The following is a 72089-nucleotide window of genomic DNA, read 5'->3' as shown; positions in this document are numbered from 1 at the left end:
GGCTGAGGATCTGGCCCCATCACACTGAGGAGGGGTGGTTGGGATTCTGAAAACAATGGGGTGCTCAGCTCCAGCTCTGGCCAGGCCCTTGGTCTGTGCGAAAGGAAGGGAGCAGTGTGTGCAGGTGTAGGTGTGTGTTCAGTGTGCCAGTGCCCTGGGATGAGGGGAGGCCACCCCGCACTCCACATTGCATGGCCAGCCCACTCTGTGGTTCACAGCAGAAGGAAGCAGGAGGGGAGATAGGTGGTTCTATCTTCCCAGGAGGGGTAGAGTTATTTCTTTAGCTATCTTATTTGCTCTCATCACACTACATATATGTAGACATTTTCTTTTTTGTTTGTTTTGTTTTGTTTTGTTTTTTTGGGGGGGGGTTTGGTTTGTTTTGTTTTTTTTAAGTAGGCTCCATACCCAGTGCAGAGCCCATTACGGGGCTCGAACTCACAATGGTGAGATCAAGACCTGAGCCAAGATGAAGAGTTGGACACTCAACCACCTGAGCCACCTAGGCATCACAACAGGTGCTTTCCTAAAAGAATACCATCTGAACTGTCCTTTGATGTTTCCTTTCTCCCGAGGTCACAGAGTTCCTACTCTTGTAATACCTTGGTTATATTTGTCATTTTACCCCAAAATATGCCTCTTTGATTCATACATTGTTCAGTTTCCCTGTTTGTTTTTTTTTCAAATCAACTTTATTAAGATCTAATTCACATACCATAAAATTAGCCATTTAGAGTGCACAATATCTGTGATTTTTAATATGCCTAAGGATTTGTGCAACTATCTTCATAATCAATTCTAGAACATTTTCCTTGTCTTGAAAAGAAACCCGTGCCTATCAGCAGCTATAACCTATTCCCCCCCTCCATCTCTTTTTCCAGTCATAGGCAACTGCTAATGTGCTTCCAGTCTCCACAGATATTTCTATTCTAGACATTTCATATAAATGGAATCCTACAACATATGGCCCTTTATGACTGGTTTTGTCCTCACAACATAAGGTTTCCAAGGTTTGTCCATACTGTAGAATATATTCATACTTTCTTTTTTTGTTGAATAACATACCACTTTATGGATATACCACATTTAAAAAATCTGTTGATCAGTGATGGACATTTGGACTGTTTCTATTTTGGGGCCATCATAAATAATGCTATTATGAACATTTGTGTACAAGTGTTTGTGTGGCCATAGGTTTTCATTTCTCTTGCATATACTGCTAGGAGTGGAATTGCTGGATCACACCTTAAGGAACTACTGACTGTTTCCAAAGTGGCTGCACCATCATATATTCCAACCAGCAGTGTATGAGGGTTCCAATCCTTTTACATCCTCACAAATGTATGTTTGTGTCCCTCTAGAATTCAGAGTTCTATTGTGTGCTATTACTGCCTTTTAAGTTGTGGTGTCGATGTGCATTTCCCTGATAACTGTATGCCTATTGACCATTTGTATACCTTCTTTCAGAGAACTGTTTCTTTAGTCCTTTGCCCATTTTCGAATTGGGTCCATTTGTTTTTGAGGTTCTGGTAAATGGAATCCTAGCATATTTTCTATGCTTATTGGGATCTGTTTTATTTCTTCTATGTTATTTTTGTGCTTCTCATCAACGGTTGCCATCCTCCTGCATGACATGTCCTGCTACAATGAAACACCATAGCCTGGTGGTTTATGGACAACAGAAATGTATTGTTCACAGCTCTGGAGACTGAAGGTTAAGACATCAGGATGGCAGCATGGCCAGGCAAGGTTCCTCTTATGGGTCAGGGTGGAAGGGCTAGGGATTTCTGTGACATCTATTTCATAAGGGCACTAATTCCATTCCTCAGTGCTCCATCCTCATGGCCCAATCACCTCCCATAGGCCCCACCTCCTAATACCATCATGTTTGAGGGTGAGGATTTCAACATCTGAATTCTGGAGAGACACAAACATGCAGACCATAGCAACTGGCCATTTGAGTTGTTCATGTTCTGGCCATTATTCATAAGGGTGCTTTGAACATTTCTGATAGATCCTGGTGTGCCAAATTTCTCCACTGTGGTTTTAAACTCTAGCTTCACCAAACGATGTCAAATGGTTTCATAATCATATATAAAATCCTATGAATAGAGCCACAACCCTTGACATTTTCTATTGAAAATATCATCTATCATCCTTTCTTCCCTGCTCAGAACTGCTGCCTCTCAAAAATCCAGGGCCCATCTGTGCAAGGTCTGATTCTAGTCTCTCTATTCTTTCCCAAGCTCTAGGAGTCTGTCCCTGAGCCAATGCTACACTAATTACTAAAGTTTTATAGCTTATCATGATATCTGGTAGGATAGATTTTTTGCCTATAGGTTTTGGTTACAGAAAGGCATTTTGCATGGTGTGTATTGGGATATCCCAAAGGCACTGATTAGAAAAAGGGAAGGTGGTTTGGGGGACTTTGATGAGCAGAAGTCCTGCAGGATCCTTTGTCACCCAGTAAAAGGATATCTGTGATTGGAAGGAACACTCAATACAGTATTGGCAGGAGGCCTAGTGATACAGAACAAAAGGAGTAAGGTCTCGGAGTGGAAACTGGGCTGTCCATGATCCTTTGTTCTTCTTTCTTGTGGTCTTTCCCTCTATAGCCTTCCAGAAGTCACAGGATTATTCCAAATATTTCCCACCATTCCTTGATAAGTCCTATCTTCTATATCCCAGTATCAGAGAGCTGAAAGACTACATCTTATAAAATAATTATTAAGATAGAAGGAAAGGGCTTTCAGATTTCATCAAGGAGGATTGTCACTTTGTACATCATAAAGAAATAAAACTTTAAAAACTCAGCAAAATTCACTGATTCTGATGATAGAAGCACCAATAGATTTTTTCCACTTTTCTATCAATATATGTAAGAAAGTGATGTCCAAACCGTAAGAAGTAAACTCTTAATCCTTCTTTTAATGAAAGAGCCCACCTAGCATCTTTATAAAGAAATGGAATAGATTGTGAGCAATATAATAAAATAGAAACCCGAAAAGCACTCCTAATATGATTGAGCAGGGTTGGATGAAAATGCATTTCGGTTATTTATAGCATGAATTAACAAATTCGGGATGCCAAATGCATTTTTAAAAATTTTAAAAAATACTTATTTATTTGACATAGAGAGAGAGAGAGAGAAAGAACAAGCAGTGGGGGGAGAGAAAAAGGGAGAAGAAGAGGGAGAGCAGGATCCCTGCTGAGCAGGGAGCCCAATGCCAGACTCAGTCCCAGGACCCCAGGATCATTACCTGAGCTGAAGGCAGAGGCTGAACAACTTAACTGACTGAGCCACCCAGCACCCACCCAAATGCATTTTTAAATGGAGGTCTTGTCAAAGATAGTTAAATACAGAATTCTCACCATAGGTGTCAACACGAGCTAGAGAAACTTCTCAAGTGTCTGTGTAGGAATCCATCCCCAGGGGGCCCTGGGCAGGATGCTTTGACCCTTGGAGCCCACTCTGAGTGAGATGTGGGTCCTCCACTCTGGAGTGTTTATCTTGGTTTTATTTCTCTTCTCTCCATTAGATATGTCTAGAAGTGGACCAGAAGAGGTGTCGATCTGTATTTACCTGGGTAAATGAGGTTACCAGAATTTTCCTACTCTTCTTCTGCAGTATAATAAAAAAATGTATTTGGTTTTGCCTCTAGTTCCTGGCACAGAGCTCCTAAAACCCTTGCAATTTCCTAAGCAAGAAGAAGAGGGCCTTGTGCGCTATTAAGATGACTCAAGGTGGGAGCCCCTACATAGCTTCAGGGTGGCAGCTGTTCACCCCAAAACCAACCAGATGATTAGAGGACCAGAACTTTCAGGCCAACCCCAAGCCCCAACCCTCTGACCTCCAGGGAGGCCAGAGGGACCAGAGATTTTGTTCAATCACCAGTGATGGGTGATTAAATCAATCATGCCTGAATAGTGAAACCTTGATTTAAAAAAAGAAAAAAAGAAAGCAGCCTTTAAAGAGCTTTTGGGTTGGAGCACCTGCTTACTCAGTCCATAGAGCATGCGACTCTTGATCTTGGGATTGCAAATTCAAGCCCTACGTTGGGTACAGAGATGACCTAAAAAAAAATAAGTAAAGTACTTATGGGTTGATGAACACATCGTTGTTCTGGGAGTGTGGCTGTCCCAGAGAGGACGCAGAAACTCTGTGCAAACCCCCACCCTAATCCCCAACAGATCATGGCACCCAACATCTGTTCTGGTTGCTGGGGCACTGATGGCCAGAAATCACTAATTTCAAAAAACAAACTACCTTTGCTCAGCTTAGGGACTAAACTCTCCACGTAACCAAGAGAAAATGTCATCGTTTTTCTCTGCTCACGTCTCCTGGCCTATTTCTCTAGTCTCTCATGAAAATCTTACCCTCCAGTCACACCGAGCTCATCTCTCCCTTCCAGGACTTCAAAGTGCTGTTCCCTCTCCCTCTGCAGCTTTTTGTTTTGTGTTGTATATGGTGGCTTTCACAATTTCCCTTGGAAGAAAGGAAGGAGAATATATTTTTGATTTTTTAGTTCAAAATGTGTTTCATGTTTTGGGTCCGTAGCTGGCTCAGTCAGTGAAGCATGCAACTTTTGATCTGGGGGGTCATGGGTTTGAGCCCCATTTTGGGTGTAGAGATTATTTAAAAAATAAAAGAAATTAAAAACTAACCCCCCAAACCCTACCCAAAATATGTTTCAGTAACAATGAAATACTGTATGCCAATAACTCAAATAAAAAGAAAAAAACTGTAATAGATATTTGGTTCAAAGATACCCCTGAAAAATCTTTATGTGATCTGAAATCTCTCAATTATCTGTGCCCAATTATTTATTATACAGAATCCTATCTGTGGGAAAACTTCAAATCCTAGTTAGTTCCTGGCTTTCTCTCTAGATATAATACCCGGAACTCTTCATTTCCAAGTTAGTATATTCTCAGACCCTGCAAGTAACTTGAATGTCTGCCTAAGGAAGCATGAATCCATCCTAAAAATCATAGTTTTCCATAGCTTAATTGTGCTTTGTAACCAGTTTTCTCCAATAGTCACAGAAAACTGAGGTAGGAAAATGTTGGGCTTCAGAGCTGATGACCAAGAAAGAATTCTTGAGACATCTTTGGTGCAATAGGGTGGTTTTATTAAATCATAGGGGAACAATCGCCAAACTGTGCAAAGAGCCAAGATGCCCTTCAACAGATGAATGGATAAAGAAGATATGGTCCATATATACTCTGGAGTATTATGCCTCCATCAGAAAGGATGAATACCCAAGTTTTGTATCAGCATGGATAGGACTGGAGGAGATTATGCTGAGTGAAATAAGTCAAGCAGAGAGAGTCAATTATCATATGGTTTCACTTATTTGTGGAGTATAAGGAATAACACAGAGGACATTGGGAGAAAGAGTGGACAAATGAGTTGGGGAAATCAGAGAGGGAACAAACCATGAGAGACTGTGGACTCTGAGAAACAAACTGGGGGTTTGTTTGTCCCTACCTCCCTCCCTCAAGGGGAGGGAGGTAGGGAATTGGGTGAGCCTGGTGGTGGGTATTAAGGAGGGCACATATTGCATGGGGAACTGGGTGTGGTGCATAAGCAATCTTGGAACACTGAAGAAAAATAATATAAAAAAAACTCATAGGGACAGGACCTATGGGCAGAAAGAGCTGCACTGGGGCTGTGGGGCGTGAGTGAATATATACTTTCAAGTTTGGAGGGCATTAGGGACAGCACAGGCCTCCAAGGTGTTTTGGAAACAAAGTTTCCAAGATTCTGAGGAGTCTAGCTATTGTTAGGAAAAGGTCATTTATTACTGCTTAGTAAAATCTCAGTCATGAGACCCTTTAGATGTATATCAGTGGGCCATATGCTTGGAGGATGATTGCTACCGTGTATCTTGGGGGGTAGAGATAGAGGAAGTTGCCAAAGGAATTTTTATATGTTAATTTTTTTTAAGTTTTTATTTATTTGACACAGAGATAGTGCAAGTAGACTGAGCAGCAGGCAGAGGGAGAGGAAGAAGCAGGCTCTCCGCTGAGCAGGGAGCCCAATGTGGGACTCAGTCCCAGAACCCAGGGTTCATGATCTGAGCCAAAGGCAGCCACTTAACCAACTGAGCCACCCAGGTACCCTGGAATTATTTTTTAATCATTTTTTAAAATTTATTTTCAGCATAATAGTATTCATTGTTTTTGCACCACACCCAGTGCTCCATGCAATCCGTGCCCTCTCTAATACCCACCACCTGGTCTGCCCAACCTCCCACCCCACCACCTCTTCAAACCCTTCAGATTGTTTTTCAGAGTCCATAGTCTCTCATTGTTCACCTCCTCTTCCAATTTCTCCCAACTCTGGAATTTTTATATGTTAAAGTAGACACAGGATCTTGGGTGGTGGGGGTCAGGCTAAGATTGCCTCTTGGCCTTTGGAAAGTGTCAACATCGAGGCAGCTGAGTTCCTAGTGGAAGGTCACTCTGTCTCTTTCAAGGACTTGTCAGTGGGCTGTAAGTAGTAAGGAAATTTATTTATTTATTTGTTTATTTATTGCTTTTGCTTTTGTTCCCCACATCAAAAACAATTGGCCAAATTGAAAATGCTGAGGTTATAATTAATAAGTTCCACTTGTCATTCAAAGAGAGAAAAAAAAACACAACAACATCTAAATTCTTTAAAACCCCAAATCAAGGGTGCTTGGGTGTCTCAGTTGACTAAACATCTGTCTTCAGCTCAGTCATGATCCCAGCGTCCTGGGATCAAACCCCACATGGGCTTCCTTGCTCAGCAGTGAGTCTGTTTCTCTCTCTCCTTCTGCCCCATCACCCTGCTCATGTTCTCTCTCTCTCTCTCTCTCAAATAAACTCTTTTCAAAAAAGTCAAAAGAAAATCTTAAATACCATAAAATGTTTATAAAGAAAGGCATTATAACTTGTATTCTATCTTGCAGGGAAAAAAAAAATGGAAGGAGTGATTGAATGCTCAGCTTTGAAAACTATAACATACCAATACTGGCAGCCCAGTCTGAGGACCCAAGGTGGGTGTCCAGCAGGATCAACCAAGAGGGTCCTTGACTTCATGGCTTCATGTAGGATGGAAATCAAACGTGAGCCAGCAGAAGGTGGAAGCAAAATTTATTGAAGATATATTTTACTGAAGATATCTATATCTATATCTATATCATATAAATATATAATATATGTATTTATTATTATATAATTATATAATTTATATTATATAATTATAAATATAATTATTATTATATTTATAATTATATATTATATAATAATTATATTACACATAATATATATTATATAATTATATATTTAATTATATATTATATATAATAATTATATATAATATATAATATACAAATATAATATATATGGATATATATCCTCATATAAATATAATATATAAATATATATAGATATATATATCTTGTATCTCTCAATTATACATATATATATACATACTATATATATTATATATATATACACACATATATTGAGAGAGAGAGAGAGAGATGAGATACAGAGTCTTGTCTTTGTTCAGAGTCTGGAGATTTTACTGAGGATGGGTGGTCTGATATATGTGCCCTCTCAGGCATCCAGGAACTGATTGGAACAAAGACAAGGGCCCGGTGTTATTTCTTGGAGCCAATGGGCCTTGGTGTCCAGATGTCTAGCTCTGGTGGTCTGGAATAAATAAATAAATAAATAAATAAATAAATAAATAAAAAGTTTTATCTGGTCATTCTCACCTAGTCCTTCTTTAGATGTTATTTTTTCTAGAGAATCATTAATTTCTTGTCCCTTACAAGGAAGACATAGATTACATGTATTATGTATGGTGTATGTGAGGGGTTCAGGCATGTGTACCTTCCGTGTATATAATGGAGTGGGGGTACAGATCTTAGCAAGAATAGAACCTGGAAAAGAAGCAACGGAAAAAACAATTTTCCTAAATGTCTCAGAATTTACCTGTACCCTTTCCATGCTCTCTAACCAATATGTTGGACATTCTGTCCATTGATCTAGTTTGTGGATAATTGCAAACTCTTACCAATCAGCTATTGTGAACAGCAAATAGAAATGGTCAGTTCTGAAATATTTGAAAGCTGGGACTAGTACCACTTATACCTATTAAATGCAGCTAAATGTAAATGTATTTTAGACAGTCTACTAATCTCTGGACTGTTGGATTTTATAATTATTCATTTTGGTCAACATAATAACGACTTTAGTTCTGGTATGACCAAATGCACCAGTTAGGATTTTGCCCTGAGCTTTGCATGATGGAATATAAACTGTATAATTAAAGCCTGTTTTTTCACTTGAAAACACTTGAAATGCATTGGCTAAGAAAAATATCCTCAACACAATGGGTCATGTTTTCTTTATCCTTTAAGTCAGTGTTCTTTACAAGTTTCTCCAGCAAAGAAGCCCCTCCCCTTTAGAGGAAGAGGAAGAGGAAGAGACAAGTCTGAACTCCAATCTAAAGGTGTCTGGGAAAATGAACCCAAATAAAGAAGAAGGGTGTTTCTTTAAAAGCTATTGTCTTGGGACCCTTGGGTGGCTCAGCTTATTAGGCTTTCCACTCATGACCTGCTTTCCATTCAGGTTATGATCCAGGGCTCCTGGGATAGAGTCCTCAGGCTTCCTGTTCAGCAGGGAGTCTGCTTCTGTCTCTCCACCCCCGCAACTTTCCCCCCACCACACTCATGCTCTCTCTCTCTCTCAAATAAATAAATCTTTTTTTTTTTAAAAGCTCTTGTTTTTGTTTTTGTTTTTTTTTAATCCCTTGTTATTTTACTCCATAATACACATGAGTAAAATGGACACTGCTTGAAAATCAAGTCATCGTTTTATTCCTGAAGCCTCAACTACCCTTGGGGTCCTCTTACTCTTGACCTCAATAAATAAAGCATAAACACATTCTCCAAGTCATGCAGAATCCTAACACCATTCAGAATTAACAAAACAAAGCACACACATTTTACTTAAGACTGGGATAAGAGGGGCACCAGACTGTCTCAGAAGAGCATGTGAATCTTGATCTCTGGGTTATGAATTCAAGCCCCATGATGGGTGTAGAGGTTATTTAAAAAGTAAATAAACCTCAAAAAATATTGGGGTAGGAGAAACTTTGTTTTTATGTACTCTGTCCTTAAACATTTCTAGATAGAGGAGGAGCAGCTCCAACTTTTTTCCTAAAATTCAGTGAAAATGCAGAAAATGCAGGTGAATTTGAAACAGAAGCAAAATCCTGTGGCCATTTGTATTTTTGCAATAGCAGATGAACTACCAGCTGAGAGCTTTCCTGTAGTGCCAATTTGAATTACTTGTTAAGTACCACCAACAATCCCTGGTAAATTATCACATTAACTCTGGAATTATTGCTAAATTATTAGGTATGAGAATAACATTATGGTCACTTTTAAGAAGTCTGGCTTTGTTAGAGATCCATACAGTGAATCCATATAGTGCTGATTTGTGGGAAGAGTAATTTGATGCCTGGGATTTGATTTTCAAACTTCTGATCCTCCACCACTCCCTCCACCAAAATAATGTGTATGGGTGGGGAGATAAAAACGGAGTAAATAAAACAAGAAAAGAAAATGCTTTTATTGGAAATAGGTTAAAAAAAAAAAAAGAAAAACAGAATTCCCCTCTACTTTTGTGTATATTTAAAATTCTTCATAATAAAAACTATCAAGTTATCATGCTGAGCCGTGTAATTCACTAAAATCTACTGAGAAAAAAAAATAAGATCAGATTAATATCCAATATTTAAGTGAAAATAGCATGCAATACAGCTTTCCCTGTATGTTTCCTGAAATAAAGATTCTGTGTTCAACCAAAGTATTTGCTGGATCTTGGGTTTGGCCTTGTTTTTTGTTTTTAAACCAATCACTGCCATTAAGCAATATTCAAAATGTTTAATTATTCGTGAGTTCAGAATCCCATGTTATAAAATAACTATAATTGCAACCTACCATGCTCAAATCTCTACAGAGACTGAGGACATTTGTCACTGGAATGTAAAATCACACTTTGTGTGACTAACAAAGACGCTGCTGATGTTGAGAGATGCCCCAAGTTCCTTATTTGCATGCCTGGGTGCCCTGCCTTTCAGTATTTCTTTCTTCCAATCACTGGCTCCATGAGACCAAGTCTATATCCTCCCAATTGTGGACTTCACAGCTTTACTTAATTGCTTTATCACTATGGTTGGATATCTGTCTATCTGTAATCTCCAAGTGTTCAAGCATGAAGTAGTTTTCCTTCAGCAATAAAAGAGAATGTTATACATTTATGATTTAACATATACTATATGCATAATCTGTTCAGATTATCTTAAACCTTTATTATTTTTATTATTTTTTTTTTAGAGAGGGAGAAGTGTGGGGGTGAGGCAGAGAGAGAATCTAATGCAGGCTCCAAGCCCAGTGCAGAGTCCAACGCAGGGCTCTATCTCATGACTTTGATATCATGACCTGAACTGAAATCAAGAGTCAGATGCTTAACTGACTGAGCCACTCAGGCGCCCCTGTTCTTTTTTTTTTTTTTTTTTAATTTAAAAAAAAAGTATTTCTTGAAGCTAACAACAAAGTAAAACTGAGTGATAGGTAAAGCCTCATATAGGGATGTCCCCAGTCTCAGCACCTGTTAATGGACCAGTTAGAGCAGCAACTGGTTGCAGGAACAAAGACTGTGGTAGCATCTGCTTTAGCAGCAAATGGAAGCAAACACCTGGCTAAATCATGCCTAAGGTTCAGGATGGGAGCCTTGACTGGTTCAGTTGGTAGAGCATGCAACCCTTGATCTCTGGGTTGTGAGTTTGAGCCCCACCTTGGGTGTAGAGATTACTTAAAAATAAAAATAAAATCTTAAAAATTATGTACACACACATCACATAGGTTCAGGATGACCTTGGGCTCTGTTGATCCAGGTGGGGAAATCCTTCCCATACAAGGCAGACAAGTTCCCCAGGTTTGATGAGGCTCCACATTATACAAAGGAAAAAAGTTCAAGGCTCACAGGAAGACCGTTCTGTGGTCTGTCCTTAGGTTGGGATCCCCCTGAAGCAGACCCAGGGACAAGGATTCTAGTACTGGGGAGACATTCCCAGAAAGCCTGTGCACTTAGGAGAGTAGGGGATGGGATACTGGGCTGGCCTGTCACAGAGCAGGAAAGTGGTGTGGCCAAGTGTGGCTGCACCCACTGGGGACTCTGGAGACAGGGAATCTCAACAGAGAGGTGTTAGGGCAGGGTGGGAACTGATTAACACATTCCTCAGGTTTAATGATAATTGTGATTTGCTAAAGCTTCAAAAACTGAAGTCGCTTGGTGTTCCGTTCATTGAATATTTTGATTAAAGATTGATTTTGAACAAAACACAACCAAAATTTTATTTTAATTTTTTAAAAGATTTTATTTATTTATTTATTTGAGAGAGAGAGAGAGACAGCAAGAGAGGGAACACAAGCAGGGGCAGCTGGAGAGGGAGAAGTAGGCCTCCCGTACAGCAGGGAGCCCAATTCGGGGCTTGATCCCAGGACTCTGGGATCATGACCTGAGCCAAAGGCAGAGGCTTAATGACTGAGCCAGCCAAGTGCCCCACAACCAAAATTTTAAACAATCCATTTACAAAAGTGAGTAGAGACACTTGGTTTGATTTACAATGTAGTTTTGTGAAGGCTCCAACATTTCTAAAATCTGAGCATTAAACTTTGAATGAGAAATCAGCAAATTTGAAAGGACAGTCATTTGGGGGCACCTGAGTGGCCCAGGTGGTTGGCTCTTCAGACTCTTGGTTTCAGCTCAGGTCCTGATCTCAGGATCAAGGGATTAAGCCACACTTGGGCTCCAAGCTCAGTGCAGAGTCTTCTTGAGATTCTCTCTCCCTCTCACCCCTCCTGCTCATGGTCTCTCTCTCTCTCTCTAAAATAAACAAATAAATAAACCTTTAAAAGGATAGTCATTCGATCTAAACAAAAAGTCACTTTCATGGAGTGATCTGTAAATTGCACGTTCTGTGGGTGTCCATGTTGAAAGGCAATCTCAGGATGTAGGCTTCTCAAAACACTGACTTATTTTTGAAGAGGACCTTGCTGCTCTCTCAGCATATTTCTATTGTTTTTGGTGGGGGGTATGGAGGACCAGTGACAGCACCGGATGAGAGGTGGGCCTGGAGTGAATGGTCAACAATTCCTGAGATGTTTTCAGTGCAAAAGGTGTTTTTATTAAAGCTTGGAAACGGGACCTCTGAGCAGAAAAACCAGCCCTGGGGATTGTGAGGAGCTTGACTATATACTTTTTTTTTTTTTAAGATTTTATTTATTTGACAGAGAGAGAGAGAAATTAGAAGTAGGCAGAGAGAGAGAGGCGGAAGCAGGCTCCCTGCTGAGCAGAGAGTCAGATGTGGGACTCGATCCCAGGACCCTGAGACAAAGGCAGAGGCTTAACCCACTGAGCCACACAGGCGCCCCTTGACTATATACTTTTAAGCTGGGGGAGGAGTGGAGATAAAAGAAATTTCCAAAAGGATTTTCACATGTCAAAGAAGATTTGCAGGATCCCGGAGGCCTAGCTATTGTCCAGCTAAGATTGCTTTCTGCCTCTAGCATAGCGTTAACATTAAGACCGTTGTGAGTTCCTTGAGGAATGTCACCCTCTGCCTGTCTCGAGTATTTGTCAATGGGCTGAAGGTTGTAAAAAAATTTAATATTTTCTACATTTCTTTTCCCTTGGTTCTCCTCACCAATCTATATGAATATATACGTAATATAGGTTGATGTGTTATATATGAAAATCACTTCAGAAACATATTTAACATAGTTGTGATTGCTAACATGTTCATCGTTTACTCTGTCCACTGAAATAGATCACAGAGTTTGGATGAGATACATTGGATTTAATAGTTGGTGTATTCAAGTTTTATGACCTGGGTATTTTATTACAAGGAAGAATCAGTTGCATCTGTGTTGCCTCTTCTCCATTCCTCACAGAGGCAAGCTTGAATCACCTTAAAAAAAAACCAACAAAATATTTTATTGCTTTATTTGACACAGAGAAAGCAAGTGCACAAGCAGGGTGGTGGCAGAGAGAGAAGGAGAAGTAGGTTCCCCACTGAGCAAGGAGCTCAGTACGGGGCTCCATCCCAGATCTTCCAACCTCTGGATAGTGACCTGAGTCAAGGACAGATGCTTAACCCACTGAGCCATCCAGGCGCTCCTTGAATCACTTAAAAAAATGGTGTGACTGCTGGTTACAGAGGCTTAAAATAATAGCAGCTTCATTAACAAAGGGGCCTATTTTTCACTCTTATAAAGTGACTTCCAGAGCCTTGCAGCTCAGAGACTGTCAATGTCCTAGGGTCCTCTTCTTTGTGCTCTGCCTGCCTTAGTTCTTATTCTCCTGGTTGTCAAGATCACCATTCCCTGTTACAGGCAGGGGGTGGGGGAAGAGGCAGGGAGAAATGTTGCCTCCTGGCCAAGTGAGCCTCCTTAAAGACCCTCCCAAAGGCCCTCAAAGCTTCTGCCTCCACGTCATTGGCCACCACAGATGGGAAGGCTGGGCTGCGCCGGTTCCTTTAGAAGCTAAGCAAGTGGTGGCTCCAATATGAGAGGGGTACGGTGACTGGGGAGGAAAGCTGGAAGAGGTATGAGAGAGCCAATCAGTGGTTCCTGATGCACTGCCCTCCCCAGAAAGCCCAGGATATTCAGAGGCTCTCTCTCGAATTCCTACTGTTGTCACCCCCAGGGCAGAGGGTGTCTGGATCAAGGGTTTAGAAAAATTCATGTTGTCACATTTTTCATACTGTTCTCCGAGGAAACATAAGGATCTGCAGAGTTGGCTTCAAGGGTTTCACAGACAATAAATTATTTCCTACTGAAAGTGAAGATTTAATGTTCTTGTGAGACAATTCTGTCAGTTTTATAAGTTTTATACCAATGATTCCTGATTCAAGGAACCCTTAGTGTTTCTGTGATTTTTTTCGTAGCACTCATAGGCCAAAAGAAATACCTAGGGGCTCCTCTTACAAAGTAGCCAGTCCCAAATAACTTAAAGATTTATGTTCTAACAACTTAGTGGTGATTTGAAAAACATACATAAACTGAAAGGAATAGTATTTTTTATTGTTAGATGGCCATGATTACTTAGTAATGGGACATGTACACCTGTTGGGCACTGCACAACTTCTCAAATTTTGGAATCTGATTTTGACCCCACCGTTCTCATGGTTTTCCTGTGAGGCTTGCTTTTTAACAAGCTAATGTTTAAAAAGCCACCTTTCTAAAGATAATGACATCAACTAAAGGAATGTAGTACAATCTGCTGTTAAGACAGCAAACTATCTGAAGCTACTGGCCCACGGGGCATAGGACAAAAGCCTGGTATTTTGGTGCATGCTTCTTGAGATTTTACACCCTCCGTAGCACCCCTGGGGCTTGTAGTGGCTCAGCAGGGCTTCATGCACAGCTGGAAACCGTGACTTTCACATACCGAATGCTACCTGAGATCCAGAGTGACCCCCAGCAGCTGGTCAGCTTGGCTGGACTGAGAACACAGAGGGGAGGTTAACATGATGAAGCCATGAATGTGCCTATGTGCATATCAAACCTTTTTTTTTTTTTTTTTTCCCTTCCCAAACAAGATTTCCAAAACTTGTAAGACAACCGTGAAGCTGGATAGTCACGACATTTGTCACTGTCGCCGTGAAGGTCTGGGCAGCACTGTGTGAGAGAGGACATGCCACAGAAGGCCTCAGCAGACAAAAGCAGGGACTTAAATACACACTGTTATTTCACTGGGAAGGGATGGGGGATTCTCCTTGTAAGTAGCAGCTGCTTATGACAAATGTTTGGTATATTTGCTTGACCAAGGGCAGAATTTCACTCTGGGATTTCTTTTTATAACGTGGAAAGACATCGCCCTTTTCTTTACTTCAGATATCGCGTGAAATTCTCTTTATGGGTAAATTAGTTCAAGGTGTGTTTTGTCATGCTTCCAGCTCTTCTCTCTCTTCAGGTAATGGGGAGGTTATGGGCTCGTGAGATAATTATTGTGGGATATCTGTGGGAACAACTGAACATTTCTCCTCATAAAGCCCTTTATAAGTGACTGTCTATGTAACTCCTTCCCGGAAATCAAAGCTGACCTGGCCATGTTTGCTTTGAATGAAAGTCCACTCATCACTGGCCTCACCGAGCATTGACCTCAAAACTATTTTATTTTATTTTGTTTTGTTTTGTTTTATTATTATTTTTAAAGATTTTATTTTTAAGCAATCTCTATACCCAACCTGGGGCTCAAACTCACAACCCCAAAATCAAGAGTTACCCTGAACTTGGAACAACTTTAATGGGTGATCTTTTTTATGGGAAGGAAATCTTGCAACAGTTGTGTTGTACTCTTCAACCTCTCTGAGAAATGTGCCTAAGGCAGTCACTGAGGCAGAGTTGCTGAAGAGAGAGAGGCTGAGAGAGAGAGAGACAGAGAGAGACAGCAGATGACTGGTGGTGCTGAGAATGCCCAGGGGGACAGTTTCCTTCCCGGAGCCTTGTGAGAGAGTGAGGTGGCTGGCTTCATGTTACCGTGGAACATGGAAGATGCAGACCTTTCTCTAACGAGGCTGCTCTCGCCCAGAAGCCAAACTTGGAGTCGAGGGGAGAGGAAGAGGGCCACTGGGAGCATCAGATAAAAGCTACAGTAAAGGTTGTTAAAGATGGTCTGTTCTCGGTCACCTGTTCTCGGTCACCTATCTACACTTGCTGTGGACTTTAGATTTACAGTATCAGAAACAAGATTTTTAGTTTGTTGTGGGACAATAACCCAGAGTAGCCAGCTTCTATTACAGAGGTAATATTACCATATTACTGCATGCCATTTGGTGCGATGGGCCTTTTTTTTTTTTTTTTTTTTTTTTTTTAACATTGAATGGGATCTGTGATTTTCTTGAGACATTTACTGAACAAACCACTAGATAGCCAAATGGCTGTTTGGCTGCTTGGTGAACCTAGAATTAAAATAAAGTTGGTTCTTTGTTGTTGTTGTTGTTGTTGTTGTTTTAATTAAGATTGTTTCCATTACATTGGGTCTCACTTCACTGTGTGTATTTCTTGTTTCTGGATAACTGATATCAGTAACCAGACCCAGGGACCCCTCACCGCAGCACGCTGACCCGTGAGACACCCTCCTTAGCCAATTTCAGTCAGGCTCCTCGGGACCCTCCTCCCAACCTTGGGACTTCCGGGTCTGTCTTTGCATCAACCGATTTTATTTTTAATTAAAAAAAGTTTTTAGTTTGTTTATTTTTAGTAATCTTTACACTCAATGCGAGGTTCAAACTCAGGACCCCTAGAGTAAGAGTTACTTCCTCCTCTGACTAAGCCAACGAGACATCTCCGCACTGACCAATTAAAAAAAATATATATCTTTATTTCACACACACACACAACACACACACACGTGTGCGCACACACGCGCGCACAGAAAGAGAGAGAGAGAGAGAGCAAGCACAAGCAGGGGGAGAAGCAAGCAGAGGGAGAGAGAGAAACAGGCTTCCTGCTGAGCAGGGAGCCCCATGTGGGGCTCGATCCCAGAACACTGAGATCATGACCTGAGCTGAAGGCAAACAATTAACTACTGAGCCACCCAGGTGCCCCTCTTCCCTGACGAATATTAACAAGAATTTTACAAAGTTAGTTTAGGAAGAATCCCTCACTCTGTATCTGACCAAATCCCTCACCCCCACAACCCCCAAGTGATGCCTGATCTCCTTGGCTTGTCTTCAGCAAGAATCTGGTCAAATTGCTTTAACCAGAAGTATCCTGTCACCCAAAATTACCTCTCGGTAATTTTACCACTGTCTCTTCCAGCCTGCTCCTTGGCTACAAATCCCCACTGTACATACTGTATTTGGAACTGAGCTCAGTTTTATACTGAGGTTTCTTTCCCCCTATTGCAATAGTTCCTGAATAAAATCTGTTTTTAATGTTACTATCAGGTTCTGGTTTTCTTTAACACATCACACTGACACATTCATATTCTGAGTCTCTGTTTTTGCTAGAATCCTTGCATTTGTGACCCCATGTCCACCTTTTCCTTCTCCAGTGGTAATATTACAAGGGGTAAATCCATGCCCAGGGCGGGGAAGCTGAGCACCAGAGATATGTCTTCCACAGAGTGAGTTTTAACACAGCAAGTTGGACAAAACCAGACCCTTAATTAGGGAACACAATGTACATTATTTCACAGGTCCCCACTGGCCAGAACACAATTGTGACTGGGCCTAGCATAGTGCAGAGGGAGAGGGAGACCTTGGTGTGCAGCTTGGGAACATAGAGGCTTTGTCTGAGCGTCTGGCAGCTCCGCTGGTATCATAATCCTCTGTTTACCACTGAAAGCTGGGCACTGTGTAGTTAAAAATGTGTAAGATGAAGGTCAGAGTCTTGGAGGAGACAGATTTGCTCTGAAAGTGAAGATTGAAAGGCAATGGGAAACCATTTAGGTTTGTTTCTCTCAGGTTTGATCACCCAATTCGTTAGTAAATTCCATCTTACAGTAATTAAATGGTCGTACAGCTATTTATAAAACTGCCCCCCGTAATTTTACAGGAAAAATAGCATTGATGTCATGAACCTGAAAATCTCTGACTTGTCTTTTATCGTTTTAATCAAAAAACAACTTTCATAACACATATTTTGATACATAATTTCTTCAGAAGCAACTATTGTCTAATTGTGGATATGACTTTATGTACCTTTCAGTTTTTAGGTGAAATGTGGGGATGTCCTTATCTCACCAATGGCTTTCCTAAGGTAACTTTCTTCCATAGATAATTTACTCACTTTATACTAATTTTTAGTAATACCCCTAACAAACCGTTTGCCATACTCTCTAACCCATTGTATGCTTGACTCTCTATGTGCTGATATAAAATGGTATTATGTCTGACTGCTAGTTTATTTATAAACTGCTAGTCTCAGTTTATTTTTAGAGTGATGAAAATGTTATAGAATTAGGTAGTGGTGATGCCTCCACAAACTTGTGAATATACTAAAAAATCTCTGAATTTTATACCACAAAATTGTGAATTTTATGGTATATAAATTATTTTTTTAAAAACCAATTACTTCATTTTTTGTTTAAAAGTGGCAGGTTGGAGCATCTGGGTGGCTCTGTGGGTTGAGTGTTTGACTCTTGATTTTGGTTCAGGTCATGATCTAAAGTATTGAGATCAAGACCCATGAGTGGCTCTGTGCTTAACAGGGAGTGCATTTAAGATTCTCTCTCTCCCAGAGGGCACAGATTGCATGGAGCACTGGGTGTGGTACAAAAACAATGAAAAGAAATAAAAAATTTTTACACTGAAAATCTTTACACTGAAAAGAAATAAAAAATAAAAAATATCAGAAATTTGAAAAAAAAAAAAAGATTCTCTCTCTCCCTCTCGCTCTGCCCCTCCCCTTGTTTGCCTGTGTACTCTCTCCCCCTCTCTCTTTAAAATGAATACATCTTTACAAAAAAGTAATATGTTGGGTGTGCCGGGCTGGCTCAGCTGGTGAAGCATGGGAGTCTTAAACTTGGGGTTGTAGATTTGAGTTCCATGTTGGGTGTAGACATTACTTAAAAATAAAATCTTAAGGGGCTCCTGGGTGGCTCAGTGGGCTAAGCCTCTGCCTTCAGCTCAGGTCATGGTCTCAGGGTTCTGGGATTGAGCCCTTCATTGGGCTCTCTGCTAAGCGGGGAGCCTGCTTCCCCCTCTCTCTCTTCCTGCCTCTCTGCCTACATGTGATTTCTATCAAATAAATAAATAAAATCTTTCAAAAAATAAAATAAAATCTTTAAAAAATGTATTTTAAAAAGCAGCAGATTAACTACACATGCTTATTTTATCTATTCTCCCTTCCAAAAAATTATTAAAATTATAGCAGTAAAAAGTATATTTTAAAAAAGTAAAGAACTAAATATTTTATTCCAGAGGGGCAGTAGAGAATTTTTTTCAAGGCTTTAGCACCCCAGGAAAAGGAGACACTAAAAAGTGAGAGATCATAACACAGTTTGGGGATATAGAGAGTGGGTAGAGGATAGTAAGTGATTTGGCAGAGTTGGGGAAATTCTAATTTAAGTGCTTTCAGGGCTGATGTTCCAAAAAAGCAGGCCAGAATATGTGCCACTAGGCATGGCAGGAAGCAGGACAAAGGCCTGGTGAAGCCAACATTCCTAATGGATTTCAAGCTTCACTGCACCAACTTGGTCTGGTCCCTGGAAGTTTATTATGGAGAAATTTCAAGACTCAGAATCTGTGGAGAGCACAGGAGAGATGGGCAGAGCTTGGAAAGGGGACACATCTACACAGTCATGTGGTCTCTTGTGTCTCCTGATCACAGAATCAGTAGCAAGATGTTCAAACTCCCATACCTTTCCTACTCCTTCTAGTCTGGAAAGCAGATTACTCTTCCCTGAAGAAACTGAATGACCCTAGGGGAAAATCTTCCAGCCATTTAGACATTGAGCTCTGGACAGTATGGCTGTCCATCCCATCAGCAAGCCCTGTGCTTGTACTCAGAGCATCCAGTCACCTCTTGAATGCCTAACAGACAGAAATGGACAGTAAAAGATCACCAGACAAAGGAAAAGGCTTTCAACAAGAAGGAGAGAGATGAAAACAAAAGAAGGATGAAGGAAACTGAGGTAAGCTCACTAACTCAGTTCAAGGAACAAAGCTAACAAAGAAGCAAACAAAGAAAACAAGTAAGAAAGGAACCTCCACACAGTATAATTGCTATTTTCTTAGAGTTCAGAGAAAAGACTATGTGCTTTGAAAAAAGGAAAATCAGCAAATAAGAATGGGATCTTAGAATTTAAGAATCTGGTTCCAAAAGAAAATATAAAATTCAATAGGAGGTATTTGGTGAATAAAATAAGAAAATGTCATAAAGGGCAGAACTAAAAAATCAAAGAATAGGCAGTTTCCTAGAGAAAAGAATGAGGAACAATTTAGAAGAACAATTTAGTTTTCTGTCTTTACTTTTCAATAGCCAACTAATAAAAGTTTTCAGACAGAAGCAAGAAAATGAGAGGGAATAAATTAATTAAAAAACACAAAAAGTACAGGATAGAGTGTTATAATTTTCCAAAGGATAATGATCCACCAAATGCAGATGAAAAAAGACTGACATTGAAAGAATGGGGAAGTTTTAGCACAACTGGGATAAAATAAGATCTTGAACATTTCCAGAGATTTTCAAAAAAATCAGAAAAGAATGGAAATCTGAAAGGTCTAGAACTTCTCAACAACAGCACTAGAGGAAAAAAAAAAATACAGAAAAACAATACAGCCAGAGTTCTGGCTCTTATTTTCAACCCAGAATTCTATACCCAGACAAACAAGCAACCAAGTAGTGAGAATAGAACAAAGCAGTTTTCAGGCATTCAAGCACTCAAAAAGATATACAAATAGAGATGATAGAGATAAAGATAGAAATAGAGATAGATAGAGATAGAGCTAGAGCTAGAGATATATCGTGTGTGTGTGTGTGTGTGTGTGTGTGTGTGTGTGTCTCCTTTCTAAGGAAGATTAACTAGAAGATGTGCTTCAGAAAAATGAGGGAGAAAACAAAAAATGAGAATGACATGGGATCCAGGGCACGGGTGATCCTTTATAGCAAAGCAATGAAAGGAAGCCCCCACCTGCACTGGCTTTGAGAGCAACTAGTCTCAAAACAGAACATAAGAACAGAGAATTACAGAAGACAATAGATGGAAATGATTATTTGATATATTAGAATGCTTGAGAAAGTGATTGGAATCTGTTGGAATATTTGGAAAAAAATGAGTGACACATAAATAAAAAACTAAGCAAATTAAAATAAACAAATGAAAACAAAAACAGGACAACTATTAACTCCAGGAAAAACAAAGTTGTGAAGAGAAAGAAAAAAATCACAGTTGATCAGAAGTTTCTGTAGGAAATATTTATATATTTATAGGAATATAGATATTCAGATAACTACATTCAGTGGATGGAGGAGACAAGAGAGCAAAGAGGAGAGAGTAAGAAAACCAAATCCTCATCAAGAAGCCAAAAACCTTCAATAAACAAGTACATAAATGGCTGTTTATGGAATTATTTAGCAATGTGGAAATAAATATAGAAAAAATAGCTTAGGGAACCTGGGTGGCTCAGTGGGTTAAAGCCTCTGCCTTCGGCTCAGGTCGTGATCCCAGGGTCCTGGGATCGAGCCCCGCATCGGGCTTTCTGCTCAGCAGGGAGCCTGCTTCCCCCTCTCTCTCTGCCTGCCTCTCTGCCTACTTGTGATCTCTGTCAAATAAATAAATAAAATCTTTTAAAAAAAAAAAAAAGAAAAAATAGCTTTAAAAAAGTTAAGTGTGGTTCCCTTTGGTGAGTGGGATTATGGAATAGGGTGAGGTAGAAAAAGGGCTATTGTTTTTCAACATAAGCCTTTTAAAATGGTATATGGTTGACACAGAAGTCTTTTAATACCATTGTAAATAACTTCATGCAGGTATTATTTTGATAAATACAAAAACTAATTGAAGTAGTACTTACAGGGACTATGGTGTATTAGTTTGCTAGGGCAGCAGTAACAAAATACCACAAATGGTGGCCTAAGTAACAGAAATGTATTTTCTCACAGTTCTTGAGGCTAGGATCTGAGATCAAGGTGTCAGCAGGAGTGGTTTCTTCTGAGGCCTGTGAGAGGAGATCTGTACCAAATCTCTCTCTGTGACTTATAGATGACTGTCTTCCCCCCATGTCTTCTTATTGTTTCCCTTTCATGTGCATCTCCATGTCCACATGTGTGGGCACTGGATGAAGGGTGTGTGGTTTGTTGGTAGGGTGAGCTGGTATGATGGTTTGGTTGGATCTGGCATATGGTTTGGTGTGAGGAGTTGGTGTGGAGTGTGCCTTGGTGAAAGATTTCACATGGAGTGGATTATGTGGGATGTGGAAGGTAGGGGACTGAAATATGTGGATGTGTGTAAAGATATAGCGTCAGTGTGTGTGTGTGTGTATGGTATGGCTGTAGCCTAGCTTAGCTTTTGTTTAGATTTTCCTTTGCCCTTTGTTTTAGTCTTTGTTTTTGTCTTTGTTTGGCCTTTGTTTTGTCTTTGTTTCACTCTTTGTTTAAACTTTCTTTGGCTTTTGTTTGGTCTTTCTTTAGCCTTTTGTTTAAACTTTGTGTGGCCTTTTTGTAGTCTTTGTGTGGCTTTTGTTTTTAAGTGGATCTTGGCTGAGAACCCATCAAAAATACCTTTTGTAATGAAAAACCCGGATATATAATCTCTCCCTATATATTCTGCATGCATTGAGGTAGCCTCAACTCCCCCAGGGACCTGGCACAGACGTGGAGCCTGTTTCAGACAACTGTTACTTGAAGGTAAGGGAATCCCATAGGTTTTCCTTTAACTTCAGGTTGTCCTTCATCTTCAAGTGGCAACTGCATATTTTTGTGGGGGCCATTTCATTATATTCCAGGGGGAACTTGCCGTAATAGTAGTCAAGATTGGGAGAACATAAAATGATAGAGAAAACAAGAGCAGAGGACACCAATGTTATTCTAATGTGAGCAGAGGGCTCCTCCTGGAGTGTTCCACCTAATGTTTGGAAGTTGTCTGAGCCTGGGGAGAGGCTCCAAACCCACACTCAGATCCTTCTAGGTTTAAAGCCTCATGTTTCTGGAGCTAGATTAATGGAGCTGTTGGCTTCTTCTTTTTCTATTTCTTCTTTTATTATTTGTCATGATTTGAAAATGAGTTTTTTCTTCTTATCTAGGAACAACTTCCCTCATGCAGCTGGGTTTATCTGTGGGGTATACTAATGGAACAAGAAAGCCCAAATCTTGTAAGAATTTTGCTCCCTGTAGATTAGCAACCTTAGATGGAAAGATGTTAATGCTTTGTCTTGTGCAGAATTTCTTAGAAACCAGTTTTCCAGTGTTATGGTGGGTGGAACAAGGAAAGAAAACATTATGTGTCAAGGGAATAAAGCAATGAACTTGCCAAAAATATTAGGAGAAAAATAGGGAAAATTATTTTTACTGCTTTGTGAATGAAACAGGAAGAAAAAAGCAGATTGCTGTTAGCTGTATAGCTATGCTATTTTACGTTTATTTGGATTAAAAGGACAATGCCTTAGTGGATTTTAAAAATTGTTTCAAGGGCACCTGGCCGGCTCAGTCAGTAGAGCATGCAACACCTGTTCTCAGGGTTGTGAGTTCAAACCCCACATTGGGTGTGGAGCCTACTGAATAAAAAATGTTTCAGGTTTGCAGAAAAATTGGAAACTATACAAAAATTCCAGATGTACCCAGATCACTGAAATGTTGACATTTTGCCACATTTGCTTTATCATTCTCTTTCTTTGTATGTACATATACATATTATTTTTTCTGAGCCATTTATTAATTTTCAGATATGATCAAAATCAGAAAACAAACATTAAGAAAATACTATTATCTAATCCACAAAAATCTGCTTTTATCCACTGCTCCAGGTGTCAGTTCCAGATCATGCATCACTTTGATTACCATGTGTCTTTAGTCTTTACCTGAGATGGGCATTCTCTTTTATGATCTTAACAAGTTAGAAGAGCATAGGCCTATTATTTTGTTAAATGTCCCTTGTTAAATAAAGAAAACAAGATAGGATTGGGAAGGAGACAAACTACAAGAGACTCTTCATCTCACAAAACAAACTGAGGGTTGCAGGGGGGTGGAGGGGTAGGGATAGGGTGGCTGGGTGATGGACATTGGGGAGGGTGCTATGGTGAGTGCTGTGAAATGTGTAAGCCTCATGATTCTCAGACCTATACGCCTGGGGCAAATACTACATTATATGTTAATAAAAATAAGTAAACAAAGAAATAAATAAATAAAATTTAAAAACTAAATAAATAATAAATGTCCCCTGTTTTGGGTTTGGTCTAATGTCGTCTCATGATTAAGTCCAGATTATGCAGTTTTGGAAGGAATATGCTTGCATTTCAGATCATACATCTCCAAATTCATACTTGAATCTGACTACTTACTTTTTTTTTAAAGGATTTTATTTATTTATTTGAGAGAGAAAGAGAGAGAGAGAGACAGCATGCAGTGGGGAGAGGGAGAAGCAGACTCCCTGCTGAGCAGGGAGCCCGATGCAGGGCTCGATCCCAGCACCCTGGATCATGGCCTGAGCTGAAGGCAGATGCTTAACTGACTGAGCCACCCAGGCACCCCTGATTGTACAGACTGTTAATTTGAAGTCTGGTTTCTTTAATGGTAACTAGAATTTTAAATCAGAGCTTTTACAGGTAATTCCCAAGTATTCACCAAAAGTGTGTAAGTGCTGCCCTGTATTAAAAAGGATAATTGCAACAATATGTACATGAACTTGATAGTCATATAGTAAAGTATTTAACATAGATTCTTTGCATGTGTTATGTTCATATCTACTGCTTTATGAGTGTTCATTTCATGAATGTGATCATTCCTTTCTAAGCAAAACCATCTGCTGAAAACAGATACTGTTCACAAGAGTGGTCCTGGATGGCCACTCCAGGCTCCCTGGCAACCATTAGCATGCTGGCAGGGTGCTGAGAAAAGAAAGAACTTCCATTTTGTTTGTAAGTTAGAAAACTTCTGTTTGTAGGTGGCTGGCAGTTTTATTGTTCTGAAGATAGAGACCAACTTCCTAGCAGACTTCCTTTGTTTGGGGAAAGGTATTAAAGATTTTTAGGATTTCCAAATATAAAGCATCCATTTCCCGCCCCCAGAGGAAATGCCAAAGTCATCATACATATAAATGTAGGGTAGTTCATTAACATATATAATCTTCGTAGTTATATAATTTTGTAGTTATATAATCTTTGTAGTCAAGTAAATGTATTATGGCTTTAATGGGACTGCTCCCAGAATGAGGTAGATAAATACTTTATTTTCTAAATATGGAATTATATTAGAAATTTGGAGTTCTGCACATGCTACAATTTATTGTTGAGAAACTCAGCTTTTGGGAAAATGAACATTAGTTATTTTGATTGCCTTATCTGGTCCACAGAGATCACCTTGGAGTTTGAGAAAGAGACTTTTACTTAAAGGATTGTATGTTCCCATGATGAGCCACACTGGATTGGGAAATGAGGGCCTCTTTTTGTCATTCAGTCAAAAGAATTAGGGGCCAGGACATGGAAGGTTTGCAAGGCCAGAAGTCTTGTGGATGGGAATTGAGCTTTCCACAACCTAGAAATCTGCTGGGCTGGCTGGGACCGTAGGATTAGGTTCCATTGTGTGGGCTCCAAAAGTGACATCTTTTATTGGCTTCCCAGTCCTCTCTGGTTTCTGTTGCTCTGTTACCCCTAGTGCATTAGGTAAAACCTGGTGGTGTTAGCTGTGTTCTGGGTGGTTAAAAGACCAATCTGGGTTTTTTTGTTTGTTTGTTTTAATTTTTAATTTAATTTAATTAAAAAAATTTTTTATTAACATATAATATTTGCCCCAGGGGTACAGGTCTGTGAATCATCAGGCTTACACATTTCACAACACTCACCGTAGCACATACCCTCCCCAATGTCCATAACCCAGCCACCCTATACCTATCCTCCCACCCCCCAGCAACAATGTGGATGGAACTAGAAGGTACCATGCTAAGCGAAATAAGTCAATCAGAGAAAGACAATTATCATATGATCTCTCTGATATGAGGAATTTGAGAGGCAGGGTGGGAGGTTGTGGGAGGTAGGGAGGGAAAAAATGAAGCAATATGGGATTGGGAGGGAGACAAACCATAAGAGACTCTTAATCTCACAAAAGACCAATCTGTTTTTAAAATGTACTCAGGATTTTGTTTTCATTCATGCATGGTGAGGGCAGCAGATCAGAATATGATTGCCATCGTTACTCACAGTTCCCAAAAGGAGGATGCATGCCTGACTATGCAGGAAGTACCAGTGTTGATCAGGAGTCAGAGGGAATGAGGGGAAAGCATGGACAAGAACTTTATTGCGTTTTTTTGTTTTTGTTTTTGTTTTTTCAGGAAGGACTGGGTGAAGTGAGGTAAACAGACTAGGTGAATTTAGGATGAGCTAGTTTGAATAATTTCAGTGGGTTTTGGTATGTGAAGGCTGTCCTGAGTTGTCTGGTTCCTGGCCTTGGGGTGATTAGGACAGAGGACTGTTGGCTTGATCTGTGGGACCTTGATAAAAAAGGTTAATTGGCAAGTGTAGGCTCTGGGTTGGTTGGTTTGCATGTGAAAGTCACACTCTTAGGGGAGTCCTTTACTTCCTAGGAATTAGCTACCCTGGGGAGGCACAATGTCTCCAGGATCAATAAGTGCCAGGGTATCAAGAACACAGAAAAGAAAATATAGTTCATACACAGCAGCCACATTTGGAGTGAATGTGCATGGGGCAAGTAGGGCAGCATTCAGACTCTGAAGCAATAGCTTTTAAGACCCAGGACATCTGATGCAGACAGGTTCATGGAATGTGTATCTATTTCTTACGCCAGTTCAAAAATTAATTATGAGATAGATGGGTTTTCAGTGATGCACTGCAGTGAGAATATTCATTTTATATTGTTGTGTAACAAATTATTACAGACTGTGTTAAAAAACCATGCCCGTTTATTAGCTAACAGTTTTGTAAATTAATTATCCAGTAGGATTGGTACTCTGCTTAGGGTCTCACAAGGCAGAAATAAAAGTGTTGGCTAGCTAGGCTCTTAGCTAGAGGCTCTGGGGCAGAATCTATACCCAAGCTCATTCTAGGTGTTGACAGAATTCACTTCCACATGGCTCAGGTCCCTGGGCCCCTCACTTTCAGGTCAGCAGTGGTGGGTTGAACTCTTCTCATGCTTCAACTATCTCTGACCTCTTCCTTTGTCATATTTCTCTGATTTCATCCAGAGAAAATTCTTGGCTTTTAAGGACTCATTTGATTAGATTGGGCCCACCTAAATAATTCAGGATAATCTCCCTATGTTAAGGAATATCCGTAAAGTTTCTTGCCATGTAAGATTACGTAATTCATAGGTGTCATCAACTAGGATTTGGAAATTGCTTGGGAGGGCCACATTACCTACCCCAGAGGGTTTCTGATTAAATGTTGAGCACTTGGTTAAGAGGTATTTGCAAGAATCTCCATTATAAAGTTATAATTTTTTAAAAATGTTTACTTATTTATTTTAGAGATAGAGAGATACTTGGTGGGGGGAGGAGCAGAGAAAGAGGGATAAGCAGACTCCATGCTGAGCACAGAGCCCAATGCGAGGCTTGATCCCAGGACCTCGAGATCATGACCTGAGTTGAAATCAAGAGTCAGATGCTTAATCGACTAAGCCACCCAGGCGCCCTGTTTTTAATTAATAAATGTTTATTTCCCTGATGACATCAGATATATTATTTGCAAATATCTTCTCCCAATTGATTTCATTTTGTTGATGGTCTCCTTTGCTGTGCAAAAGCTTTTATTTCACTGTAATCCCAATAGTTTATTTTTGCAGTTTATTTTTAAAAATTAATTTAAATTCAAAAGGAACATGCTCATCTGATTTGACAGAGAAATATTACAATAATTTTTACAGTTAGCAATACAGAGTTGTCAATTACATCATTATTACTACGATTAGTTATCACCTAAGATAAATTATCAACTAAGACAACTGTGATATTGTGATTTATAAGAAATACATATATTTGGTCATTCACATGACCAAAACATATTTCTGTTGTGTGTTCGGTTTTTGTCTATGGTTTCTAGTTCCTAAAACCTTTGAAGTTTCCTACAAGGGCATTAAAGTATCTTGTGTTGTGATAATTAGATGAGCTTGGAAATGCCTTAGATATATGAGGATGGGGGCAGGGTGCCAGGAGAACCAATCATGTGTTAGAGAGATGGAAATCTCAGTCCTGCTCCCTGGCCTCTGGGGAGGGGAGAGCAGTTGAAGGTTGAATTGACCAATGGCCTGTGACTTAGTCAATCATGATTGTGTAATGAAACCTCTATAAAACCCCAAAGGTTTGGAGAACTTCTGGGCTGGGGAATGCTTGGAGATGCGGGGACAACATGTGCCTGGAGAGGACATGGAAGCTCCTCCTCCTTTCACCAAACCTCATCCACTGTATCTCCTCACCTGGCTGTTGATAGTAATAAATGTTTCCCCCAGTTCTGTGGGGCACTCTAGTAAATTAAGGGAACCTAAGCGTGGGGCGGGGGTGGGGTGGAGGTTGTTAAAACCTCCAAGCTGTAGTGCATTGGTCAGAAGCATGAGTAACAGCCTGGGCTTTGCCACTGGCCTGGAGTCTGAAGTGGGTGGGGGTGGGGGAGGCAGTCTTGTGGGATGGAATTCTTAACCTGTGGAATCTGATGCTATTTTCAGGTAGATAGCGTCAGAACTGAGTTGAATTCCCTGACACCCTGCTGATGTCCCAGAATTGCTTGGTGCTGTGTGCGTGATGGGGGGACATGTCCCTCCCCGACAACATTGGGATTGGGTACAGGAACCTTAAAAGAACAACCACTCTGAATGATAGGTTTCTTTTGCAGGTTATTTTGTAACTAGAAGACCTCTTTGTTCCTCCCAAGATCTGATATATAGTAAGAAAGAAGGGACAAATGGTTATAGATGGCCACAAATCTCCATACTGCCCAGGAAAACAAGATTGATATTGTGAAGTTCTCAATTTAATGCCTTATCAAATTGGATTTCTTCCTCGAGGTTTTTTTTTTTTTTTTAGATTATTTATTTATTTATTTGACAGACAGAAATCACAAGTAGGCAGAGAGGCTGGCAGAGAGAGAGAGGAGGAAGCAGGCTCCCCGCCAAGCAGAGATCCCGATGTGGGGCTTGATCCCAGGACCCTGGGATCATGACCTGAGCTGAAGGCAGAGGCTTTAACCCACTGAGCCACCCAGGCACCCCCCTTCCTCGAGTTTTTAATGTAAAAAACACATCTCTTTTCCAGATCTCCACGGGAGGAGTATATTCCAACTCCTTTCTTGAGATGCTTTACTTAATTGCTATGATTTGCGTTTTTAAAGCCAGACTCCAAAATTTCATTTATTTTAGGACTTCCATTCGTTAGTGTTATAAGCAAAAATCAGATTTGTAGACATCAGATTTACTAGGAGAAGTGATTGAAGACTGTTTATTTAATGACAGTGAATTACCTGGACATATAGCATTCTCTATAATGATAAATTAAGTTTGCATACAATTTTGTTATTATATTCTCTTTCTAGTCCCCAAATGACAGGTAATATCTTAATTAATCGTCATAATCCTTCCTAGGATGGTGAAAGTGAATCTCTGTGTATAATACTTTTGGATTAACTACAACTTAACCAAAATGCTAAATTAACCAGAACACATTCTACTGCTTCACTTTTAGGAAAAAAGGAGCAAATGATACCAAGACAAGCTCATAACAGAGATCTAATCACCAAATGTGTATGGATGAAAATACAGGTACAAATGAATTTCTTGTACTCTTTTGGATCTGCATCTAAATTACTGTATAATGATTACTAGTATTTAAAATGTCAAAGTAGAATGCAGAATCAGCAAAAGACTGAGCAAATTTTCAATAAGAGTTAAACACTTTAGAAAAACTTATTCCAGGTGTTTCACAGTATCCTAGGTTTTGGGAGGTAGAAATATGGGGAAAAAAATGTCTCTGCATGAGAGGGATAACGACCTCAGCCACCATTTATCCACTTTTGGCAAACTCGTGCTCTATGAACGCATGGGGGAAGAACCATTCCGTGAAAGAGAGACTTCCTTCCCCTGTATCTTCAAACCCTACTCAGGAGATTCCTTCTATTTCTTTGTTTCAACTGAACCTAGACAGTCTTCTGAGAACAAGCTTCATCTGTCAGCCTGTCAAATGGGGAATATTTACACTCCAAGTGGCTCCAGAGTTCAGTGGACCAGTGTCCTCCCCATTGCCACTGTCAGGTCACTACTCCTTCCCTCTCTGGCTAGTCTTCTGTACTTTGAAACTTGTGCTTCATTCCTTGTGCCGGTCTTCACCTGACTTCTAGTCATATCTTCTCCACTGAGGCTTCTGTGGTCAGCCCCCTACCCCCTGCCCTCCCACCTCCATCCATCAGCATACATGACTTTATGTCCATATGAATGAACTATTTATCCCTCTAGTGAATTACCCACTCTTCCTCATCCATCCATTGCATGCTATGGAACTTGGCAGTTCTTGAAACTACTCCATTTCTGAATCCAATGGTGCAAACATCTAGCATTCATTCACAACCCTCTTTTCCTTCAACTTGTTTGTTAAGTACTCCACCACAACTATTCTTCTGCTAGGTACTTGAGTTGACTTTCCCTTCCATTTCTCCATCAATTTATGAATCTGTTCATCAATTGTTCCTTTCTACCCATTTTCTTTCTATTACTTATAGATTCTGGAATCCATCTTTTCAATTATTTTCCTGCAAATTATCTCCCAACCCTAGATGAGCCATATGTCTTCTCCCTGTATGCACCCTGGCTGTTGAGAACAACTGGGGAAACCACTACACATTAATGGTCAGTGACCCGACCCAGGTCATCATTACTACTTGGCAGCCTGGTCTTCAAATGTTTACAAAATCTCTTTTATTCTTTTCAAGTGTTCAGCTTTGTCATTCTCAGGTACATTTGCTTCCCATTTCACTAGAAAAATGGAATCCATTAGATGGAAACTTCATGCAGTCAACTGTTTTCCCTCTTCCAACAAAGGCTAACCCTTCTACATGTGCTCTGTATTACATCTCCTCAGGGTTTTCTCAGGCATACTAATTATTTTCTCTCTTATTTTATTTCATTCTCTTCCTCTCAGCACTTATGCTTCTGATCAGTCTCATTATAACAAAGAAGTCAAATCAAGAAGCCAGCCAATTCTCCCCCACCCCCAACAACAACAACAACAACAACAAAAGTCTAGAAAACACATACTCCTCTAGCTACTACTGCTCTCCTGCCCTTAGTTCTCAGATCTCTGGCCTGAGTTGTCTACAGTGTCTCTCTTTATCCTCAGCCACTATTCTCTTCACAAACCCTCTAATTTACCTTCTGTCTCAGCCATTCCATGGAAACGTTATTGTCAAAGTCATCAGTTATCTCCATATCACTTAGTTCAATGTACTATTTTTCTTTTTTTTTTAACTTTTATTTATTAAGTAATCTCTACCCCAATATGAGACTTGAACTCATGACCCCAAGATCAAGAGTTGCATGTTCTACTGGCTGAGCGGGCCAGGTGCCCCTCTATGTATTATTTATAGTCCTCATATCACACCACCTCTTAGAATCATTCCACCAAGTTGACACTCTCTCTTTTGAAACTCTTCCCTTTGGCTCTTATGATGCCACACATTCCATTTTCCCTACCCTACTCTGACTCTTCTCTTTACTCTTTGCCAAACACTTCCCCTCCACCTGCCTGCAAATGTGGGAGGGCCCTGGGGCACTGTCCTACCCTCTCCTCATTCCACGTTCTGCCACCAGGCAATCCCATCCATGCCCGTGGATTCAATTGCTACCTATACTCCCAACAACTTAAATTCTGTCTTCTACCCAGATTTCTCTTTTGAATTGCTCACTTGCTATCTCCATCTAGATGCCCCTCAAACACCTCAACTCAAGTGCACCTAAAACTGAACTCATGATTCATCCTCTTTCCCTAAAGCTTCTCTTCTAGAAGATGCTTCTACCACTCACCTAGTTCCATGAACTATACACCTTGGACTCGTTCTTGACCCCCATTCCTGCTTCTTTGATTAGATGAATGCTTTCAATATAATAGAGTAAATATAAAGATGGGAGCATAAAAATTACAAAATGGAACAAAGTTAAGTGACATTTTATCTATCTGAGGAAGTCTACCAGTGTAGCTGCTATTGGGTGAGTCAGATTGTAACCTTGGACACAAAAATTCAACAATCTGGTCCTCATTTCACCTTCTCTCTGGCTGGTTCTTTTCTTTGTCTTCCTGAGACTGATGCCCTTTGGAGAACCCAGTTTAGCAGCTCTCACTTTCCCCAAGCTGTCAGTGGAGCAATAAATCCATCCATCAGTTAATCTAGGTTCCCCACTCCCCCCACTCCTGTGACCACAGGCCAAGTTAACATTTAGGTTTTTCTATAAGACAATGTAAATCCGGAAGCTTGGTTCCCTGTACAGGAAAAAGGTGGGCAGGGACCAAATCACAAGGAGTCTTGTATGACATATTAATTAAGAAGCACAGGACTTCACTTTGTAATTGCAGGAAGCCTCTGAAATTTTTAAGTAGAAAATGGATACATGAGGAAACAAACTCATGCCTTTAGTTCTTTCTCTTGGACTCTCCTGTCCCGTTTATAGAAAATTGTGGAAATAGTCATCCACATAAAATCCTAGTGTAAGCTTCCTTACCCATACAACACAGCAGTGTATCGCATAATTTTTAGAAAAAAGGAATGTCATGTTATCAAAATTACATTCAGAAAATTACTATACTTCTAACATGTTTATCTGCCACCACTATAATAAGCAAGGTTTTTGCTTCCAAAACGTTTGCTGAATATATTAGCTATGTCCTAAGGATACCAATCCTAGGTCACACTTGCTCCTTTTCCTATAATAGCAGGAGTAGGTAGTTTGTTGTCAGAAAGGGCTCTGCATAAGTTTATGCAAGAGTGGACCACTGTGCTGTGTCCTTGTCGCCTGGCACGGAGCAAAGCAAGCAGGGCTTTGTTCTCTCTCCAGATGGGCTATCAACCCCTAGACAAACCGAAGCCCTTTTATGCTGATATTTTAAAGCCTCAGCTGCTTCCCAACTCAGTGCTGGAGTTTGGCAAGATCCTGCTATCTGTCGAAAAGCACCCTGATAGCAAATAAAATCTCTATGAAATGTGGAATGAATGTGCGCCACAGTGATATTTCTTTTTGTAGTGGAGGAGCTGGGGTTGAGCAGGCTTTGGAAGGCAATGGTAGGTGAGTGAGACCGCTGAACCTCTGGGTTTTATTCCAGAAACAACTCTTCCACAAAGCATTCCTCACATGCCAGCAGCTCGGGCTCTGACAGCCCAGGCGGTTCCTTGGGCGGAGCTCCAGCCCAGTGTCTGTTCTCTGAATTCTCGCCCCCTGCGTGTCTCCCAGGCCCACTGGTCCACTGCCTCTTGCTCACCTTTCGCAAAGACCTTCTTTAACTCTCTTTTTGGGGGTCAGTCCGGAGTGGGCGTCGGTTTACATTTACATTTCCTTGCGGTCATGTCCTTGAGTCCTCCAGAGTTAAGGATATTTATATAGAATTACTGGCTTATAAAGATAATCCTCAAAAAAAAAAGATAATTCTCATATATATATATATATATATATATATATATATATATGAGAGAATTTTATATATTATATATATAACATATAAAATTCTTATTGGGGTTATTAGCCATCTCCCTTTTGAGTCCATTTACCAGTTTAAAAAAAAAAGTCCCCTATGTTATGAACCATACTACTATACCTATGTGGGTCTGTTTCTTTCTTTCTTTTTTTTTTTTTTATTTCTTTTCAGCGTAACAGAATTCATTGTTTTTGCACCACACCCAGTGCTCCATGCAATCTGTGCCCTCTCTAATACCCACCACCTGGTTCCCCCAACCTCCCACCCACCGTCCCTTCAAAACCCTCAGATTGTTTCTCAGAGTCCAGTCTCTCATGGTTCACCTCCCCTTCCAATTTCCCTCAACTCCCTTCTCCTCTCCATCTCCCCTTGTCCTCCATGCTATTTGTTATGTTCCACAAATAAGTGAAACCATATGATAATTGACTCTCTCTGCTTGACTTATTTCACTCAGCATAATCTCTTCCAGTCCTGTGCATGTTGCTATAAAAGTTGGGTATTCATCCTTTCTGATGGAGGCATAATACTCCATAGTGTATATGGATCACATCTTCCTTATCCATTCGTCTGTTGAAGGGCATCTTGGTTCCTTCCACAGTTTGGCGACCGTGGCCATTGCTGCTATAAACATTGGGGTACAGATGGCCCTTCTTTTCACTACATCTGTATCTTTGGGGTAAATACCCAGTAGTGCAATGGCAGGGTCATAGGGAAGCTCTAGTTTTAATTTATTGAGGAATCTCCACACTGTTTTCCAAAATAGCTGCACCAACTTGCATTCCCACCAACAGTGTAAGAGGGTTCTGTGGGTCTGTTTCTAAGCTGTTTGGTCTCATTGATCTGTTGGTCTATTTCCAAGGCAATACTTTATTGTTGTTGTTGTTTAAGATTTATTTATGTATTTATTTGAGAGTGAGAGTGAGAACCAAAGTGAGAGAGAGAGAGAGGGAGCATGAGAACAGGGAGATGGGGAGAGGGAAAGAGAATCCTCAAGCAGACGCCCCGCTGGGGGCAGAGCCAGAGGTGGTCAATCCCAGGACCTTGAGATCATAACCTGAGCCGAAATCAGGAGTCCCACACTTTACTGACTAAGCCACCCAGGTGCCCCAATACTCTATTGTTTTAATTAGTATAGCTTATGATGAGTGTCTCCATCTGGTAGGACAAGACCCTATGTTTATTCAAAATTGTCTCGACTCATTATGATCTCTTAAAGTTTGATAAGAATGATGTAATCATCTTGTCAATGACATGAATATTTGATATTTATTGGAATAGTAATAAGTTTACAGATTTATTGGGAGATATTCAGTATACTTACATTGACTGTTTCTTTTGCAGCCTTCAAAAAAGATTTGCAAATTTCTTCATGAAGGTCTTGCATTTCTTTTATTAGATATATTTTTGCCTGAAGGTGTTCTGTGGTTTTGTGGTCAGCTTGAATGAAATTCTTTTATTTTACATTTCTAGTTGAATCTTCCTAATCTATAGAAATGATTTTGATTTTGGAATATTGATCTTGTGTCCAGAAATCTTGTTTTTAATTCTAATTAGTTTGTAGAGTTTTAGTGTTTTGTTTTGCTTGTTGTTCTTGTAAAAGATTTCACTAAAGTACAGTGTTGAGTAGTAAGTGAGAGCATCCTTTCTGGGGTGTCTGATTTAGATGAAAATATTTCTCAAATTTCACCCCCAGTAAGTTGTTATTATAGATATTTTGGTAGCTAGCTTTTAATAATATTAGGAACATCCCCTTCTCTTCCTTCTATATTAAAAGTATTTATCATGATTCGGTATTGAATTTTAGTGAATGCTTTCTTAGTATTTATTACCGTTCTTATTCTCTCCCTTATTTTGTTAATATGGTAAGTCATAATTATAGACTTCCCAAATCTAAAACATTTGAGATTTACCCTGTCTACTTTGCATTATGAGACATTTTACCTATCAGATTGGTAAAAATCTGAGGGTTTAATAACCTACTCTTATTGTTAAGGTGATGGGAAAATGGGCTTTATCATGCATTGTTTATAGAATAATAATTTGTACAAATCCCATGGAGAGAAAATTGGAAAACATCTATTAAAATCTGAAGAATTATAAGTGCACAGATTCTTTGACCTAGTGATCCCACTTTTAGAGATACATCCCTCAGATATTGCATGTGTGTGAAATGATGGGTGCACAACTTTATTCATGAAAACATCATTTATAATAATAACAACAGATGGGACACAATCAAACTGTTAACTTGTAGGAAACAATCTTTGCTCTAACCCTTAGCAATTTGGAGGCATCTGCCATGCTTCCATTCTGCCATGTGTCATCATCAACACTAGATCCTCATAAGCATCTCAGATTTAACATGTTTGGCACACAGTATGTTCTCAGTTAATATGTCGAATAAATGAATGTTTCTCCACTCTCCTGCAGCTTTCCCTACCTCAGTAAATATCTCCATTGGTCATTTGCTCAAGCCATAACATCAAACCCCACATCCGACCCATCCTCAAGTTCTATTAGAATTTCAAAGACCCACCTCTGCTCCCCTGCCCTGAATGGACTCTCTGTCCTCTGTCATTGGTCTCCTTGCTTCCCCTCCTGCCTGTCTCCAGTCTACATTGCAAGAAGACTGACTGATCTTTATGGAGCAAAAGTGGGAAGACTTACCTCCTCCAGTCAAAATCTTTCAATGCCTCCCATTCTTCCTATTCTTTAGCTCACCTTCATGGCCCTGCATGGTCTTCCCAAGCCTTACCCTGCAGCCTCACAATGCTCCAGCTATATCCTTTCTCTGTTTTCTCCAGTACATCAAGTTTTGGTACCTTTGTCTGAAACTCTGTCCTCCCCATTCATGGTGGACACCGTTCATCCTACAAATCTCTCTTCATCAGGAGCCCTTCTTAGCCCCCAGTCTATAGTGATCTTGCCACTGTAGTCTCTCCTAGTACCCCACTCCCTTCCTCCAGAGCCCTCATTACATTGCAGTCATACATTGGTTATTCTGTTCCTGAGATGGTCTGATGAGTCTCCCTCCCTTGTCCCCTGAGCTCCATGAGTACCCAAGCTTCTGTCTCTTTCATCCCCAGCACTTCAACACTCAACAGATGTTCGAGAATGGCTGAGTGTTAGTGTTGTATTTAGCTTCATTTACTTCAGTCTTGTTCTGCATATCATTTTTACATGTGCAGCCTGATGTCACCTGGCCCCCTCTGTCACCTGTGGTCACAAGTTATTTCCAAACTTCTCCTGACACTTCAGAGGGAGGTCACCAGCTTGAAAATTTGCCCAAGATTGCTTGAGGTCTCCAGACGACCAGTATCTCATCTCTTCAAGACAGGGTCTGAGCATGCAGCCACCTTGCTGAAGGCCCCCTGGCTCCTGTCCCAGCTCGTGTTGGGGCTGCTACCACTGGAGATGTCTGGGGGTGCTTGAAACACTATCACTTGGGCTGTGAGCTAGCTTTAGTTGGCATGGCTGGCTTCCTCGGGTTGATGCCATGCAATAAGTAATCTAGCTTCCAGTGGCTTTCACTTGATATTTCAAACGTATTTTCTATGTTGACACATCTTCTTTCACCTTGTAAAAGGGTTGTCTAATATTCAGCCAGTCTTCAAATGGCTCCCTAATAGTTCTGTGATTATCATTTATAAGAATATTAATAATTAAACAAAAATCAAAGCCTTACTGATTCCATTGTATTTGTACAAAAATGCTAAGAATCTCTTGCCCTTCTTCTCTCCTTTCATAAGCTAGACTGATTTTAAGAAATCTATAGAATAATGAATGCTGTACTTTTTCTGTTCCAACAATTTCTTGAAAGATGATTCCCTCTTGCTGGGGAATATGCAGAAATTAAGTTGGGGATTTTCCTACCATTCTCCCCAGAAAATGTCCCTCCCAGTAAGTAAAAACCTACTTACTATTTCCCTTCCATATTCTTATATGATTACTGAAAATGTATTTTACTTCGGTCTCTTCTCATAGAATTAAAGTTTAAAAGATTTTATTGTTAAGGAGTTCGCTTTTCAAAGGGTAAATGTTAAATTGTAAAATGTAGGCAAGGTTTGACTGAAATTCATTCAAGATTTGGAAGTATTCTAAGCACTTGAAGTAATTCTCCATGCTTTGAAATAATTTAGTATTTTTAATTAATTAGTTAATTAATTTTTAAGATTTTATTTTTGAGTAATCTCTACATGAGGCTCAAACTCACAACCTTGAGATCAGGAGTTGCACCCTCCACTGACTGAGGCAGACAGGTACACCTAATTTAGCATTTTAAATATCAGACATTTCATCTTGTTCTTGAAACCAGTCTATGAAAATTGCAATTCCTGGTTATTCCTATCTCTTCCTTACTGCTTTCTTAATCACTTGAAGGCAAAGAGGGTGGCAGTGGGGGCTTTGATAAGAATTGATAGCCATGTACAGAGAGAAGTTGGGTAAATGAAAGAAAATGCCTAACAAAAGCATGTCATTATTTGCTTAAGCCTTCTCCACCTTGTGAATTTATGGAGGAATTCTGCACTCTGTGAAGCTTATTCAAGGTAGGGGGAGAGAGGGCAAGCTAAGGAGGAAACATTCATATTCTCTCTTTTCTCCAGATGAAGTTTCAGAATCATGGCAGGAGATGTGTTATGGTGCAGTGGAATCATCCACATAGGTTTGAAATTGTGTGCATGTGTATGTGGGGGTAGGGTTCCTGCTGACACACTTGAACAGGAACAGTGAGGACAGGCTGCAAGCCCCCTGCCCTCAGCCACATACAGTGTGATCCATGAGTGAGTGCACAGCTTTGGTTGGGGAGCTGTCTAGGCCAATGACCCCAAGATAGAGCTCTTGACTACCCACCTGTAATGCAGGGTGTGCATGGGATCCAGATGTTGCCTCAAGTTAGACATGCAGGAGGTGAGAGGACAGCTGGACCAGAACAGGCGACTACTGAACAGGGACTCTGATGACCAGTGGCTTTGCTGGGGTCAGCAGTAACTTGTGTCATTCACACTATGGCACTCCACGACCAGCAGAGGAGGATACTACCCAGACCAGCCACCCCACCCACATGAAGCCATGAAGACTACCAGTTCCCCATACCCTTATCCACCTTTAGAAGGATCAGAGGGAGGCAGGGAATAGTTCTGTCAAGGTTCTGAACTTTCTATTTTATTTTATTTTTTTATGATTTTATTTATTTATTTCTCAGAAATAGAGACAGAGAGAGGACAAGCAGGGAGAGTAGCTGGCAGAGGGGGAAGCAGGATCCCAGCTGAGCAGGGAACCTGATGCAAGACTAGATTTCAGGACCCTGGGATGGTGACCTGAGCCGAAGGCAGACACTTAACCCACTGAGCCAGTTAAGCTTAACCAACTGAGCCGGGCATCCCAAGGAGCTGAACTTTAACTGACCACTTATTAGGAAGAGATAATTTATGCCAGAACTGGTCAAAGCAGAATAAATTCAGAAATTAGTTTTGTCTCTCCTTTCCCAGCCAATATTCAGCATGCTATGTGTTTGTAATACTGTACCAGTTATATAATTATAGCAAAATGTAAAAGTCCTTTTTTGGGGGTTACAATGGAGATGATTTTGAATAAATTTAAAATTTCTTGCTAAAAAATAAAATACAATTTCTTGCTTTGGTATTTTTTTAAGATTGATTTATGTATTTGGGAGAGAGACAGATTGAGAGCGAGCACAGGGCAAGGTGGAGGGGAGAAGCAGAGGGAGAGGAAGAGAGAAACTCAAGCAGACTCTGTGCTGTTCATGGAGCCAACCAGGAGCTCGATCTCATGACTCATGAGATCAGGACCTGAGCTGAAACCAAGAGTCAGACACTTCACCAACTGTGCCACCTAGGTGCCCCATCTTGCTTTGGTTTTTAATTAAAAAATTTTCCCAAGTATATATTAAGCATCCCATTCCTTAATTCATATAGCATACTAAGTCCTTGGGACTGATCATAATCTTCCTTTGCAGTTTTGTTTTCTGAAGCCAGAATATTGTTCTCACATAGGCGTCAGACTCTGATAATCAGGGTGAAGTCTTGTCTCCTGTCTCTCCCATGTTGAGTTCCTTAAAGGAGACAAGTGCAGACCCTTGCTCACAGTTCTGACTGACAAAGAACTGAAGGACTGTTCTGTTTCCCCAGTACTGACCTGCATCCACTCTTCACTTCACAGAGCCTGTACCCATTTCTATGTTTGACTTCCTGTGATGCCATAAGGAGTACATGGCTGCAACATGTCAGCTCACTACGTGAATTGTCTTTCCTTGCCAGAGGACTGTCTGGGACAAGGGTCACATGCCACTTCTATTAACTAACCCATTTTCCAATTCTCTTTTAAGAAAACATGGTGGAAAGGAAGGAAGGATGGATGAAAGGAAGAAAATCCATTTTATATTTCGGGTTCTAATACCCACCTGCAGTCTCCTTAGGGAATAGTGAAGCTATATGTAAAAACAGCTGGTGGTTATATAGAGATGCTAATGTCATCTCTAGAATGTGTAATTAAATGTGTGTGTTGACTAAAGCTTGTTAATTAATTTGCATGAATTAAGAAAAGATATAGTGGGTTCACAGAGTCTTTTTAAAATTTTTTTTCTAATGAACCTAGTTTTATAACTTTCAAGGTCATTTGGGCAGGTCCCTTTCTGTGTTGCCCTTCTCATTGAAAAGATACTGTTGTCTAAGCCAGAACAGAGGTCCCTATGAGGACATCTGGAGACAGCACTTGTGGGAGACATCTTTGTTCATTCTCTCATTTTAATCACGTGTCAGATGTCAGAACATTGTTCTGAAACAGGCATTCAATAAGGACAGAAAATTTAAGGAAGCAGTGAAACAGTAAGGGTAAAGTAAAGCTTCCAGATGCTTCCCTAGAATTATGTACAGCAAACCAAGTTCAAAGCATGAAAGAAGGAGTGATAATTTCTCTTTGGGTTAAGGGATGCTCTGGAAAGGTTCTAAGAAGTGACCTGCCTTTGGGCAAAGATGATGGAGGTGTTTTCTGTTTAATTGTTGGGTGGGAAGGAAGCAGGGGAGTCCTATGGATCAAGCTCCAAAAGCTTGAAATAATCCTACCTCCTGGGAACTGGGTCCAGCTGGTTTGGGCTGGATGCACACACCAGGGAAGAATCTCTTTTTAAATAAAGCCTTATTGTTAAAGAAAGGTCATCTCCTTATGGACTTTTGCCTACATTTCATTGGCCAGAACATGATCACATGGGAAGCTGTACATATTTAACTGGGCCTATCATGGTACCAAACAAAATCCAAATTTGCTATTGAAGGGAAGAGTGGATATTGGGCAATCAACTAGTCATACTGATTGTGATGAGTTTGTTATTTTATTATTATTATGATCTTGGAGCATTTACTTCTTCAGCCTTCAGTTTCCTCATCTCTAAAATGGGGTGAGTAGGGGACTACCTAAAATGATTATCTTGGGAACAAAAAATAATGGATATAAGGACCTGGGACATAGCAGTTATGCAATAAATAATGTGTGGGGGGAGGTTCTTGCTCCTACCCCTTTAGTTCCTCTCCTTCACTCCCTTTTTCTCCTTCTTCAAATATCTGCCTTACTTTCCCTCCTCTAAGTTTTAGGGTATATGGAAACATCTGGGAAGTGTGGAGACTATATTTTACAGTTTCTAATTAAAATTCTTCATCCTGCCAGATAGTTCATATTATATTTGCTCTTCAATTAGGTGATATCTTTTTTGAAAACATCATGTAGTGGTTATAATGATTTGTCTTTAGCCATTAATGTAAATAAGGATGTAATTAATGCTTGAATTAAATGTCATCAAAGATACATACTGAGATTCTTGAGAATGTGTCTGGAGAAGTCTGTAGAATTAGGTCATTTGAATTCTTGATGAAAGGGGGATAGAATTTATTAAGTAAGTGATTTACATAAGGTTGAGCTCTAGGTTATTTATCCACTCTATTTAATATTTTCAAAGTCTTCCTGAGGTATTATTATTTGTTTGTTCTTCCTCTCTGTTATGTTTGTGTTCCTAAAATTCATATGTTGAAATCTAATCTCCAATGTGATTGTGTTAGGAGGTGGACATTTGGAAAATGATGAGGTTATGAGGGAGAAGCCCTAATGAATGGAGTTAGTGTCCTCATTAAAAGAGACCTTAGAGAGCTCCCTTGCTCATTCCACCATGTGAGGACATAGCAAGAAAAATGTCATCCCCAAAATAGGTCATCTTCTCACCAGGCACTAAATCTGGCAATTTGATCTTGGACTCCCAAGCCTCCAGAACTGTGAGAAATAAATTTCTATTGTTTGTAAACCACCCAGTTAGATGAATAAATTGAGCATATTTATTCAAATTGCATTTGCTTGCTTGTAACTGAAATAATAGTGGTTAAAATGAGGTGGAAGTTTGACTTTTCTCTCATGTAAAAGATGTCCAGTTTTAATGAAGATGTAGATTTTTTAGAGGTTAGCCAGACTGGCTCTTGGTTAAGGGACAGTCAAGTTGTAACCCAGCTATCCTACGACCAGAAGTTGGAGTTCTGACCACAGTGCAAGCTGCATCCTGTAAGTAGATATATAAGAAGATTCAAATGTTTAGGTATTAGGAAGCCCCCTAAATTAAAATACATTTAATTTATAATGTATTGTGAAGAAGTGCCTGGATTGGACTTGTTTATTAAATGTCACACTATCTTAAAAAAAAATTAAAAGGATGTTCAGTGTTCAAGAGTTAAACTTAGAACAGCAACTCCACAAGTCAATGGACTCAGGCTCCTCTAGTCTTTGTGCTCTTCCATGGGGCTTCCTCTGAGGTGCTGAACCATGATCCAAGATGGCTGCTGTGCCCAAGACTAGATTGCCAGATGGTAGTTTGTGCCCATTTTTAACTTCACTAGATAATATCAAATTGTTCTGGAAGTCACAATCTTTTCAATAAAATAAGGAACATTTAAAAATAGTGACTATGAACTAGGCCATAAAGCAAACCTCACACATAAAGAGTCATTATCATACACTCCACTTTCTCTAACTAGAATGCATTAAAATTAGAAGTTAATTTACACTTGGAAAGTTTGCGACAGTTTTTTATAAATAATGGATGAATCAAAGAACTCAGCCATATTTAAAATGGAGTAAAAATGACTTAAATGAATATCTGTGGTATCCCGCTAAAGTTGCACTTAATGGAAAAGTTATAACCATAAAAATATATGTGAGAAATGCTTGACTGAAGAATAGAGAGGGGAACCTGGCTGGACCAGTCAGAAGAGGGTGTGACTCTTGATCTCAGGGTCATGGGTTTGAGCCCCCTGGTGGGTGTAGAGATTACTTTAGAAATAAACAAACTTTAAAAAAATAGAGAAAAAAACATGGACGTAAACCTAAAAAACTTGAAGAAAAGAAATAATACCTACAGAAGCTAAAAAACTAGAAAAAATAAGAGCAAAGACAAACAAGAAAACCAAGAGTTTGTTTTTGAAAAGAGTAATAAAGTAGGATAACTGCTGCCAGGATGAGAAGAAAAATGAGACAAGATGCAAATATATGATATGAACTATAAAGGGGGCTATAACTATAAATTTATCACAGCTTTTAAAAGCCGCAAGTATGCTATAAATAATGTATATATCTATAAAACTTAAGTAAATTGAATAATTTTCCAAATATGTAAATGTGAACCGTATGTAAGGCATGGTCCTACATTTTATTAACTATATATTTATATGTAAATATTATCAAAGAAAAAATGTTAAATATTTTGTAAGTGGTTGACTATGGGATACAAATTTAGGAACTTTTATTTTTATCCATCCAAGTTTTCTGATTCTCAACAGTAAATATAGATTTTAAAGCCCACTAAGGGCTGGTTGAGGAGGGATGGAGAAAGCCCGCGGAGTTCACAGGATGCTCGGAGTTCACATTCTCACGTCCCATCATGCACCTCTTGCTCTGACAGGGAGGTCCAGGCCGCTGTGCTGTGTGACATTCCCAAACCCATTCTTTACCCTTCCTTCTTCAGTGAGCTGTTTCTCCAACCTACAGGTTTTCTTACCCTAGGACAGAGACCCTTGCTTCTATACAGCTTTATCCCATTCCCCTGGACCATCTCCAGTTGCCCAAAGTCCAGGCTTTTTTGGGGAGAGAAGGGCTGAGCACAGGGGGCACAGATAGTGTTGGGCCTGGTCAAAGGACACAGGATGAGTCGCACAGACATGGATTCATACTCCTTGCCTGCCTCTTTCTGCTTTCTGAAGTTGGTCCTGTCCCTTAGCTTCCCTCCTCTTCAGTTTGTTGGTGATAATGGCCATGTTCTAAAATGAGGTAAAGAGCCTAAAGCAACCACCGTAAAATGGGTGCTCAGTAAGTGTGAGTTCTCACCTCTGCTGTTAGTTACTTGTCTGTAGTTATAACTAATTTTCTAGTAAGTCTGGAGTGTTGGAAAAAGATGATTCACCCGTGTGCTGCTGTTGCTTAGCGTGTGGGGCTCAGCATTCCTAAACTGGAGCATGGTTGGGGCAAAGAGTTGGAGAGGCAGTGCATATTCCCAATTAATCAGGTTACCCCAGCTAAATGCTGTATTTCCGCTACCAGGAGAAACAGTAGCCAGAACTTTCCCACATACTATAAACACTTCACTAAGGGAAAGAGGGCATGAATTTTCAGCTGATTGCCCCAGAAGAATGTCAGTGTCCACGGAAGAGAACTGCTTTTCCTTTAAGGAACCACACAGAGGATAGCAGAAAGTGAGGCTGCCCCCTGCTGGACATAGTAGGGGAAGGCAGAGGGTGAGAAAAGTCATGGAACGAGAATTTGAGAACTTTCTCCTGATGTGCTGGAGGAAGAGATGGCAGGATGAAGGTCTGGACCGGCATGGGGGTGGACATGGCATCACATCAGGTAGGTGGGAATTGAGAATTCAGTCAGAACAGGAATTCAGAGTCACGGGAGGCTTTAACTCTCCCTCTGATCCCATGCTAGTCATTCTTAAAAATTTGGGACACGTGCTAGATCTTCTGCTATTTGTGATGAATGCCTGAACCATTTGGGAAAAGAGGATTCCAGAAAGCCGGAGGAACTGGCGGATGTCCAGGTTGGCTGTGAAAAGTTAAGTAACATTGTCTCCATGTGCTGGGAGTCTAAAGAAGTAAGTTCTGCAGGTTTGTCCTGGAGTGTTTCAACATTTCCCCTGAGAGCAGAAACTTGAGCTGAACTTTGCCACATTGTGCAGGACTTGGGTAAGAATCTGGCATATCTTTAAGGGTATGATTGGGTCTTATGATGAATCAGACCCTAAGAATCAACCTTAGTTTCTCATTGGTCTAAAAATGCCTGTTTGTATGAAGGATTTCTTTGGGTACTGCTAACCATATCCTTCTCTGCAAATTTAGACATTCCTCTTCTAAGAGGCTGCTGCTCCTCCCACCTCTCTGGCTGCCTCTGCTGCTCCTTCTTCCCTTGACCCTCTCCTGGCAGTTTGAAGGTAGGCCCACTACCCCTCCTGGGAGCCTTCCCTCACCTGGCTACTCGCTCAGTTCATACTCACCACATCCATTCCCAAGGTTGTGCCTCTTCCATAAGGTGAGGGACTGTCAAGATGAAGACCATAGCAGCTGGGGTTTGGATGCTCACTTCCCAGTGAATGTCCTGAGAGCCCTCAACTCACAGTATCCCAGATAATGAGATACTCTCCTTCCCTCTCATCTATTTAGACTACTGATGGTCTGATGGCATGACAATGTTCCCAGTCACTAGGACTAGATCCTTCATGGTGACAGGTAACTCCTGTCCTGCCTCATCACCTGCATCCAGCCACCCTCTCATCTCCCACACTGTACTGCAGACAGTGTGGGCTCTTGGGGGGGACTTTAGTTGACCCCTCTGTGTCTTTCTTAGGTATCAACCATTCCCATCCCTCCACAAACTCTTATCTTTGTCCAAACCTTAGGGTGAGATGTAATGTTTGTCCCTATGATGCTTTACCTAATTCCCAAGCCCAGCATATTGCCCCTCTCCTAAGGACCCTCTACACAGTTTACCCACATATTCTCATGTTGCAAAGGATGCTTTCTTTGTATCCTCCATCTACACTGTGAGCTCAGTGTCAGCAGGATATTTATCTGATTCTTGCCCTTTACTCCCTCAGGGTCTGGTATATAATTGGGGCCAATAAGTAGGTTTTGTGGCCATCAAGACCCTTTGTTTATCCTTGCCTATATTCCCAGCTTGTGGATAACTTTCTTGAGGACTGGACTAAGCATGATTCAGCTCTGTGTGGCAGCAGCTGAGCATTGTGCTGGCTTGACCTAAGTATAAGTGTTGAAGTGAATGGTTGAAGGTAACCCCATTAATCACTTAGTGTTTACTGTACCTCAAAGAACTGTAACATTAAAAGATTTGGATAAAGCAGGGGAGCCTTTATCCAAATGATAAAGAGGGGCTAGAGTTGGAGATGGGACTCTAGGAGAATGTAGTATGACAGGAGAGGAAGACTTTAGATAAAGAGAGGAATCAAAGAAGAAGACAACTGGTTTGACAGCATGGAGGTCTTTTTTTTTTTAAGATTCTATTTATTTATTTGACAGACAGAGATCACAGGTAGGCAGAGAGGCAGCCAGAGAGAGAGGAAGGGAAGCAGGCTCCCCGCTAGCAGAGAGCCCGATGCAGGGCTCGATTCCAGGACCCCGGGATCATGACCTGAGCTGAAGGCAGAGGCTTTAACCCACTGAGCCACCCAGGCGCCCCAGCATGGAGGTCTTTGGGAGGCTATGGAGAATGATTTTTCTTTGGGTGGAAGGAACACAAGCCATTTTGGAGTACACAGAGGAGGAAATGTAGAAATGGAGAAAAATAGTATCAATAATTTTTCAAGTACTCTGCCTATAGAGAGGAGGAGTTATAGAGAGGGGAAAAGATATAAAAGTGGGATCGAGAGGGACTTTTCTTTTACAATGGGATACACCAAACTGTATATGAAAGCTGAAGGAGTGGATAAAGAACTAAGAAAACTTAACTACATAAAAAAATATTTTTGCATGATACAAGCAGGTAAAACTCCTGGAAAGAACATTTGCAACACACCTAATAGGTGTAATGCATGGTTTGGACTATACAAACTGAGATGCAAAAAAATGTTATTTTATTTTCTTAACCGCATTCAACTTGCTCCTCAGCCCTCATTTCTGTTTGCAGAAGACAGCCCCATCAAAAAACACAACAATTAGAATATCCTCTCAGTGTAACTTAGTTGTTTTTAATGTATTCATCCCTAAAGCCCAGATCATCTTTTCTATCTTCAAAGAACCCATCCCTTCTTGGTGCTTCCCTCGACTCTTGTACATACTTCTCTTCATCACCATCACACGGTAATTACATACAGCACAACTGTGTGTCCAACTTGACCTTGGATTTGTTGAGAGCAAGGACATTCTCAGGGTCTAATATATGCATGTTACTTGTGTATATTTGTTGACTCTTGTCAGTTAATAGTCATTTAGTCCCCTATGAGCTACAGTGTTTGTAGTATTAGGTGGGACTATTTCTGCATTTGCCACATTCCTAAAAAGCATGTTGCAGTAATTAAACTGTTTATTCTTGCTTGGGAGTTTTTTCAAGTCTCAAATTTCTCTTTGATTCCTCCTCCATCCACTCCTCCTCTTTCTCCTCTTTCTTTTTAACTGAAATAAGCTGAAATAAACAGAAAGATGCACAAAATTTATGTGTGTACTCACTGAATTTTTTTTTTTTGAGGGGGAAGGGGCAGAGAGAGAGGTGGGAAAGAGAATCTTAAGCAAGCTCCACACCCAGCACAGAGTCAGAGGTGGGACTCGATCTCACTACTTGAGATTATGACCTGAGCCAAAACCAAGAGTCAGATGCTGAACCAATTGAGCCACCCAGGTGCCCCAAAGTGAAATTTGACATGTATGTGCACCTAAACAATCCCTCTCAGACCCAGATCCAGAACATTTTCTGGCTTCCTTGATGCCCCTTCCTAGCTTCTCCAAACATAGCTATGCTCTGATTTCTAACACCATAGAATAGCTTTGTCTGTTTTTGAAACCTCATGTAGATTGAATCATACACCTTGCATTCCTTTGTGTCCAGCTTTTTTTGTTCAACATGATGTTTGTGAGATGCAAACATATTGATCATTCTTTTTCATGGCTATGATGTAATTTTGTCTGAATGGTGATTATGGTTTTAGTACCAAACTAGTATTTTTATTATTATTACTTTAGAGAAAAGGCCTTTCCTAAACCTAGACTAATATTTTGCTATAGATATGTTTGGTTTTATAATATTTTTCCTACCCTAAATGGGTCATTAAAACATAAATGAAAAATTATTCATTTTCAGAAAACATGATTAACAAGTATGCAAATAAAAATAAACCCTTAATTTAGTTCCTTTCCACAGAGTTGGGCAAGACATTGATCTTCCAGATTCAGGGTATAAGGCAAGGCTGAATGTTAATTTTGGACTATGGAAATAGCAGAAGTAGGCTTCTTGAGTAGGAAGCTCCCCGCCTGATGTTTTGTTTTATGTCTCCCCATCACTACTTGCTACAACGATTTCTAGTGAGATGAGTCAGAAAACGACTAAGGAGGGTCCCAGACTCTCCAAGAACCAGAAGTTTACAGAGCACTTCAGCATACGTTGCTGCCCACCATTCACCTTCCTCAACTCCAAACGTGAGATCGTGGATCGGAAATACAGCATCTGTAAAAGTGGCTGCTTCTACCAGAAGAAAGAAGAGGACTGGATCTGCTGTGCCTGCCAGAAGACCAGGTAAGTGGTCTGCACCGCCCACTCAGCACCTGGCTGGGTACTGGCCTGTGGTCTCTCAGCAACACGCCCCCATCCTGTTACGTTCGTTCGGTGATTTCTGGGCTGCTCTTTCCCTAATGCCCTGCAGTCCGCTCCCTGTTAGGTTCTGCCACTGGAAGGTACTGAAGGGCCATCGAAAGGCGGGAGGGGGAGCAGGGCCTGCCTCCCTGTTTCCAGCTCCTGTCAGTATCCCTTAAGCAGCAGAATAGAGCCATGGCGCCAGCCTCCAGCTTCTTTTGGCCCCCTCAGCACCAGACGCCGTGCAACGTCCCCTCAGAGGCCCAAGCTCCAGCCAGCTGCACCCCCCGCGGTGGTCAGAGCACCAGCCAAGCCACGGTCCCCTCCGAGGTCTGAGCGTCAACCACGCCCCCGCCCAGAGGTCCGACCACCACCAGCCAAGCAGCGCCCCCCTCAGAAGTCCAAGCAGCCGCCGCGCAGCAGCCCCCAGAGAGGGCCAGGCACCAGCCGTGGGGGGTCCCCCATCAAAGCTTCTAGGTTCTGGTAACACCATCTCTTCCCTTTTGTTCCCCCAGCCCTAAGGTTAGTAGTTGCCTCCTGTGTTTACTAACATTTGGGTTACCTCAGTGGCCCTCTCTTGACCTTACCAAACCTGTGTCAATTCCCTGCATTAAATCCCCTTATTGGAAATACCTAGTGTGGCTTGTTTTCCTCATAGAGCTGCCGGTACAGTACTTCAGATGGCAGTATCCATTGTTTCTTTTGTCTAGGAGGGCTGCAATTAATTAATATATCAACTCAGAGTATCTGCCCCAGTAACAGATTGTGAGACTGAGGCCATCCATTGCTGTGCTTCAGAGAGGAGGAAGGGTGACTCTAGGGATATCTGTGCATGTGTAAAAATGCATGTGTAAAAACAGAGAGATTTAGCCAGTTCATTTATCCATCCTCCTGACACACTTCATCTGATGTTAATCTCAGTGGCAAGATCATTCATTCATTTATTGAGTCATTCAACAAACTTGATTGCATACCAGAGTTCCATATCTCATGCAGGGGATGGGAATACAGCAGTGAACAAGCTAGGTTGTGACTCACCAGGGTGAAACAAGAGAATAGTTGTTTGAAGTGTAGGGCAATATTGCCTTAATATTGTCATAATCAGTAAGTACACTGGGCTGTAGGAGCATGGAGCAGGCTGCTCATCTGGAGCCTCACAGAGGAGGTTAGGCTAGGGTAAGCAGAGAAAAAAAAGGAGGCTGTGCAGAGGGAAAAAGTGAGCCAGAGACATGTTTATCTGTCCCATCCGAGACAGGTCAGGTTCTTCCTCCTCCTTTTCCCCCCTCCTTCTCCTCCTCCTTCTTCTCCTTTTCCTTCTCCTCTTCCTCCTCCTCCTCTTTCTTTTTTCCTTCTCCTCCTCCTCCTCCTCTTTCTTTTTTCCTTCTCCTCCTCCTCCACTTCCTCCTCCTCCTCTACCTCTTTCTCCTCCTTCTCTTCTTCTTTTTTTAAAATATATTTCAAGTTTAGATCAGTTTTAGGTTCACAGCAAAGTTGAGTGGAGGGTACAGAGATTTTCCATATACTCCCTGCCCAAGCACATGGCAGGCCAATCTTTTAGTCCTTTTTAATATTTGGAAATGAAACCGTTTTTTCGGGTTAATAGTGGGTGCTCATTGTATTTGAGATTCTCATACTTATTCTGCATAGCATGTTACTAGGTGTGCATGTCATGCACTGTTTACCAGTTTAGGATGCAGAAGAATCAACTCAGGATCATGTTAGCAATACCCTCAGAGGATCTAATTCCTTGGGTCACGGATGAGGTCTGGAGATATTTATTTCCAAAAAGCACCACCTCCATCCCAGCATAGTGACACATGTGGTACACAGACCACCCTTTGAGAAGCACTGATGCTTCCATCCATAATAAATGATCCACATTATCTGTAATGTGCAATAAAGATATGTGGAAGGGGCCATGTGTATGACACCAAAAGTGAAAGAATTAAAAAAATGCAAGATCAGGTGAGGTTAATTTGTGAAGGAGGTAAGAGGCTGCCGTCTTTAACCCTGGAATAGGAAGTTGTATGCCGGGCGGGTTACCTAGTCATTAATCAAGATGTCCCAGGGAGCCTGAGTCCAAAGGTGATGGCCAGGTAAGTTAAGATATGTGGGACTGGTTAGGAAGTGTGAGAAGCAGAGGAAACTAATTGGATACATGGCAGGTCATCTGTGGGGGTGGCTTCAAGCCACCATTTGCAGTGAGTTGTGTGATGGCTGCTTGGGCGGCTGGGAGTTCAAGCAGGACACAGATGGAAGACCATGAAAGCCAACTTCATCTGTCTGCACCCATCCTGCTGGTTTTATCCACCTGAACTCCAGAGACATCCTAATGTTGGTGTAACTTGATTCCCCAAGTTAACTGTTCTTATTAGGTTTCAGGCTGTCCTTGCCTCCTCAGTCCTTTTTGTTTACTGGTACAGGGGACCTGAAAACCCCTGTTCGTAATGGTCCACAACACTGAGGGTGCACCATCTGAGCCCTTCTCGAGACACTCATTTTAGCAGCAACAATGCAAGGGCAGGCAGTTCATTGGGGCAAGGAAGGTAATTGGAGGAACAGGGAAGTGTGACAGGAAAGGAAGCAGCTGACTCTATGTTATCAAACCAGTTCTCACTGTGGGTTCCTGGGGCTTAATCCTGCTAAGGAGCCCTAGAAGCCAGTGTAAGATGTGCACTCAGTTTTCCTATCTAAGCAGTAGGTGAAGGAACTGGGTTATTTATACACCAGGTCCTGTCAGTCATTGGTCAACCAATGCTACTTCGAGAGTGGAGGTATTAATTCCTTGACCCTTTGGCCTACCAAGCAGATGGCAAAGTGGGCTACAGCAGCAGGAAATAGCCCACAGACAGAGAAAAACATCTGGAAATTCAGCCAATGTGCATACAGTGGTAAGGGCAAGGAATCGTAGACTAAGCCCCAGTAACATCTGCTCTAACGGCTTCCCTATGCTCTTTGTGCTTCTTTACTTGATGAATGCTGAACCCCGTCTTTATATCAGTGGTACTGTCTGTTAAATTTATTGACTATTCACTCAGTCATTAATTTTTTTGTACTCTTGCCTTCCATGACCCTCCTGTTTCGTAATTCTCTTTGTGGACTTTCCTTCTGTTCTTATTGTGAATCCTTCCTTTCCTGCTAATTGATAAACCTTGGAATCTGTGGGGGTTCCATTCTGAGCCTGCTGCTTGGGAGATTTTTCCTTCTTTCATGACTAGCACACTGATGACTTTCAAACCATACTCCAGCCCTAACATTAAACTCACATTTGGGCTGTTTGTCCAGCAGATCACTCTGGATGTTGCCAAACCCAGCTGTTTCCACCTGACTGCATTCCCATGAAGATGTGCTCATTCTCTCATTTCATCTCATTTCACCCATGTTGAAAACCTAACCACCATCTTAACTTTCAAACATCCCCAACAAATGACGGCTAATTTTACTTCTAGAATTTGTTTTTAAACTATAACTTAGAGTATGCTAAGAGTTGATGAGAAGGTGTATGGACATGAGGGTGAGACTGAAAATAAAAGAGGGGGAATGGAGATTGGTGATAGAGTAAAGCTCCTTCACAGTATGTGTGGAGACTGGCCTTTGATGGGAGCAGGAAAAACCATTCAGTTTTGCAAAGGAGAGAGAGACACATTAATGGTCATTATGATGAAGGCAAGTTCTACCCAAGGATGAAAGAGCTGGGGGGAGTTGAGAAAGTTAGGGTAGGTTTTGAATACCAGAGACCAGGCTGGGAAAAGTATGGGGGATAACTGAGCTCTGATCCTTGGAGCTGCATCTGAATCTTTTGTTCTTATGGAATTTATTCTCCAGAGAGGGAAACAAATTATCATCTCCACAATTGACAGTGGAATCATTCAACTCCACATCAAGTCTGCTTTTCTTACAGCTTGCTTTGTCTGATGTTCCCACAAGTGTTCTTAAACTTCACTGGGTGTCATTAGTGCTCTGACCCTTGTTTTTCATTCTCCATTCATTAGACTCCCTTTTTCCCTCTGGCATTTTGATTTTTATATTTATTATATTGTATAGTACTGTATTGTATTAGAGATTAGCCAATTTATTTAAACTAAAAAAAAACCCAGCACTCATTTCTCCTGCCCCCTACTCCCAACCCTCCACTTTTGGCAACCATCAATCCATTCTCTTTATTTCCCTTAGTGTAATGCCCTTGAGGCATATCCATGTTATTGCAAATGGCAGGATCTCATTCTTCTTTATGACTGAATAATATTCCACTGTGTATATAAGCCACAGGTTCTTTATCCATTCATCCATTCATCCATTGATGGATACTTAGTTTGTTTCCATATCTTTGCTATTTTAAATAATTCTGCAATGAACATGGAGGTGCCTATGTCTCTTTGAGTTAGTGCTTTCATTTTCTTTGGGTAAATACCCAGAAATGAAATTGCTGGATCATATAGCTGTTTTATTTTATATTTTTTTGAGAAAACTCCATGCTGTTTTCCATAGTGGTTGCACCAATTTACATTCCCACCAACAGTGCACAAGGGTTGCCTGTTCTCCACATCTTTACCAACACTTGTTACTTCCAGTCTTTTTGGTATTAGCCATTCTTACAGGTGTTGGTGGTATCTCATGTGTTTTTGATTTGCATTTTTCTGTTGATTAGTGATGTTAAAAATCTTTTCATGTATCTGTTGGCCATCTGTATGTCTTCTCTAAAAAAAAAGTCTATTCAAACTCCTTTCTTCACTTTTCTCCCTCTCTAAATTAGAAGCCATGGCTCAACATTTTAATCTTTTTCAAAAACACCCTGAAGTCCACTACCCTCTGAATATCTGTCTCATGTCTTTGGGAAAACTCTAACTTTGGGTGTATCCAGCCATCTGTCTTCACCATGTCTGTTTCCAGGCAGCTGTGTCTGATTGGAAAATAACACACATCAGGACAGTAGTAGTTGGGTATAAACAGGATTATGCCCATCATATCACCTAGCACTATTAACTTTTGGGCAGTCATAGTTCAGTTATGTGCATTCAGATAAAAGAGAAAGGCATGGACCCCAAAAGTGTCATATATATGTATGCAATACACCCACCCACCCCCACACATAACCTACATATATCAGGTTTATTGAGATATAATTTGCATGCAGTAGCATTTGACTTTTTTGGCAAACAGTTCTAGACACACAATCATGTAACCACCATCACAGTTGAGACATCAGGTATTTTCATCCCCTCATCCCCCCACCAAATTTCCCTCATATTTCCTCTTTGCAGTCAATCGCCGAACACCTGACAACCAATAATCTTTTCTGTCCCTAGAGTTCTGTCTTATAAGTCTAAAATGTCATATAAATGGAATTGTACAGTATGTACCCTCTTGAGTCTGTCTTCTTTAACTTAGCATAATGCATCTGAGATTGAACCATGTTGCATGAATCAGCAGTTTTTTCATTTTTATTGCTGAGTAATATTCCATTATATGCACGTACCTATCATAGTTTTCCATTAACCAGTTGAAGGGTATTTAGATTGTTTCCAGTTTTGGGTGATTATGAATAAACCTGCTGTAAACATTCATGTGAGTGTAAGTTTTCTTTTCTCTTGAGTAAATAACTAGAACTGGTATTGCTGGGTGATGTGGTAGATATATGTTTAAATGTGTAAGAAACTGCTAAATTGTTTTAGACAGTGGTTATATTATTTTGTATTCCCACTAGCAATGTGGGATGTTCTGCATTTTGTCAGCTTTTAAATTTTTACCCATTCCAATAAATGTATAGTGCTATCTCATTGTAGTTTTAATTTTGTATTTTCTTAATGACTAGTGACATTGAGCATCTTTAAATGATATTTATATATCATCCACCCAAGATGGGTGATATTTACTAGTCAAGTGTGTGTTCAATCTTTTTGCCCATTTTAGGGGTACCTGGGTGGCTCAGTCATTAAGTGTCTGCCTTCAGCTCAGGTCATGGTCCCAGGGTCCTGGGATCAAGCCCCACATCTCTCTGCTCATTGGGAAACCTGCTTCTCCTTCTCCCACTCCCCCTGCTGGTGTTCCCTCTCTTGCTGTGTCTCTCTCTGTCAAATAAATAAATAAAATCTTTAAACAAAAGATCTTTTGCCCATTTCAGAAAGTTGGTTGCTATTTTTCTTGTTATTGTGCTTTTGGAGTTTAAAAATATATCTGGATATATACTAAATATATAATCAAATATAAGAAATTTAATATATTTATTAAATATATGTTTTACAAATATTTTCTCCCAGTCTATGGCTAGCTTGACTTGTTTTCTCATTTTCTTAATGTCTTTTGAAGAACCAAAATTTTAAATTTTGATGAACCCCAATTTATCAATTTTTTTCCTTTTATAGATAATGTTTTTTGTATTATATGTAAGAATTCTTTGCCTAACCCAAGGTCCCAAAGATTTTTTCCTATGTTTTCTTCTAGAAATCTAAAACTTTAGGTTTACATCTACATTATTGTCCATTTTGAGTTAATATTTTATAAATAGTGTGAAGTATGGATTGAGGTTTAATTTTTTTTTTTTGCATATGGACATTCAGTTGTTCCAACACCATTTATTGAGAAGATTCTCCACTGAATTACTTTTGCAATTTTGTCAAAAATTTGTTGACTAAATGTATGAGTTTATTCCTGGACTTTCTATTCTGTTTGTTAATTTACGTATCCTTCTTTTACCAACTTTATTACTATAGCCTTACAGTAAGTATTGAAATCAGTTTAGTGTGAATTCTCCGATACTGTTCTTTATTTTTGAAATTTGTTGTGATTATTCTAGTTCCTCTACTTTCCCATACAAAATTTAGGGTCATTGTGTGAATTTATACAATATATTCTGGTAGAATTGAATGGGGCTGTGTTGAGTTTATAAATCAACTTGGTGAAAACTGTAACAATATTGAATCTGTGGACATGGTATATCTGCCCATTCATTTAGACCTTTTTTGTTTTGCATTTTCAGCATAAAGATATTATACATATTTTGTTTGCTTTATAATGAAGCACTTCATGCATTATATACATAAAAATATATACCATATATAAAATATAATTGATATATAAATACATATCAATGTATATAAAATATATAAAATATAATTGTTGATATATAAAATTTATTTAACAATATATAACAATTGATTTTTGTATATTGATCATGTATCTTGTGATCTTGCTAAACTGAGTCTAGTTTTTTTTCTGGGGCAGATTCTGGGATTTTCTACATTGACAATCATGTCTGTGAATTTTTTTGGTGCTTTTTTTTTCCTTTTCAATATGTATGTTTAATTTTTGTATGGTTTAAACTACTATTTCACTTGAATATTTTCTTCTTAGAGAAATATTTTAACAAGATTAAGTCCTTGCAAAATTGGCTTTCTGGAACATTAAAGGAGGCTAGAACCCAAATTAGATGCTCTGTTATGTGGAGAGTCTTTATAATTTTCATCCCTCAAAGGTGTGCTACAATAAGATGACTCGGACATTTTATATAAGATTTGACTTTTGTGTAATAATGACCTGTTATTTTCCTGTTTTGACTTGGCCAATGAGGATGATGTACAGAGTATTTCATGTAGGCATAGAACTCCTCCTCTCCTGTGTCTGCAGACTCATCATATTGTCATTTCTAAGGAGTCTTGGTATAGCCTTTTGACTTAAGGGTCTTCACACTTCTTGCTATCAGATGGCCACCTCTCCCCTGAGCTTGTCTTTTACTTCCATTACTACATTTCAGACACAATAGTGTGCATCTCTCTTGCCAGAATCTGCATGAATCAGGACCTGGGACTCTTAACACTTATATCTCCAGGACCTGATTCAGGGGTTGGCTGATGTTACTCAGTGAATAAGACCTGAAAATACAACCTAGCTGTCATTCTGGCACAGTGGGAAGGGCAAAGACTCTGACATCAGGTTTGAATCCAAGCTCTGCTGTCTGTCAAAGTTATTCTTTGAAAGCTATATTTTTCCCATTTGTAAAATGAGGATTTTACCTTCCTCATCAGTTATTAGTGTAAAGTGCATTGTTCATCATCTTATACTGTTAGGTAAGCGGATGTTATTAGAACTGTTATTTAATAGATACATTGTATCATTTAATCCTGGCCATTAGCAGATCCTCCCCAACTCAGTTGCTTCCCCTTGTTGAATTGGAGTTCATGGGCTATTGCTGCACAATTTGGCTACCCCTAGTGGTACCCATGTAGCTGCCATTGCCATTGGAGGGCTAATTAGATAATAAGGTACTCACACCATCTAAGATGCCACAGTGGTTGATTGCAGTGCTACCTGCACAGGGTGATGCCTGGGATTTGTGGTCTTCCATGTCCGTGCCAGCGCCCAGGGTTTCATATCTAGCATGATTTATGGGATATTCTATTATGAACAGGCTGTCATGCCTCGAGTTCGTGGAAGCAATCCAGAAAATGTAAAGAGATTTTCTTCTCAAACTTCCAGGGATGTGTTCCAACCTTCTCCAGCTATACTTTATTCTACAGGTTAAAATAAAGTATTTATTCTTTTATTTTTCTTGGTATTCAGCCCTGTTAGCTTGATATATAATTTTGGGTTTTGGAAAATGGTATTGCTAACACCTGACTATGAATCTTATTTCTAATTTTAAACACCCCCTCAGTTATAGGAAAAACTGTGTTTCTCATTTTTCAGTGTTAAAAGTATGGCACATTTCTTTTTTTATTAAATTAAATTTTATTTTATTTTTTTCAGTATTCCAAGATTCATTGTTTATGCACCACACCCAGGGCTCCATGCAATATGTGCCCTCCTTAATAACCACCACCAGGTTCACCCATTCCCCCACATCCCTCCCCTCCAAAACTCTCAATTTGTTTCTCAGAGTCCAGTCTCTCACCCTTCGTCTTTCCCTCCAATTTACCCCAATTCTCTTTTCCTTTCCTTCTTCTAATGTCCTCTGTGTTATTCTTTATGCTCCACAAGTAAGTCAAACCATATGATAATTGACTTTCTCTGCCTGACTTATTTCACTCAGCATAATCTCCTCCAGTCCCATCCATGTTGATACAAAAGTTGGGTTTTCCTAATGTGTGTATCTTGGTGGGTTTTTTTTCTTGTTTGATTTTTAAATTAAGAACTTTGATGATGTTCTGAAACTATTTGACATGGCCTCATTTCCAAGGTAGTCACATAGAATTCTGCTGTCTAAATAAATTGTGGTTAATAAAATGTAATCCCTCAGTTGGAGAACAAGCTTGCAAGCAACTGTTTGGAGACACATATTTATAATGTTTTTACTGTGTGTTGTTTATCTCCTGAACACAATCTGTTCCCCATCAAAATAACAACATGTTCATATGGCCACAATTTTATAATGTGAGTTTAAATACCTTAATGTATATAAGTGTACATCATGTCTTTATGCCTATTGTCAGTAAAACTAGTTTTTTTTAAGGAGTGGGGTGGTATTTTTTATTTCCTTTGTGTTTTTCTGTGTCTTAACATTATCTTCAATGATTAAGCAAAAAAGCAATAATTATTATACAAAAAATAGAACTTCAAAAGAATAATTTTTCCTAGGCTTAGGCCAGGAAAAAATTAACATATTATTTTGGCCAGATACTACCAGATTTGTGAAGTTAAGAAAAGAAATTCTAAGGCTAGATTTCCCAGAGAAATAATAACGCTAAGTGTATCTACAAATTCACAATTATGTTAACTGAGCACAGAGAGAATGTTCATCACTTAGAAACACTATGGATTTTTGTTTCTCTTTGTAAACCAGATTGAAAAGGAGGAGCAAGCCAACCCCACGGAAAAAGTGAGGGAGGAGTTTCAAGTGAATGGACCACCTCAGGACCTGGACTCACTGCTTCTTGACTCACGTGCTCTTGGGCAAGTCACCTAGCTTCAAATATGGTGCAGGGACAGACACCTGCTGATGTGGCAACTACCAATGCCCACAGTCCCCTTGGTGCAGGGGCTGCCGGGCAGCCTGCCTGGAGGTGAGAGGGGGCATCTCTATGTGTCATACTCCAGTTGGTGGGTCCCAGCAGTACCCCCTTGGGCTCCAGATCTCAGTACATGGCTCTTTTGGTCTCAGCTACAGTCCTTTCTTTCCCAGAACATGCACAGACCTCCAGAGTCTTTGGAACAGGATAGTCAGGTGCCAGCCCTTTTGTTGTCCTCCAATATCTTTTCCCCTCTATCTTTGGCATCCTGTTGCCTAGCTTGACATTTGATTCTTGATCTTCTTTGTAACGAATCCTCTGTCTGGTTGCTCTCTTTCCCTGTGCCATTTGGTTTTCATTTGACCTCTTTAACCAGTTCCCCTGTACTAGCACACAGTCAGAGGTACAGTTGGCTCTGGGGAAGATTCAAGTTCTTTTGAGTAAGATATTAGGTTAGCAGATGAACCAGACATGCAAGGAAATTCCCAAGGAGGGTAGGAGTTGTCTAAATCCACATGTTAAATTCAGCCAATGTGCTCTGTCAGAGATGAGAGTAAAGTCATGAAGAAGTAACTCCCTCCCACTCCCCAGGCCCCTGTCACCAACCTCACACAGGGATTTGTGAATGTCTTCTTCTGGTCTCTGCCTGGGTGAGAGAAAATATCCCAAGACACTGTTTTTGAGCCTTATCTAACCCATATGGACACATCTAACTCTAGAATTAATTGCTTCAACTTAGGCAAGTTGTCTGGGCTGACTCAATGCCTTACTCCCTGCCCCTTTCTTGAAGGCTCCTGAAGACGACGATGCTGAGAGGGGCCATCTGTGAGGCAGGGATTCTGTTCTCCCATGCTCCCACCTCAGGACACAGACAGGTGGCCCCAGGGCCCTTCATAGGACCAGAAGGGGTACTCAAATAGTTGCTATTTCCAGACCATAGTGCCTCAAATTCCTGGGGAGATCTGAGTGCTGGTCCCTCTCTATTGTCCCTGGTTGGTGCCTCCACATACTATAGTGGGATCAGGTAAAATAGGACAGGAGCTTGACCCTGGGGAAAGGAGAATTAAGTGGGGGGATGGGGGTGAGGAATTGGCAAGTTAGGGTAGATAAGTAGTCCAAGATTTCCCTCCTTTGTAGGAGGTTAACCTTTGATGTGTGCAGGTCTGAACCCAATTATAATGGAATAAGGTTGGGAGTTGACTTCATCTCTGATTTTCTCCCAATATCCATAGCCCCAGACTCTTGGGAAGAACTTTAACCTTAAGTATGGACTCTCAGTCAGGGGCATAGGAAATAACCCCTGACTCTGCCCTTGTTAGACCACATCCCTACACACACAATTTTGGTGGGTGTTGCCCCTGGGTTAATTGGAGGACTCTCAGATCATCTTGCCCTCCTGTTGACTGGTGTGTGTCTTTGTGTATATGTTGGGGAACTTGGCTTTGGGGAAATAGTTTTGGGCTCTCATTTTCTCTCTCAGGCACAAATCCTGGAGAGCCCCTCCAAGTCTCATGCAATTCCATTTCCCCCAAGAGGACCCTGACCACTGAAACTGATTACATGAGAAGATCACACACTAAGAGCCTCCCTTTGGGGGCCTGACCCTGACTTAGGGTTCTACTGTTTGCCCAGCAGCAGCCTTGCAGGAACCTGTCTTGGACCACTTTCCTTACTCATCTCAGAGTTGGGGGATGGAAGGAGAGGGGTTGGGGTGGGCCTATCTCTCTTGAGACTCTAGTGGGGTCCACTCCAGAAGCTATCTCAGCTTCTTGTAATCCCAAGCTTGGCTGATTTGTTTGTTGGCTTTAAAGTTGGGACCAAAGGGTGAGAAATATAGACAGTTGATCCAAGTCCCACTCCTCCTCAACCCTCCAACACTTTTCTATTTAGGAGAACAGAGGAGGGGAGCTGGAGATATGCTCCAGCCCTAAGGTTATAAGACTTATTGCCCTTCCAGGTTTCATCTACCCCATTTGCAGCTCAGAAGCCCTTTCCCTACCCAGCAAGATGACAGTTTCCTGTCTTCTTTCTTTTGTCTACTTTTGTATGTATAAACAATATGTTGTCATAGCTACTCAGTGCTTATGCTCATTCGGGGCTCTGTTCTTGCTATTCACTCTGCCTGTGATGTTCTGGTCCAAGATCTTTGCACTGGTGACTTCAGCTCAAATATCATCTCAGAGATGTTTCCCTTGGAAACTGACTGAGGTTTCCATAGTTACTCTCTATTCCACCACTTTAGATTTTTAGTTGTATTTGTCTTCACAGCACTTATCACTCTTGGGAATTATCTTGTTCATTTGTTTACTTGTTTATTGCTTGGCTCTCCTTCTGCTCTTAATGTAACCTCGATGATCACCAACACCTGTTTCCTGCTACATCTTCAGTTCCCAGCACTAGGAAGAACTCAATAAATACTTATTGACTGAATAGATGTTTGCTTGTTGTTTTTTAAATAGGAATAATTTTTCTGAAAGTTTAGGTACTTTTGAGAAGTATCTCAAAATTTATTGCTAAATTGTATTTAGCAATAAGGAAATATTGGTGACATTTTAGGGCACTCTTGGAGTAAATAGGAGGTGAGGAACAGGAATTTGACCATGAAGGGAAGCAGAAGATAGTCCAGTAGTTGGGGCATTCCGTGAATTCAGGAGATGCTTGAGTGTGGTGAAAGCTGCTGGAAAGGAAGCAGCAGAGTAGGTATGCAAAGGAGAAAGAGATATTGAGGGAGTCAAGAATGGAGGAAGTGGGGCACAAGTGAGGAGATCAGGCACAGAGTATGGGTTCCTTTTCAGTGGAAAAGGGAGAAAGAGGAAGGGAGGATATAGATTTTGGTGGGTTTGCAGTGTTAGTGGCAGGAGCTTGAGGCAGTTCCTGCCTGTGGCTTTGATTTCCTCTTGATGTCAGTGGTGAAGTGAGCTATTCATGATGGGGTAGTAGGTGGTGTTGAGGGTCAGAGATACAAGGACAGTGAACAGGATTATGAAGAGATCACTTCATTTCAGATCTTTGAAATCTTAAAAAAAAAAACTTTCTATGGAGGAATTTAATTAATTAACTAACAATTCAAGGCAACATTTTGCCACTAAGTGGTTGCTTACAATTTCATATTTAGATATAAATCCCAGATCTAAACTTAAGTCCCATATGGTCTCAGATGGAAGAGGAAAGAATTAGAGAAAAAAGGCAGAATCTAAACTTCTCAAGGAATAAAAAATCATAAAGAAGCTTTCACTATGAGAAGCCATAAAAATTCTGATGAATCACAGCAAGATGGGACTGTGCTCTGAGAGAGTAGTTTGTTGAATGTCCATCTGGACTCTCTTCCAACACCAGAGAGATGTGGAAACTCAGGCCTAAAGGGTCGTAGGAAGGTTTCTGGACTGACTCCATAGCACATGTCTCAATCCCACTAATAACACCATTAATGGGTACTTATTATCTCTGCTAAACAAAATGAAGTATTCTTAATGGACAAAGATGATTCTATTAACACAACAATAGAGTGTATAGTTGCAAGTTGGAGAGATTTTGCATACTCACTCTTGTTTGTAACATAAATACACACTTGTAGGAGGGTTGGTTAAGTATAGTGATAAAAATAACTTCTTTCTGTTAAATATCAAGTATACATCCATCCTATACTACATGGTATTTTGGGTTTGTAAATGGGAGAGGTTGGCCATGGCTGCCATAACCACTGAAACCATGATCTTGGCCTTTTTGTTATCATGTTGCAACCTAGAAGTTTCCAAACTGAGATTGGTGGAGACCTGGGACACTTGGGGTACAATATTATAAGATAAGAGGGAGATGGAGCCAACGGGGCTCCAAGCTGCAGCTCCACATCAATTAAGGCAGCTTCCAGGGTCTATGCTGACTTCTAATTTTATGTAGATGAGGGGTTCCACTGAAGTCAAATGGTCTGACAATCTCCGCTGTCACAACTGAGAGCAAATACTGGTACAATACTTATGCTAGTGATTTTCTAAATGATTCATCGAATCAAAGAGTGTACTATTTGGCCTTGCATCATAGCTTTGGGTTCAGTTAACTGGTGTTTCAGTGACAGATGATTTCCTCTTAGGCAACAACTCACCCACCGCCAAGTTGAGTGTTTTGACTTAGGATCAACTGACTAGGTTTATCCAAAGTATGGATGAGCAAAAGTACATAGATCAGCAAACAGTCCTGATAATTATACCTATACTTTGTTTTTAAGCAAATTTACGTTGGAATATTATATTCAACATGGTACTAAAAATCCATTTCTGTAGTATAAGCTACATTAACTGAACTACATCAATAACACATAAAATAGGTTTGCAGGGAGTGGAGAAAATGAGAGGTTAGAGTGTAAGTGGTAGTCTTCATACAAATCAAATATCTATCAGATTTGAGTCATTTGGTTAAAAAGATCTCAGAACAATAAAACTCAGTTCTAAAATAGTGTTAAATTTAAGTACCAAAGAACTGCAAATATTACTTGGACTTTGAAGCACATGCACTGTGCCAAGAGTCCATTCATAACTGAGGCTGGAAGCCCTTGGAGCCCAACGGTGGTATCTGGAGAGAATGGTGCACTCCTCTCTAGAGCCCAAAGGCTATAAATACATTGTAGAGAGAGAGGTAGATAATATCAAGTAATGATGCCTAGAAAGAAGGTACTTTTACAGCAAGAGGGTCTAGGTTTCCAAGATTTCCTTTAGTTAGGAGATGGAAGCTCACCCAGAGGAAAAGTTGGGACTGTCTGGGTCCATATTTGAGAAGATGATGATGATGGCTATTGGAAGTCTTCATCTATTAGGTTAGTGACACATATTCCTGATAAAGATAAGAAGTTATTTGCATCAGCATTAGCCAAAACCAGCCCTCACTGCAGAAAGTAAGAGATTTTGGGCCCAGTCTTTGTTAATGAAGCCATACTTGGACAATATTAGAGGTATATATATTATCAGAAACTGGAAATGATCCCTTGGCCCAGGTGATGGTTCATGCACAGCCCCCTTTGAACTCTAAGCAAATCTGTTTGATTAACGCTGAAATAGAGATATCTCTATAGTGCCTACTACCATCATGGAGGGTTGGGTAGTCTGTCTTTCGGTGGGTGCAGCGCTCAGTAGACATTCTGGCTACTTTTCATCAATTAAATTTTGTGTGCCCAAAGGTCAGGGATAAAGTTTTTCCTGACACCTCACAGGTTACCCTACATGGGTGGCAGCCCATTCACAGCTAATCCACTTCCAGGCATGCTTCTTCCAAGTGAATGGCACAGTGGGGAGTAGACTACCCCAGTACTCACAGGGAGTATCCCATGGGAGCCAGCCTGGCTTCCTGGACTTCTTACTGATAGTTGTTTAGTGATCTTCCTGGATTTGGTTTTATGTCTGAGATCTCTGAAGTACACCAGTCTCTGGGCTTGCTATTTGCAATTTCTGTCTCAGGAAGGCAACATCTCTTTTCCATCCAGGAATAAATTTTAATGTACAAAAAAGAAAAAAACTGGTATCTTAGGCTTTCTTTACCCTCACATAGTGATCCAATAGATTTAGACACAATCTATGTTCACTCTCCATTTCTTGAATCATCTGTGAACATCCCCTTCTGCCCCTGACAGCCTCTGTTCTTTCCCTGTGGCTTATAAGCTTTCTGAGTCACACCCTTTAACAGAATCTTAGTTTTCTGCTGATGGAGATCATTATGGATCTCTACTGCCAGCTGCAAGATTTTGCCTTTAATTTTAAACTAGAGCTTTGCCTATAAGCAGCAAACAAACAAACAAAAAAGAATAATTTTCCAACTTTTGTCTTCCAGCTGCTGCCTTGCTGATACCTCATTATTTGGCTAGGAATATAAATGGTGTCTGTTTTCTTCAACTCTTTTTAATGTGGATTTTGGTACCATCTGATTTCCCTGACTCTTTGTCTTTTTACTATGGTAATCTGCCAACTAACTCTTATTTTTAAAATGATCCTGTTTATTTCCTTCTCTATGATTTTTCTTCTCTGATGCAAAGATGAAGAACAAGTAGTGTCAGCTGCAAAGCACATTTATTCAGAACTTCAACTCCATTATTTTCCTAAGCCACAGCTATTTTCTGAGACTTGAAATCTCCCCTGATTTGCTTGCTGATCTCAGGAGGTAGGGCTGGGAAGGTAGGAACAGCCAGTGGCAGGAGGAAACCTTGTCTCCACTCCACCATTTCTGATGGCTACATCTTCCTCTCCTCCAGCTCCTGTCTTTCGTCCAACTTGCATCTCTTTCCTCACTCATCTGTTTTCCTACAACCTAAATTCACCAAAGAACTTGGTTTTTTGATTTCTAGCAGAGCTACCCACAACTTTCATACATTTTTATTGTTCTGGGTTTCATACTGTCCTCCCCAGATCTTGTTCCCAGATGTTAACTGAGATTCTGCCCAAACCATCAACACTTTGAGTTATGCGGATCCCCACTGTCAGGTGACCAAGAATGATCCAGATGGGGTGATGACCCAAAGCCGGGTTTGTTTTGGCTCCAAAACAAACTGGAATTGGAGGGGTCCAATTCCAGTTTTCCTTGCCTTCCCACATGGCTTGATGCCAAGCTATCACTCAGTGTGCCTTGCAAATGTGCTCACCTCCATTAGGATGGTTATGTCATCTTTCTACTTCCTTAACTTGCTTTCACCTACAATTTTAATTTGCTGATATTTGCATTGTCTCGTGCCTCCAAAAGTCCTCAGTCAAATACTTGAACTTAGGTTCTCATATGATACCCACCCCTTTCTTCTTCTGTGAGTTTCAATTCAGTGAACTCTTGGAGTCCTAATAACAGAATCTCTGGAGTTCAAAGGAAGATCTGGAAGCATTTGGCATCAAATGTGTATGTGGGTAGCAGAGGGGAGGGAGAGATACTCTTTCCTTTTTGTGGCTTCTTTCCTTCTGCTGCTTCATGTGCCCTGGGGGAGGTGGTTTCTTTCCCTTCCACTCCCTGTTTTCCCCTGCTCAAAATCATATGCAGATGGAAGGCAGGGGGGTAAACATAGTGATGTTTTTTACCATACAGAAGGAAATTTGGTTGACATGCCATTCCAATTTCCTCTCTCTTCTGACTTGCAAAATTCAAGTTGCTGTGAAAATGAAAAAACATTAGTCTACATATATCACCCAACAAATCTTCATATAGCTGCTTCTCAAGGCAGCTCTGTGTTCTGAACATTTTTAACCCTCTCTGGGATATAACTGATTTGGAATCATGTTATATAGTGACTTTCTCATGCAAGGATGCATTATTCCACAAACTTGTTTACTCCAGGACAGTATTTTTTATCTATCTATCTATCTATCTAATCTATCATCTATTTAAGCAGTGGGAGAGAGAGAGCATAACCTGGGGGGAGAGGCAGAGGGACAAGGAGAAGCAGACTCCCCACTGAGCAGGGAACCTGATGTGGGGCTCGATTCCAGGATCCTGGGATTGAGACCTGAGCCAAAAATAGATGCTTAACTGACTGAGCCACCAAGGTACCCTATCCGAGAACATTATTTACATAAGGGAAAAATCAGGCTTGTGTGTATGTGTTTTCTTCCTAGATATAGAACTCATTTTGTCTTAAAATCTGAGTTCCCACTTTAAATTTTTAGGGGACCACCTGAACTTTGATCTTCATCCATGTTTTTTTAGGAACCCTCCTTCCTTGGAACCCAGGAGCACTAAGTACTTTTTTACTTGTATCTAAGAGATCAAAACAAAGTGTCTGCAGGCGAGTCCAGAGATAAGTGTGGTCATCATGAGTATCCCTGGCCAGCTGGGTTGATATTTGCTGATTGAATAAATGATGAAAATGTATAGAAGAAAAAAATCGTTTTGAGACGTACTGAGTACTAAGTAGAGTCTCAGAAGTGAAATTTCCAGCCATCAGGGCTTTAGAGACCAAGCTCAGATAACTATTCCAGAGGATAACTGAGAGCACCAAAGTGTATGGTACCATTTCCTCTACCCATGCTGGACAGAGACCAGGGCTCACAGGTGCACTGAGCATACCTTGTATTGGTGAATGCTTGCTCTATTGGTTGATAGTCTTGTGGTGGAAGGGTGTGAGTATGAGTCTGGGCTGAATCACTTTTCCTCTGCCCCAAGCAATATTACTATGGGTATTCATATTTAGGTTTTATCCAAGTTAATACCTAAAAAGTAAGATTTCATTTGAATATGTTAACCTTTTAGTATAACCTGATTTACAAAAAAACTTATCATCTGATTTCTAAAAATATTGATTTCTAAATACTTGATATTTCTTATCTTGTTGTCTATATCTTGGCTATTCTGTACAATTTCAATACATTCTTGTTGGAGCAAATATAGTAAATTAGTAAGTTTTCCAATTGTTGGTATTCAAAGTAGTGGTTCAAAGAAAGTTTCAGGAAAATGGGCAAGTATGCTGGAAAGACCATTTATGTGCATAACAAAACTTGAGCTGGGCATGGCTTTGTTTTTCATTATTTTGGGCAAGTCATTTAAGCCAAACTTCCCTTTTCAGGGCTGTTGTGCAGACCAAAGAAGATGAAATTTTTGAGTCTAAAAGATTTAGTACACTTACATGGAAATAAATTTTCTGGAGGAATATTATAAAGAGTGCTAGTTGATAGAGGTCAGCTTACCTGTTCTTAGTCATATAGAACTTCAGGAACCTGAGTGTTGTGATCAAATAGAGTCTAGGTGGTTTGTTTATTGATATAGGACAATACCTAGAGCAACACTGGACTGTGAAAAGAATGTGTTGGTCCCATACTCTGGGCAGACAACCTTGCATGCACTATCTGTACCCCTCACTGAACAAACTTAGCTCCCTGAGGTGGGGCAACCTTGAGGAACATGAGATATTTGGCTAACTAAAACACTGTGCCTTGCCAAGTGGTGTTTACAGTCCTAGTGTAGAGGAAAAGGGCTATGGACAAAGGAAGGGGAAGTTCAGGGCAGAGGAGGTGGGAAAGAAACTCCGAAGAAATAAGACATATGAAGAGAAAGACTTTGGAAAGAGAATAAAGTAGACTTGACAAAATTTAAGTATTACCAATTGGATTATGAGGTAGTCTCTGCTATAGTGCCTTTTGAAAGCATCACTTCTTTTGGGGTAGGATTTTTTTCTTTTTGAGATGCATTAACATGTTGAGCATGAATTTAAGTAGGACTTGGAGTAGAGTCCACACCAAATTGCTGGGTCACCTTTGGTTTTCCCACATCAGTATACTATCTGCTGCAAGATACCTTTTCCGACTCCATTTGGTTATTATGATGGCATGGGCTAAACCCCCTCATAAGGAGGGGTGGGGTCTTCAGTTTAATGGCAGGGTTTTAGGACATCAGCTTTAACATTAAACCCAAGAACTTTCTAGCAGAGGAAAATGGAGAGACATGAGAAGGGAAAAGAAGGACATAGTGGATAGCCAGCATTTAGAACATGTCTACTACAGAGAATTATCTCAGGAACATTAGAAAGGCCACTTCAAAAATTCAGTCCCTATGGATGCAGAGGTGGTGTGACTGGGAGAAGAAGTGACTTGGGGGTTAGGAGATCCAAGTTCTGTCTCTGGGTCTGTCACTGCTCAGCTACGTTGCTCCAAACACTTTAATCTCTGGTCTTTGATTCACCTGTCTATACAAAGAAAGGGTACCTATAAGAAAATTCCCAGGTCTGAAATTCTGTGATGTAAATGGACTATGTTATCTTACATTTGAATAAAAAGAACATAGATGTACAATACAAGGATATCAGATTTGCAGTTCCTGTGCTTGTGAAGAGACTATGCACACATTGAGATGCTCTGTTTCCTTGGTTAAGCTGTTAGTAGGTGGGGCCTATTAAAGTTCATCCACTGATGGTCAGCATTTTCATCTGGTGCCGTTTTTTGTTGCCTCTGTCTCCCATCTCTCACAGTGGTTGGGCTACATTTTTCCCGTCTATACACCCTACCTGCCCTCTGCTACTCCTATACCTCCAGTCACTTAAAAGACGAACTCTGACTAGAAACTTTAAAGTTGTCTCTCTCTCTCCCTCTTCCTCTCTCTTTCTTCCTGAAAAAGCTTCTTATAAGTACTCTTAGATGGAACAGACCAAAAGGAAGGCAATGTATGGAAAGAGAGCTCTTTCTTTCTTTGTTTATATACCTACTCTTTGAACCAGTCATGTGACCAGAGGGCATGAGGCTCTAAGATTTGCCCAGCTTCAGACACCTACTCCAACATTTGGTCAAGGGGAAGTATCTTTCTGAAGCAAGGTGGGGGAGGCAAGTTGAGGATGTGCAGATAATAACCTCTGGGAGAATAACATAGAGTTCTAATATGACAGATTTTTCTTCCCCCAACAGCCCTTTGAAGATACCCCTCTGTTGTCTTCTGACCTCTGTCACTGCCAATGAGAAATATGTTGTCAGTCTACTTGTTCTTCCATTGTAAGTAAATTGTTATTTTCCCTTGGATTAAGATTTTTCTTTTTGTCTTTCATTTTCTGAATTTTCATTGTGATGTCACTAAGTATAGACTTATTTTTATTTATTTTGCTTAGGACTCAAGTTTCTTCAATCTGAAGATATATATCTTTCTTCAGGGATGCACACAAAAAAATATGGTTGTATAACCATCATAATGGCAAAAATAAAAAATTATCAAGTTTTGGGAAAAATTCTGATAAGCCACTGATAAAAATTTATAGACTATTATAATACTTCTGGGGTACAAACTGGGGATGCTAGCAAAATAAGATATTATATAACTTATGATAAAGCAATTATAATTCTAGGTACTGATCCTGGAGAAAACTTGCATTCATGAGAAAAGGAGGCACACATACATCTATTCAGTAAAGAATTGTTTGCCATTGGAAAAAAAAGAGAGAGAAACAGAAAGAAATTAAAATAAAAATGTTCACTAATAGAATGAGTAAATCAACAATGGTATACTTATAAATAAAATTCTTAACAGCAGTTAAAACAAATGAATCATATATACCTACACCAGATACACAAATTTTTAAGACAAATGAAGAATATAAAAAGCAAACTGATGCCCCATGCGTACATTTTAATGACCCATAATACTGTAATTGTGCGATAAGCAGAAACCATGATATCTCAAATGCTCTCTATAATGGAATAGATTTAAAAAATGACAACAAAAAATGAAAGCCTATCTAAAAAATATCTATCCCCCAGAAGTCAAAAGGAAGATATGAAATAATTCCTGGCTTGAAGAAATAAGAGATTAAAAGCTATATAGAAATATTAGCCAGACACAAAGGAGTTTGGCGGGATAAGTGGGAGACTCATGATCAGCCTGGGGTCTTTCCAAGGTTACAAGTCTTAGAGAATAGAACACTTGCTCATTTTGGACCTGGGTTGTGCTGTGGCTTCAAACAGGTTTCTGACATGTGGACAAAGGGGTGGAGTTAGAATACACCATTCCTCCCAACCTTCCTGTAGCAATAGTTAGGAAAGCACAGTAGAAGATAATGGAATGTTGCAGAATGTGGAGGGATGTAAAATGGGTAGTATTAGTAGAGGAAGCTCAGGAGAGCGAGGGCATCTGAAACAGTCTTGTGCTGGGGGTTGGGTGGCCAAGCACAGGCAGATGCCTGACACTCCAACAAGGCTGTGGCTCTGTGTCCTTGAGTGAGCACAGCCAGACCCAGCCAAGTTTAAAAGGCAAGTGGGAATATGGGGCAATGCCAGAGGAAGTCTGCTTAAGGTGTGGGGCTGGGGGGAGAGGGAAACCAGAGAGTAGGGAGGAAAAATGCTAGACTCAGGTAAGATCCAGCTCAGAAGACTATTCCTCTGCAAAGCAGAATCAGGCCAACTACTCCCAAGGCAACTGGAAAAACAAGTCAGAGCATTTGGCTTCCTCAGCTGGGGAGGCCACTTCTCTGGGCAAGTGGCAATAAAAAGGCAGGGGAATTGAGCTACACAAAGCCCTCAGGTAGAAATGTTTCTCCTGCCTAAACTCGGGTGCTAAATGAACAACAAAATGAGAACCTCTACTATGAACACTTTTTAATTATGAGATATGTGAGGCCATTACATTCCTGGGAATGACACCAGGGGTGCCATGACAGTCCACTAGAAAGATCAAATTTGTCGGCCAGCCCCACTCAGACCTAATAAGGAAACTTAATATTCCTTCAGCCCATTTTAGATTTTGGCAAAGCCAGACCTCACACTTAGTAACTTCCTTGGTTCTATCCTCTATATCACTCAGAAGATACAGATATTACAGAATGCAAAATCGAGAAGAAAAGAGCATGGTGTGTATTAACTTATGTAAAAAACTGGATAATACCACAGAAATGTTAATAACTAGAAATTACTGAATTGTCTGTGTTTGTCTGTTGTGGAAATAAAACCCCTGGGGATGAATCAAAAATATCTGGAAATTACTTGAAACTAGTGGATAACTAAATGGATATTATAACTAAAATGTGCTATAATCCAATTGTGGCTTTTTTTTTTTATCTTCTAAGTGTTAGTTCTGGGAAGCATTATGCCATGAATATTGCAAAAATTACATAAAGCTCCAAATGCTATTCTATGTAAACTTCTTAAGTGGGGATTCTTGACCGTAACGTTTGGCATATTAACTCTGATAATTCTGTATGTTAATTGATTTTATGTTCTGATATTTTGACTGGTTTTGGAAAAACTGAGTTGTCCCAAAGCTAAACTCAGAGTTGTCATGTAAATGCCTGACAACTGGCTTTTTGGGTGGAAAGCCCTGATTTATAGTGTTTGCCAATTTCCATGGTGTAAACACTTGGCTATGGTTGATTGCACGCTGTGAGCATGATGTCACTGAGTGCAGAATCAGGGGTGATGAATGCAGCCGACTCTTGTAAGTTGGTATACCCACTAGTACCCAAGGGCAGGAAATGCAGTTTTTTTCAACTAAAAATCCTGTCACATAGATATACAAAGGCACTAGTGAAAGAACAAATAAGAAGGAAAAATCAAATCAAACTGGGAGCTCAAACAGAGATAATTGACAGTGGTTTTTTTTTTTTAATTTTAAGAAGGGGTATTTGTATATCATCTGCATTTTATTGTCTTTTATTATGCAAACAAGGCATCAGGGTGTCACACTGAGTGCTCTGAACTCTTAGTTTCTTTGGTGTTCTCCTACACAAAGGCTTGGGTTCCTTCCCTTCCAGATATTAGTGTGAAGACAGTGCTAACCAAAGAATCAATGGGAGCTCCACACTTTGGAACCAGTTTCAGGATGGCTGAGCTGAAGTTTAAAACAGAAGAAAAGATATGAGCCTTCTGAATTTGGGGGAGGCAATGCTGATATTTAGAACCATGGTTTGGTATGATAAATACAGAGCTTTTTTGTAATTAACATTAATGAAAACAAGGAAAATGAGTTGTTGAAAAATTGAAATGGATGAATAAATTCTTCTATCAGAGTAAGGAAAGAAGAACTTACTAAAATAGAGGTGAATTGAAAATATCAATACAAATTCTGAACATTTTTTAAAGGAGACTTTATCTGTTCTGTCCCTACAATGATTCATGCTGTTGGATATTTTTACTATCATCTTGCCAAATTCCAGTCAGAATGTAGAACAAGCTTATTTGTAGAACTAGTGCCTGTGACTTCTAAAACTATTCTCTAGTGACAAAGACAAATGCCCTTGGGGGATAGTTGATTTCATAATTCTGGGCAGAGGAAAGAAATCAGGATTAGCTTGTCGATCTTAGGGATGTTGAAAGAAAGCAAAGTTGCCCTAGGGTATCAAAGAGCCATAAGTCCATGATGATATAAAAAAGAAGATAAAATAGATTTGTCTGAAAAACATACCTGGTCTTTGAAATTTTTTACTTAAAAAGCTGTGTATTGATTAATACAAATTATGTGAGGCCTACACTTAAGTTTTATAACCAACAGTTTGAAAATACT

At 40.2% G+C, this 72089-nt stretch overlaps 1 protein-coding gene across 5 annotated transcripts; it reads left to right on the top strand.

The window, feature by feature from the left end:
- Positions 1–22272: 22272 nt before the first annotated feature.
- Positions 22273–69198, top strand: MOBP (myelin associated oligodendrocyte basic protein). Of its 5 annotated transcripts, XM_032861133.1 has the most exons (9): positions 22273–22403; positions 29392–29468; positions 44766–44857; positions 45600–45712; positions 47956–48165; positions 48454–48699; positions 57998–58217; positions 68513–68596; positions 68710–69198. In XM_032861133.1, exons 5-7 carry the CDS (start codon positions 47960–47962, stop codon positions 58035–58037), a joined length of 492 nt encoding a protein of 163 aa, XP_032717024.1. In that variant the 5' UTR covers positions 22273–22403; positions 29392–29468; positions 44766–44857; positions 45600–45712; positions 47956–47959; the 3' UTR covers positions 58038–58217; positions 68513–68596; positions 68710–69198. The 5 variants fall into 5 exon arrangements, with proteins under 5 accessions (XP_032717024.1, XP_032717023.1, XP_032717022.1 ...); XM_032861132.1 differs by lacking the exon at positions 45600–45712; XM_032861131.1 differs by lacking the exons at positions 44766–44857; positions 45600–45712 and having other exon boundaries at positions 22275–22403.
- The last annotated feature ends 2891 nt before the right edge of the window (positions 69199–72089 follow it).

This window comes from Lontra canadensis, unplaced genomic scaffold, assembly GCF_010015895.1.
Source record: "Lontra canadensis isolate GAN:19392208 unplaced genomic scaffold, GSC_riverotter_1.0 scaffold20, whole genome shotgun sequence".
In the NCBI taxonomy this organism is placed as follows: domain Eukaryota; kingdom Metazoa; phylum Chordata; class Mammalia; order Carnivora; family Mustelidae; genus Lontra; species Lontra canadensis.
This window is presented reverse-complemented; position numbering and strand designations above follow the sequence as displayed.

Bases quoted from the DNA above. Each gene is read 5' to 3' on its own strand.
- MOBP (XM_032861132.1), top strand. From the start codon at position 47,960: ATGAGTCAGAAAACGACTAAGGAGGGTCCCAGACTCTCCAAGAACCAG. The intron at 48,166-48,453 runs GTAAGTGGTCTG...TGGCCCCCTCAG, and splicing joins TGTGCCTGCCAGAAGACCAG to CACCAGACGCCGTGCAACGT. The intron at 48,700-57,997 runs GTTCTGGTAACA...TTTGTAAACCAG, and splicing joins TCCCCCATCAAAGCTTCTAG to ATTGAAAAGGAGGAGCAAGC.